General features: G+C 39.3%; 1 protein-coding gene across 1 annotated transcript; it reads right to left on the bottom strand.

Annotated features, from left to right (window-relative positions):
* Positions 1-206: 206 nt before the first annotated feature.
* Positions 207-44,677, bottom strand: FAM83B (family with sequence similarity 83 member B; the record flags this gene model as incomplete). Its single annotated transcript, XM_084262288.1, has 4 exons — positions 207-2,559; positions 4,757-4,881; positions 12,796-12,960; positions 44,234-44,677. The coding sequence occupies 4 exons, from the start codon at positions 44,675-44,677 to the stop codon at positions 207-209; spliced, it is 3,087 nt and encodes a 1,028-aa protein (XP_084118414.1).
* Positions 44,678-72,089: the final 27,412 nt, after the last annotated feature.

Here is a 72,089-nt window from a genome sequence, read left to right on the forward strand (position 1 = left end):
TTGAGACATGGACACAGAATCTCTGTAAAGACTTAAGTATATAAATTCTAGAATAATTATGTAAAAATATATACATTGATTCCAATGTGCTAGACCTAAGAAGAAACCCAAGTAACCTCCACAAAAGTTGGCCATCAGTCTTGTCCAGTTACAATTGTGTCCAGCATTGCTACTCTTGCTGTATTTCAACATAATCAACAAATGTTTTATTTGTTTTTGTGTAGGAAGTTCCCAAACTTTTGCATAAATCCTCTCAGCTTATTTTCATTAGGCTGCAATGGATGGTAAGCAGTTGAGTTGTAGCTGACCATGTGATTACTCCTGCCGTAATTATTCCCTAAGGTCTTGCTTTTGATATCTGAGAGACGTGAAGTGCTGTTGGGTGCGTTTCCTGCAGGTTGGCTAGTGTTCTCCATCTTGCAGAATGGCTCAAAGCGGCTATAAACACGCCTTTCACTCAAACGAGGTCTTAGCTCCTCTTGGCGTTTTGGGCTTGCCAGCTGTGGTGACATTGAATTTGCTCTCTGAAGAGCTGAAACAGGGGCACTTTCTGTAGTAGTATTTGGGGTGATCTCCTTTACATCTTGATACTGAATCTGTTCTGTATTAAATCTCGGGGCAGATGCATCTCCTGCAGTTTCTATGAACTTACTTTCAAGGGGGCACAAGAGAGGACACTTTTTATTGCTTTCATCAGATGGAGGTTTTTGAGGTTTTGGAGACTTCGGAGACTTTGGAGACTTTGCTGGGCTCCCAGTGACATCTTCTTTGCTTCTGCTCAAGCTACCTTGAGAATTTGATGATGTGTTTCTCTTTCTCCTTGGGGAAGAATCTGTCTTATTCTCAGAAATTTTTGGTTTTTGATTCTCTTCCTCAGAAACCAGTGTATCAGAACTACTACACATCCTGTAAAAGGCAGGGCCTTTGTTTTTTGACAAGTTTTCCTTCTTGTCTGGTGTGAGATTAAGAAGTGACCGCAATTTCTGGGATCCTTTCTTCAGAAAACTTGGGGAGCTCTTAGTTTCTTTCTTTGAGGTGCAATCCTTACAAGTCTCCTCTTTGCTAGCTTCGGTGAGAGCAGCCATCGAGATTGCCTTGCTAGCAGTTGGGCTTTTTAGCTCTCCTTTGAGGCTCTTCTCTTCCTGTGGCAAGTGGTTGGTCACACTGTGCAAACTTTTAGCACTCTTCAGTGTGTCTTCTGGTAGTTTTGGACTAACTGGCTGCTTAAGCCTATGCCTAGTCAATGTGCTGTAAACATAACTGGATGAATGTTTGTTGGCACCAGGGTCTAATATGGACTTTGAATTAAACATCGGAAAACTTCTCCTTTTTAGCATATTTTCATTTTGAAGGTTCTTCAGATTTTCTGTGTGTTTATCTGCGCACAGTGCTGTGTACAAGTAGAGAGATGAGTCACCCACTGCATTTGAATTTACACGAAGTTTTGTGTCATCTGCAACATGAATTCTGTGATTTTTTGGTTCATCTGATTTAAGTGGGACATTTGTGCTAAGCTCTTCTAAAATTTCTGTTCCATTTTCCACACTTGGAGCATGATTAGACGTTCCTTTAGGTGTTGCACTTCCCTCTGACCCAATTATAGTTGAATTTGAAGAACTTGCACAGCTGCTTACTTCCTGCTGTTCGGGTAAAGTTGGCTGAAACACCAAAGATGACCGCAGGCGAGAATGAGAATACAGCGCATGAGCTTTAATGTTTTCAGCTGGGTCATAGCCATCATATCTGTCACCCAAGGCCGACCCATTAGACTCCACTGGATAATCTGACTGATCATTCAAATATGACTTAATTCGCCAGTTACGTAGGAATGATTTGGTTGTGTGTTCAAGGGTGGGCATCCTTTGCTGCAGATGGCGGATATGATTATCTGTCCCGTTAAAAGACCTCCGTACAATTGAATTTCTCTCTGCAAGATTTACCTTTGGTCGTGAAAACTGATCTGCAAAACTTTGCTGGGGTGTATTGTAATTATTTGCACATCCCCCTCGTAATGAAGAAACAATGCTAAGGCTGTCAGATGGCATCTTCCAAGTATTTGATGGATTGTTGGCTCTATTAATAGCTCTGTTGAGCAATAGGTAAGGTGTCCGTTCTGGCTTCTCCCCGGCGTAACTGTGTCTCTTCCAGTGCTCATTTTTTTCACTAGGTTGATACTGCTGGATCGGATTTTGCATATTAAAACCTGGATGAAATGGTTGTTTATTATAGGCTTGATTTCTTAAGCCATATTTATCAACGTCAACTGCGTATCTTCCACGAGTTTTCCAACAAACAGGATCTATCTTCGGAACTGCGTCTTGCCTACCAAAAAGGTTTCTTTGGCTAGAAACTGAAGCCAAGGAAGACACCGAGTGTTGGTATGTACCATTATCCCAGAGTGTCCTGCGACTGTTTACACGCACTAGTTCTGGAGCAAATGAACTAGGAACAGAAGAACGGGCATACAGTGTCCTGAACTCTTCATCAAAGGATTCAACCAGCTGTCCTGTGATAACTTGAACCATACTGAGGTTGGTTTTTTCAAATGACCACATAAAGCTGAAAGAAGAACAAATGACCATTAGAAACGATTCTTTTGAATGAACATATTCTATTCGTCCTTCCTGACAACAAAGCTTTCACACAAGCCTGGGTTTTGTACAAATACTTTCTAAATGAACACATTTTGAGTATGATTCATGTAATTTGGATTTGGAAGGTCTAAACTAATATGGGTTGAACTCAGCTGAAGACTTTCCACTGCTTTCAGTGGAAGCAGGAATGAGTCTGTAACTACTTAATTCCCTCATAAAAAGTGGATATTGCAAAAAAAAGGATTCAGAAATGTAGAACAGTGAAGTATAAATACCTAATAGTGAAAAATGATTTGGCTGGCCCTGTGTGGAGCCAGGAGTTGGACTTGATGATCTTGATGGGTCCCTTCCAACTCAAGAAATTCTGTGATTCCATGAAAATTACCTCCACAAAGACTAAAACAGGACTGACAAGACCCACCATCACTCACAAGTCAGAGAATGTTAACATGTGGTTATGTTCTGAAAAAAATACGTCTGAAACTATGCAGAACTGCTGCAACAGTTCTGAATGTACTTCATTCTAAACATATTTTCAAAAAGACACACCTCAGAATTGTTAAAAAATTTGCTTTTCTAGTATGCATACCAGATTGGATATGAATGTTTTCCTTTAATTGCAATGATGATACCCTGATGAACAAAATTTTCCTCTTTTCTATTATACTTGGAAAGGCTGAACACATGCTCAGAGCTGAGTAGCTATAGCTACAAAATGAGATAAAATACATTAACATGTACACTAAGGATGTTTCAACAAGCCTAATAACATGGTGTCAAAAGCATGCAATTTGTAGAATACAAGAAAGAAAAATATCTTTTGCAATCCTATTTTCATGGGGAAAAAAGCAAAAAATATATTAAATCAATAAACTTGTTTTATTTGCATTTCTCTTCTGGATGTTAGAAAATAGATTTGCTGTATTCACCTAAATAGCTTGCTCACTTAATTTTGCTTTGTTAGTTTTACGTTTTTCAGGAAATAATAGTGTGATGAGATTAAAACATATCTTGACATATACTTTTTAAAATTAATTTCACAACTAAGAATAATATCTTTTATAGCATCTGAAAAAATCCTGAACTTCCTCAATTGAGTTCAGAGAGCAAGAATTTAGAAAGACGTGTCTTTCCTGTTCTAAATCACTAGATTCTATTAAAAAGCAAGTTTAATTTCTACAGGAATTGAAGATTCCAGCCCCTGTGGTGCTAGGTCTTACAGCTGTGTTACTTTTCAAAATGAAATGAGAAAAAACTATCACGTTCTCACAGGCTCTAACACCGTGTGTAGTTGTCAAAGCAGGCAGACTCTCCCTGGACTCTCTTACACTGACTCATCTATGAACTTGTCACTTACTTCACCACAATTTATATACATCAGTCTGAATTTGGGACTGATAGAGTCTCAGAGGAAATAAAAAGCCAGATTTTTGAAAGCTTACAGTGGTGGAAATCTATGAAAGTCAGTGGCTCTGGATCTGGCACCCAGGCACTACACCAGCAGAAACTAATTCAGTAGGCCAAAGGAGAGAAGTGCAGCCTTAAAAGGAGGAAAATATTTAATAATGTGCAAGAGAAAACTGTCCCTGCTTTAACTTAAAAGTTTTTCAGGTCTGCAAAGCTTTAAGTTCTTCCAGACAATGCTTTGCACACACTGAAAATGAAATGGAAAGCAGAATAAAGAAACTTAGCTTAACATAAAGAGACAATATGTCAACCTAACGGGCAATTCTGAGTGCCATAGAATAGGTCTACAGTGTTAGCTTTAGAAGATTATTCTGAGGAGGAACTATCCTAAAGAGCTTATGAAATAACTTTGGCAGCCTTTTCTGGAGTCAACGTTAAACAAGAATAGTTCAGACAATATAAAAGAAATCAGGATTTTACTCTTTGCCAAGTCTTCAGCTGTAGCAAAAGCTATACCTTCATTTCTTGCTTGTGAAAAACTACCAGAGGCTGGCTGGCTACCAGTTTGGCTAAGTGTTAAGGTAGTTAGCAGTAAGTATCTATGGCAACTTGTCAAATTACAGAAAGGATAATCAAATTTGCCAGTGGATTTCCCTGGAAGAATTTTCAGAAACAGGAAAAAAACAAACAAGTTTGCAGTAGGAGAGGTACTGAGATGACAGGTTTCCCATGTTCACCTCAGTGACTGATCTTACCTGTAAGAACCATATATGACTTTCTTACAGTCAACAAGAATAAATTTTTGTTCCATCTTTCCATGGAATTTTGCTCCTGTTTTAGAATAGTAATCTTGTCCTCTTACTGTTCGCACTCTCATGTTCTGAAAAAGACAATTGAAATACTTTAAATTGTCATACTGTATTCCTTCTTAGGATCCAGCAGTTCAAACGTCAGAGGTACAGTAGGAGAGTGCTATTATTGCATATTAATAAACTCAGCAGTGAAATAAACTCTGATCAAACTTGTCCCCTAGAGACCCAGAATAGCAAATTCTTGCTTTGTCTTGAAGACTGATGAAATTCCCTAGGCCACAGAAAATTAAATCCTGCCTTTCCATGGCCTCCAGTCCCAGAAATGAGGTTCTGGCACAAGAAAACTTTGTCAAGAGAAAAAAGAATTACTTCCATCATCACATGTACAATATTTAGAACATTTCCAAATATTGCAGCTAATCAAAGACAACATCTAAAGAGCCAGGATCATTTTTCTTTTAATTGAATAAGGCTGCTATATCTACAAACACAGATACCCCACTCTGAGATGTCCATTGAATGATACCACCTGGCGCCAACTTCACTGCAGTTTTGTCACCAGTTAGGTTTCTCAATCAGCTTTGCACCATGGGATTAATCACATTTCTAACTACAGAGATGCTATCACATCATGCATACATAGCATGAACTCTACATAGAAGTTAAGTTTGGATTCTGTTGCAAAGCTTTACGTTTTACTCATGAGAACTCAGTGAACTGCACTTGGGAAACTCCAATTGGACCTCATTTTTCTCACAGACTGCTGATGAAATTGTTTCAGCTGAGCCAGTATCATTTTTAAATTTTTTTTTCCTCTCTCTCTCTCTCTCTACTGTCACTTGTGTTGCTTAAACTCCCAGAAATAATTCAGAAGAATTGTTACAACACCTTCTAGACTGTGCTAATAATATTTTCAAAAAGTTCTTACAGGCATATAGGAAGAAATATCAAAAATTATTTATCATAAATTGTTACAGAAAGGTGCTTATTTATAAAAAAAATTACAATTATATTCAATGCAAACCAACCTACTGCCTCTGCCTCATGAGGCTGTGATACAAAATGCTTCACAAGACATAAAAATAGCTTGGAATTTAGCTGTTAATGATCACAATATTTACCGTAGTTCCTAGCCTTGCAATATTTGTTCTAGCAACTCTAATTTGTGGTAATTTGCAAGTATTCCAGTGGGAGTGAAATCTGTAGTTCAGCATTGGCAGTAGGAAAACAGAATCCATACAATTATTACATAGCCTGTATATACAGATATAGTGGAATATAAGACTTGTGAATACAGAGGAATGTCTTATTTCACAGGACCGCTACAAGCGCAGGCTGAAAATGGGAGAAACACACAATGATCATCTAGTCCAACTGCTTGTGCACTTCAGGGCTGATCAAAAGTTAAAGCATGTTATTAAGGTGTTGTGATTTACCTCCAGCTGTACACATGTGTTTGACCACCCTCTTGGTAAAGAAATGCTTCCTAATGTCCAGTCTAAGACCGCCCCTGGTGCAGTTTTGAATCATTCCCACTTGCCCTACCACTGGACACCATGGAGAAGAGCTCTGTGCCTCCCTCTCCCGCTTTCCCTCCTCAGGAAGCTATAGACGTGTTTAAACACACAAAAGTATTATAAAATTCTAGACTATAAAGCATGACTGAGTTTCTTATACAATCACATAAAACTTTATAGTCTGTGGAAACACTTATACATTTACCTAAAATATAGCAAGTTCTAAAAAATAGAGGTTGAGGGATTTTTAATGATACAGTGTCTACTACGATCCAACGAACTTTATCTTTCCAAACAGACAATTAAAAAAATTAAATGAAAGCACATTTCCAAATAAAACATGCTTTCTAAATCACTATATATTTCATTGTTGGCATCTTAAAATTGTTATATAAAAAAACCCAAATAGAAGCAAGAGTTATACCTAAAAGCTGCTGAGATAGCAAATTATGGTTTCACTCAAGCTATCTGAGTTCTTTAAGTTTTCTTTATTAGATGAGTTTTTAGAATTTTTGTCAAGCTGTGTTTGAATAAAAAATGCAGTTCAGTTAAAATGTAAAAAGACAGCATTTGAAAATTGCTTTTGTTTGTGACCTAAATGCGTTGCAAGTGTGTTAGAAACATAAACCAGAGTTTATTTCTTAATTTGCCAGAAACAAAAGATGTATTATCTAGAAGTGAACTATTTTAAAAAGTAAAAAATTTAAAAGTCAAAATACAGGTGGATGCTTAGGTCTATTTTCAGAAGCAGCCAAAAAAAGAATCAATGACAGTAACAACCCAATCTGCATTACTGAATTGGAAGTCAACATAATTTTGCATCTCTACCTGCTAATCACCTTTGGCAATGTATTGCTGTGTCTTTCAAGCTTTCTGCACATTAGATATTTTCTCATAAATAAAAGCCAGTTTTCCTGCTTTTCCAGTGTGTTTTTTGTTTAACTTCGAACAAACCAACCCCACTGAAGAAAATTACTATTTTTCCAGCTCTTAATGAAGTTTAAGTAAAATGGATTTAATAAAAAGCTTTTATTTGAAAGTCAAGTAGTATGGAAAAAATAATTTCTGAAAAAGGAAAAAAAACCTCAACCTGGAATTTGCCCATTCTAAAGATTATCACAACAATAAACTCCCGTTCACCATAAAATAAAATTTTGTGGATTAGTCATGAAATCTGCATTTATTTCAATTACTGCTTTACCCAATTCTATATACTATGTAATTATATTTGTGTGTCAATTTATATTTAATCATATTAAACTATATGTCATCATTTAAAAGAGGTTATTTGAGAGACAGACTATACATTTTCAAATAACCATAACAAGCAATGCTGGCTTAAACACATACCAGTTGAACATCACAAATCTTATTGAAATAAAGCCTGATGAGTATTGGACAGGATATCACTTGAGAACGGAATGCTGGAGGCACAAGCAAGGCCAAGGGCTTGTAAATTACCATCCTATATTAAAAAAAGCTTTGCCTTAGGTACTCATAAGTTGAAATATAACTTCAAGCAGGCATATCTAAAAAAGGATTAAAATTTACATTAAATTGCTGGCTTTTTAAAAGAAAAAAAAATCATAGCCACTGCTTCCTCTGTTCTCCTTTCTCTTTTCCTTCTCTTCAGTATTATTCTTCCTGCAGTGTTCCTATGCTGCTTCCTTAATCTTGCCAGCTCTTTCCCTGCCTCATTTGGTCACCTACTCAAAGTCAGGAACATGGCAGCATTACACAGGCATGTGCCAGAGATCATGCTCACCTTTCTCAGGTAACACTTCCTTTTTCTCCACAGTTCATCTGGCATTCTTTCACCCACTTCAAACCCTCTAATTGGGTCTCAAGAATGCATGGTTTGAATAATGGCCCAGATTAGGGACAATAGTTGAGGATATATAATAAGAACACATTCCACTTAGGACTAGAAACAGTAAATACATACTGAACTGCAAACCCCATTTGGTATGACATGCTGGGTTTCACCTTCCTACTTGGTTTCATTCTCAGTTTACAGGACTCCCCTGCTAACAAGTAGTGTCACTGATCGCTGCAGAAGTGTTACACATCATTGTTGATAAAGCAAAAATTCCTTTATGAATCCCGAGAGGAAAATCATGGCAAACCAGAAACCACACATCATGAAGGATCCCAGCTAACCTGACGGGACACACAAAAGTATGTAAGATTCACCACAGTGAGTCAGACAGAAAGTCTGTCTGGTCCTGTAACCAGTTTTTGTCAGTGACTCTTAGTGGATGCATAGGGAAGAATACTTTAATCAAGGACTTGATTTTTTAGGAGGTTTTCAAAGCCAGACAAAGGATCTTCTCCGTCCTCCAAGAAGAGGCTGTAGGAGGCATTTATAACATCCAGTGGCTGCAATTTAAGGATGACTACCAAGGCTATCCAGTTAAATGACAGCCAAATGATGAACAGGAAACAAACTCTAACTTCTCTTTTTATTTATGACTGCACCACCGTTTTCCCAGAGAGAGACAGAGAAGCATGATTTAAAAATTTGAAGTACAATTCAACATTACACATGTATTTTCATCAGTAAAAGCCCTCCAATGTGACAGGTAAGTAAAGTGAATATAACGGTCTCAACATTTCACTTCAGCACTTTTTATTTGTTGAGCCTGTTTTTATCAGTGTTCAATTACTCACTCTCTACTTGCTGTCAAGAATGTACACAAAGAAGAAACTGGATGTCCATCTAAAACTTAGCCTAACAGACTTGAAGAAAAAGAAAAAGACACGTTTTTCATATTGTTCATCATTACTAGTGTTATTTATTATCCAGGGCCCCTTCTCTTACTAAGAGATATTAGTTGCCATACAAATGCTATAAGTTTGCTTCTATTCTGACTGAATCCAGTGACGACTGAAGACAAAATCTCAATGATTTCACTGGTGTCTGGGTTCCCATAGCACAGAATTTTGCTCAGGGGTATAACACCATGCTGTACATGCCTATTTAATAGCCAAATTAGACTTATACTTGGAAGTACCAGAAAACTTGTGATGATTTTGATAACAGTGGTGAGAAATGACAGACTGCAATCAGGTCTCAAGAGCAGCTCCTTCTATGCATTTAGACATGTGTATCTGGGAGTAGGCTTCACAAAAGGAAAGTTAAATCAATTTATTAGTGGTTCTACTTTCTGATTCCCTCAATTCATTAAAAATACTGAGAGGAGTATCAGGCAATAATCAGTTCCTGTCAAATTGCTTTCAACATCCTCCTGTAACAAGATGATTCTTCATTACTGCCAGAAGTTAAAAATAGGTTTTTGCAAGAGCATGGAGCCTCTGTCACATGTCTAGTATCAAATAAAATATGAAGATCTGGCATCAGCTGAGGCACTTGGTTGATTTCTTGGGCAGTAAACAACATTGCCTACATTGGTGCTTTGACTTTAATCCAAAATTAAGTTACTGCATTGAGCATTCTAGTGGCTCTGGGGATTGTTGTCTCAGTGCTGCATTCTGCGGTGCAAATATATTTCACAGTTTGCTGCAGCACCTGTCAGTAGCAGGGGAAAAAAAAGCATCCCTCAAAAATTTAGCTGTTAGTTTTTGAAAAATCACCTGAAAAAAAAAAGCTTGAATTTGTAACAACCCTTCATTTTTCTGTGTAGAGAAATTGCTAACCAAACAAGTCAGAGCAGTGACAAAGTTAATCAAAAAACCCTTAAGTAAAGAGAAAAAAAGGTAAGAAACACATTAATTGCTGAGGAATAATGTAGGACAGTCAGGAAACATAAATGAAACTACAGAAAGAGAAATAGGAAAGTATAGGAAAGGAATTATTTAGAGTTGAATTTCACTGTCGATTTTAGGTGAACATTAACTAAAAGCCAACCCAAAAGACGAAATGCTGTAGGAAACATTCAAAAACCTCCTGTTAAACTCCTGATTTCATATTGTCCCATACAGAATTCACAAAATAATCACAGACTATATATTTATTCTTTCAATAAAGAGGGAAACATGCCCTGATATGCAGTAAGACTAGGGATGAGGAAAACTGTCTGCACAGACATTTAACGTAGGCTTATGAATAAAATCTTTTTTTTTTCCATGCAGAATAATATTGAATTCCACGTCAGATTTAAATTTTTTTTGCTTATCCATGTTCTCAATTTTATTGATTCAAAAGAAGAGTAAGAAAGCCAGAGAAGGCATTGAGTCAGAAAAGCTTTACAAGACTCCTCAACATGAGTGCATGGCATGAGGAGCACCTCCCATACACCTACAAGACTGAACCAAATCGTGGCAGTGAAGACAACCAATGCTACTGGTGTTACAGAATCACAGAGTGTTAGGGGTTGGAAGGGACCTCTGGAGACCATCTAGTCCAACACCCTGCTAAAGCAGGATCACCCAGAGCAGGTTGCACAGGTTTGCACCCAGGCAGGTCCTGGATATCTCCAGAGAAGGTGATTCTACAACCTCTCTGGGCAGGATGCAGGTCTTCATGAGAAGAAATAGATCCAGACATCACTGTCCTCTTCCCACTTTCACTGAACAGAAGAGCACCGAAAACCGAGAGCAGAAAAAGGTTTTTTGTGAACCTTAAGGTGATGGGAAAAGGGGACAAGGAGAAAACTTCTCCAAATTACTGACTGTTCTTTCCTAGTCACCTGCAGCTTCTCTTCATTCCCAAGAAAGGCACAGGAAAATTACTGCATGAGTACTAAGCTTCTATTCTTGAGTAACAGTCACTGGGCATAGCACTTGGAATTGAAGACCATTAACTTGAAAAGTTTTCTTACAAGCTAAACTGAAAACCCAGCGTACGACAGGATTACTGCTTAGGTCTTTGGCATATATTTCTCCTTTTCTAATAAACCTCAAAGTATTCTAAGTAAACCTTGCATTGTTAAGAAACAGAAACATAAAAAACATACCACCACTGAAGAGGCCAAGTCCAAACCTCTCCAACACACACTAATCCATACAAAATACGCTCTAATGTATGTACATTAATTCTTTCAACCACAGTATTAATGCCTGTAGCTCTATAAAAACGTATTAAAAAGACAATCCTGAATTCAACCAAAAGAAGTAAAGCTTTTGAAACAATTGTAGATACACATCACACAAAATTAATTTCAAAATGCATTCTGTGACAATTTTGAGACATCACTTGAAATGCATGCTCGTAATTTGTTTTATTTTGAGAAGATAAAACTCATTTCATAAAAAGACATACAGCATTTTTGGCAACCTCTAAGGCATAGTTAAACCAAATAATCAGCAAATGGTGGTATCTCGAGTTCCAAAGTATGGAAATATTGCCAAATACTGACTTCATGAAGGCAATCATGACCAGTGTTTACAGAACCACAGCATGGTTTTGGGATTTTCTTTGAGTTCCCATAGGTCTGTGTATTAGGCCACCAGAGGGCAATCCCACACACTTATACACAAGAAACAAGCATGGAGAGTAGTATGGGAATACCTTTAAGGACAAAGTCAACACTCCAGAGCAAGAACTGGTATCAAATGTAGGTTTGTTCCAAAATTACACCAAAAAGCCCTCTTTAGTATGACAAATGCACCACATCTCTATCAGTCTGAGTCCTTAAAATGGATGCCACTATGAAGAGCTTTGCTAGTATTTTTGCCTGGTATGAACATGGCCTAACTAGTTACAGAAATGAGGAACTGCAAACAGAAATATACAGTAGTTCAGCCAAGGCAATGCTCAGAGCTTTGCAAAGAAACTCTGGCAACCTCCCTGGAACTTCTTCAGCGCTAGATTATCTACAGTACAGTAAATCTAGAAGTATTTATGGAGCATCTACTTCAGGTCAGTGCAGATCGCAGTTTGCATTCTAATCCTTCTTAAATATTAGGGTAGTACAGGACATCTTGTGAAAAATATAAACATTAGTCTTCTTGTTATCTGTCTTTGGGGGTAAAATGACACATTTCATATATAAAAGTAATATTCCTTAAGACATGATGCAGACAGACATGATAATAGGGATTTTCAGGAAAACACCAACAAAATAGTATCTTGGGCCTTTAAAAATATTTCAATATATAATAACTTAGAAAAAGCATAAAATTTATTATGCAATTTATTAACTCAGAAACATAAGCTTTATGATTCTATTTGCAGGCTACTTTAAAGAAGCAAATAGAAGCCCAGTTTTTCAAACATGCAGTATTCCTAAATACATAATAATGGAAAATTATTTTGTAAATATTATATGAAAAATTCTGTCACTCCATAAGTACTCTTATTTTGACACATGAAATACGATAAAAATCTTTCTAAAAAGAAAAAACATTTGTATAGAAAGTTCTGCTGAGATCTTTACCCATTTATACCTCATTGTTAATTTTAAAGAGCAGTATTTGATCTCTTTTTGAATAATAGCCCCTTTTCAGTGGTTTGCAGAGGAATGAGTAGTGAATGCTCATGCACAGGAATAGAGGAAGCCTTACCCTGAGCCTCTGAACTTGACAGCCTTGTTTCTCCGTCATTTTCAGAAAGTGACTGAAGTTTGACTCATCAAGCAGGAGATACACTGCAATCCCTCGAGCAGATGCCTCCACAATTTCTCTAAAAATATCCACATCTGTAAACATATCCATAACGATGGCTATGACCTGAATAAAATGAAAGAGACACGAATTATTGCATAGTATAAACACATATAGGAAGGTCTTCACTGAAGCTTGCACTGGAAGCTAACACATCAAAAAATGTTCTTCGCTAAAGCTAATGGCTCAAGAGTCTGAAGGAGTCAATAAGCAGACGTTGAAGAGCTGGAGGAGCTGAGGACTTCAGGATCTATACAGATTCAGCACTCACTGGGATCAAACTTCCTCAGCTGGTGAGAGCTTTGCTCAGGATTAGTGTGCTGAACACCAGCTACTGATGCCCTTCAACCTATGGGGACAAAGTATTTCTGATTGGGAAAAGCAATGTCCTGATAATGGTATTCTGGAGGTGATATACTATTGACATATCATGAGCAATTTGGGAAGAACTAGTACTGAAGTGTTAGAGGAAATAAGAGAGGAAGAACAGGTGTCTGTAATTCTTAAAGATAATATTCTTACCCATTAGAGTCTTCATGAAAAGTTCTAGTGAGATATCTTGGGTGCAAATTCAAATCAAATAAAGCCTTTCACAGGTATCAGAGCAGGCTTGATAGTGAGCATGCTTTACCATTTTCATTAACCTTTACACTAGCTCTGCCTCACCTTTAATGGTGTAATTCTTAAGAGTTATGATAGCGTATGTTATTCCAGAACCAAAACATTTACCTTACAAAATTTTGGTAAACACTGATGCACACACCCAGGTAAAAGTTACATCCCCAGTCAGTCACCTGAATTACCTTTGTGAATATTGCTTAGAACTAAAAACTTATACCAAACATGTATCTAAAACACCAGAAATATTAATGAGACATGACCTATAAAAAATAAAATGTCATTAGGCACGATAAAAAGTTCCTGAAGTAGTAAAAAGGAAAGGACTTGACCTTACCATAATGTGTCACCTAGCAATAAAAAGACTTTCAAAATCCAGCAGTCAGAGAGGAACTGAATAACATTAAATAATCAAATTCTTTCAAAAATCTTAGCTAATATGCATATGTTTTGAAAGTAAAACCAAAGTGTGACTTTTAACAGTAAGAATTATATTTCTTCATCTAAATTTGAAAGAAATGACTGAAACCCACAAAAGTTTATCTTGACTCTAAGGACCTCATTGCTTTCAGAGCGCACCTTCTGCTTGGCATTATTTCTGAGATACATGACATTAACTGAACATGGCAACCATATTTATTAATCTGTCTTGTTTCACTTATGTCTGAGCAGAAATCTGCCAAGGGAGATCAAGTATGAGGTAAAAAGACCAAAGGACAAAGTGTGTTCTCAAGTACTTTGGTTTTGCTACCTGTGTCTCCCTCCCTCCGAACTCCCTAATTTCTTCTTAACCATTCCTTTTCTTCAGCTCTTTAAGTAAGAGGTGCTCATTACATTCAAGGATCTGTTTAGATGTAAAAGGGAAATCCTGAATGGATTCATTAGCGAACACAGACATGAATACATGAAATATTCACAATCAACAGTACATCCTTCAAAAGTCACTCTAACATTTTCTCATGGCAGAAATATAAGACGCTAATTTCTTTGCAGCATCTGTTGTTGTAAAGACCAATATATGGGTAAGATACCAAAAAGAAAAAAAACAACAAAAAGTAATAAAAACTAAACCCCAATGCTAACTTGAATGACCATATCAATCTTTATGAAGAAGGGAGAAGTAAATACATAAGCAAGCAGGTGAGTAAGTTGGTGGCATGAGAGAACTGCACGTGCACTAGCACACAGATATATCGTAAATTGGGAATGAACAGGGAAATCCTCTCTCTTCACAAGTAGAATTGTTCTTAAACCATTTAGCTTGTTTATTTTGGAGTTAATTTTAAAAACTGTAAAAGTAGTCTCTCAAGAGAAAGTAGATTTCATTGACAGAGTTGGAATAGTGATTACATTTTGAAACCTAAATTTGTGCTAGCTGAAAAATTCTCACCAGATTTAGGAACACGTATACAGAGCCAGTCGTGATCTGACAAGCAACTGGAAAACAGATGACTCTCATTATAAGCCCTTATTAGTCTGCCCATTCTTCCTCTTAGCAACATTCAATTAATCTATTCAACTCAAATACAATTATGATCAACTGCTGGAGGAAGAAGGGTGCCAAACTTGAACAATGCATATGATACACATTGACAAGTAAAAAGTCATTTACAGTGATAAGATCATTTCTATAAACTGATTTCTAGAAATTAGATTACTTGTATGATCATAAACTATAGATCTTGATGCAGAACGAGTGGATTCCATAAATGTCATAGAATATTCTGGCTTTTAAATGTATTGAACATCCTTTATTTTGTTCTTTTTTCCTTTTTTTTGTGGGTAGGAGGTACATTTCTCCATACATTTGCCTTTGCAGCAGAAGGGAGTACAGAGCTTGGGGAAAGAAAAAGCCAAAATGGTATTAAAGCTCCCAAATTTTGATTGATTAAGGAGCTCAAGACTAGGCAGTTACTTGAAAAGAGGTATTCTACAAGCTTTAACTAAAACTGTAATAACAGCTGCAGGATTCATTGCTTGCTGCATCACTTCGGTAGAAACTACTACTCAGTTTTTACATTTGTTCCTCCAAATGCAGAGCTAATTTCCACCCTGATACTCGTAAGAAGCAGCCACGTAAGAATGAAATCCAGCAAGGAAGAAGAAACCGAAAAAATTCAGCTTGCAGCAAAGAGGTGGAAAATTGCCAATTCCACTGGTCCCACTTCTTTGGGGCATAACAACGCTATCCTCTGTCAAGAAAGGCAGAACACTCTGGATTCATATGGTAGCCTTCCTTATAAACTGCCATTTTCATTTAAAACTGTATTTGTTTTCCAAAGCATAGAGGTCATTTCAACAGCAAGCACCAGTGTTTTTTATGGGGAATGGAAAAGCCATCCGACCATGCAGGGGATACCAGATGGGTGCAGCGGTTTCCAGCTGAAAGCACCAGAATTCCAGGAGAACTTCCCAAACCTTGAGAAACTGATTATCACCCTGATCAAAAAGGACCCACAGCTGGGAATAACGAAGCATTTTGTACTTTCAGGGATGAGAAAATAGTTGACAGAGCAGAAACACTGGTAATTATACACAGAGAGAGTGAACTACAACCACTCGATTTGATATTAGAACAACACATTTCAGGGATCAACTAAAAGTGCAGAAAACAATTTTTTATACTAGCTTTCTTCCCCCAAATCAAATTGAAAAAATCTTATCTGACTTTTTTTAAGTGCTTTTTAAGGTTCAAATTTGGTTTCAATGGCATCCTTACAGAAGAAGAAAATCTGCCGAAGTCGATAAGCACAAAATTACTCCTAATAAAGCCGATAGCTTTATCAACACAAATAAAAACACCAGCAGAGACATATCCTGTTATTCTTTCTAGTATCCTGACACCAAAAATATGGCTTTTAATAGAAAAGTAAAACTTCACACGTTATTTTAACATTTTAGCAACATTTACGTAATTTTGTTGAATAGCACTATTTTTATGCAGATATTTTAAAATACGTCTTTTTCGTAAGCTTGATGCATTTTATTTAATTTGCACGGCATCAAGTAAAGTAGCATTTAAAAATTCAGTATCTCTAGAGTACCAGATCATTTCAATACAAAGTTCTTTTTGTTTCTTAAAAGTTTTTAATAATCTCCAAATTCAGGAAATGACTCACTTCTACTCAAAATATGAGTGACAAGATTCATGACAGATGGACACATTATTTTGAAGGTTAAAATAAACAGCTAGAGCTGAAATTTCACACTAAATTATTCAGATTTTTGCAAAACAGGGGGTTAAATACATAGTAACAGGGCACCACGCTGTATGAGACTGTAAATGGAAACTGATGCTCAGTTCTGTTGATTGATAATGCTGTAGGGCCAGATGCTGCTCTTAGGAGTCACTAGTTTAGGCCCATTCACACGCATTCAATTTGGTTGCATAGTTCTTACCTTTAGACACTAATTCCATTCAAAGGCTTATAATGAAAGAATGTGCACAGGCCATTCCCAGCAGTGCAAATACAGCTATCACTAAATATCTCCTGAGCATGTCCAGCGGTGGGCCAACAAAATGGCCAGGGCTCGAACACTTGACCTGTGAAGACTGCACCAGAGCTGGATGCAATACTCCAGGTGGGGTATCACAAGAGAGTAGAAGGGAAGAATCACCTCCCTCAGCCTGCTGGTCATGCTTTTTTTGTTTCACCCAAAGATATGGTTGGCTTTCTGGGCTGCAAGCACACATAGCCAGATCATGTTGAGCTTCTTGTCCCCTATCATCTCCAAGTCCTTCTTCCCAGGGCTGATCTCAAGCCATTCTCCACCCAGAATGTAGATGTGCTTGGGATTGTCTCAACCCACGAGCAGGATGTTGCACTTGGCCTTGTAGAACTTCATGAGGTTCACACAGGCGCACCTCTCCAGCCTCTCAAGGTCTTTCTTGATGGCATCTCTTCCCTCTACTATGTCAACTGCACCACACAGCTTGGTGTCATCAACAAACTTTCTGAGGGTGCATTTGATACCACTGCTCATGTCACCAACAAAGATGTTAAACGGTGCCAGTCTCAATACCAGCTCCTAAGGAACAGCACTCATCAGTGATCTCCACTTGAACATGGAGCCATTGACTGCTGCGTGTGACCATTCAAACAATTCCTTATTCACCGAGTGGTCCATCCATCAAATCCATTTTGTTACTTTTGTATTAAGTTTCAAAATGAAACACAGCCCTGACTTCCTTTGCACAACACTTCCTTCCATTGCCAAGCATACTTTGTAACCACTGTGAGTTACACCTGAATATCTCAGGTTACTTTCAGGCTGGCTGAAGTGTTGAGTTCTCACACAGCAATGGAGCACATAAAAAATCTTGAGATTAAGTATCAAATAGCAGTATAATTGGGAGAACTCTCCTCTATAAACAGAGTCTAGATACAATAATAGAAATAGTAATTAAACATCTGAGTATGATCCATGCTCCTACAATTACTGCGGCAATATAATGGAACAAATAGGCAGATGATTTACACTCACAGAACTTCCATGAAGTTAATTTGACTACTTGTACTCTATTATCACCAAAATTGGCTTCCTGAGATCATCTTTGATGCATTTAACTTGGCTCTGCATTCAGAAAGCAATAGACCATAACCATAGAGTGTCCTTTGAAATGTTCTTCCATTATTGCATTCTTTAAAAGAATTAACCACAGGGTAAAGTTTGGCACTTCACCAGAACAGGCAGCTAGGCCTCAGAACTAAACACGTCTTCTGTTCTGATGACCAAGCCTCAGTTTATTATGGAACATACCACCTATACAATGTAAATGTTTTAAGGTGAAAAGTAAGTTTAAACTGAATTAAAATTAACTTCATTGTCTAAGTTAGCAGTCTTCAATAACCTTAACAGTTTCTCTCTGAAACAGGATGTGAGACATACTCAACATAATGGACATCCTAAAAAAATGTTACTGGTGAAAAAAAAAGGTAACCTATGGTAAGACAATGCAAACTATTTTCAGAAAATTCGGAATGTGGGCAACCACATAAAGCTGTATACACATAAATAGTTGTGCTGTGTAGCTTATGTGTCAAAGCCTTGTCTGCTCTGTCCAAGACGTGTAAGAAAGATGTGTAATAAGGGAACTTTCTAGCTCTTAGTAGTGGAAAAAAGGGTTCCTATTCTGGTAGCAGAGAATGATATGGCAGTGGAAAACCATAGCTCTGAAGAAGGATGACACCAAACCGAGTGATATGGTTGACACAATAGAAGGAAAGGAAGCCATCCAGAGGGATCTTGACAGGCTGGAAAGGTGGGCCTGGGTGAACCTAATGAGGTCCAACATTGAAAAGTGTAAGGTCTTGCACTTGGGCTGGAGGAATCCCAGACATATATACAGACTGGGAGAAGAGCTCCTTGAGAGTAGCTCTCCCTGCTGAGAAGGACTTGGGGATTCTGGTGGATGAGAAACTTAACATGAGCCAGCAGTGTGCTCTTGCAGCTCAGAAGGCCAATGGTATCCTGGGCTCCATCAGAAGAGGGGTGGCCAGCAGGGACAGGGAGGGGACTGTCCCCCTCTACTCTGCCCTCGTGAGGCCCCATCTGGAGTACTGTGTCCAGATCTGAGGCCCACAATACAAGAAACACAGAACTGTTGGAGAGGGTGCAGAGAAGGGCCACGAAGATGATTAGAGGGCTGGAGCACTTTCCCTGCGAAGAGAGGCTGAGGGAGCTGAACAGCCTGGAGAAGAGAAGGCTGGGGGAACCTCATTGCAGCCTTCCAGTACCTGAAGGGAGCATATAAACAGGAGAGGAATCAACTTTTTAAAAGAGTAGACAATGGCAGGACAAGGGGGAATGCACTGAAGCTAAAGGAAGGAAGGTTTAGATTAGATATTAGGGGGAAGTTCTTTACAGAGAGAGTGGTGAGGTGCTGGAACGGGCTGCCCAGAGAGGTGGTGAATGCCTCATCCCTGAAGGTTTTCAAGGCCAGGTTGGATGGGGCCCTGGGCAATCTTGTCTAGATCCAGGCCTGGAGGTTGGTGGATCTGCTTGTGGCAGGTGGGGGTGGAACTCTATGATCCTTGGGGTCCCTTCCAACCCAGGAGATTCAATGAGTCCATGACCGGTAACATTAAAATACACCCAGAAAAGCCAGGTTTTTATAATACAGCATCTTCTAATAACTACCTGACATTTCAGCCTTTTGCTCAATTTGGCAACTTTTGTGCAGTTCACAATGTCACTATAAAGCAGATCAGAAGACCGGGATTAGCTCTTCTAAAAGGAAACTAAAGCAAATACAAAAGAGAAGTTCTCTGAAGTGCAGATACGATTGTTTCCTTTGGAAAGTGAATTTTCAGTAGCCTTCTGCATTACCTTTCAGAAAGCTACTGCAGGCTGAGCTAGCAAGTCACATATGTACAGACTTAAATGACACCTTCAGTGCCACCTTTTCAAATTCACGCAACTGGGGATTTTACAGGTGAGTAGCTTGCAAAACATATGGGAGTGAACAACATTAGTTTTCTGTATGTGATCTGTATCTGTGGGTTTGGCAGTTGTTATTCTGGCTGAAGGATTAGTAAGAACTCAGCCTGAGCTGACCGAATTACAGGAGACACCACCTCACTGCAGCTGGCAGCAGAGGTGATAGTTCCTCTGAATCTTTGCTTTCACGCACAGAGGATTGAATTTCAGCAAGTCACAGGGATGAGAGGAAGGAAGGGGATATTCTGGGGATTCTTCATGGGGACTTTCCAAGAAGCTTTTAGAAATCTAACCCTTGGAAGAAAAGATCTACAAAGAAATAGCTGCTGCCCAGCAACTGGCACACAGTAGACAAGAAAAGATTTACCTAGATCTGCAAAGAACTGTCATGCATCATTAAAGCAACAAGCATTCACACTGTTCAATTTTAACACTTTCCTTTCTGTTTGCAGTGCTCTCACCAATAACCAAACCGCTTTTGCATTTAACTAGCAATCTGTGTTCTGTCACTGTGAACAGAAGTGGGCAGAGGTCCTACAGAGAAGCACATAAGGCAGCACAGAAGATCCTTGGCGTGATGGAGGGAACGTGTTTGAGAGCTTACTCTGTCCTTTCTTCTCTTGCCATTGATGTTGTTCTCTATTCTCAGTGCCATGTGTGCTGCAGCTGGTTGGGTAGCAGGATTTAAGTATTTGTATTTAGCTCTTCAGAATGTTCTTATTCAGTTGTTATTTTGGGAAGCTGCCAAGCTTTTCCCGAGGAAAGCAAACAGAAAGGAAATGCCAGGATTTTCAGCTATACCAGAATGGAAATGCATGACAAAAATAAAAGGTACTTCTTTAGCCTCCGGCTTTCTCTATGATGAATTTCAAAGACTTGCTGCTTCAAAAATAATTTTTTATTTAGAAGAGTATTAGCAGCTTTAATATGTGGGTTCTCACTGGATCCCTTAATATTTAGGGAATGTTCAGGCTACTTGAATTAATATTGTAATGTGATATTTTTATTTTTAAATTTGTTTGTAAATAGAAGTTCTCATTTATTCATGTGTGCAAGATTTACTGACTGCCCAGAAACAAACAATTCACAAACACGTGATAAGCCATATTTTTTTTTCTTTAAGTGCCAACAGTAATTAGAACTAAACTCTTAATAAATTCTACTTTTTGATCTGCCATGCAGGATCGGAAATCTCATATGACAACCTCAGAGACTAGTCTCCTGCCAAATAACTACAGTACTAGTAAGAGCAGTAGATGATCCTGGCTAGCTTCTACCTGGCCAAGGCAAGTATGAGTTGACTACCACAAGACTTGAAACTATGAATGGCTGCAGTGTCTTGCCACACACAACTAGGAACACGGGAAAAAAGCCATCTTAAACTTGGACTGGATGACAACACTTCTGAGGGCTCTTTCTGAGATGTGCTACCAGAAATTTTAAAATACGTTGCTCCTGTCCTAGTTTCGGATAGGATAGAGTTAATTTTCTTTCTAGCAGCCCAGTGGAATGCTGTGTTTAGGAGTTAGGATGAGAGCAGTGCTGATAACACACGGGTGTTCTAGTTGTTGCCAAGCAGTCAAGGACTTTTCAGCTTCTCATACTTCCCTGCCTAAGAGAAGGCTGGGGACACACAGGGAGGGGACACAGACAGGGCAGGTGACCCAAACTGGCTGAAGGGGTAATTCCATACCAATGATGTCATGCTCAGAATAAAGGGGGACTGGTAGGGGAGGAACACAGGCTCCAGGACACGTGGTTTGGGGATGGTCCAGCTTCAGGCTTCAGGACAGCTCTGAGTTGTACAGCCTGAACTGTGCAGTTTGGTGAGAAACTGCATTGTGTGTCACCAGTGATCTGTGTGTTTTGCTATAAAGTCCTGTCATTGCTATTTCTCTCTCCCTGATGTTCCAGTTAACTGTCCTTATCCCAACCTGTGAGGTTTGGGGTTTTTTTATGTTCTATTTCCTCTCCTCCCGTTTCCCCCACTAATTCCCCATCCCTCCTCCTCTGCACCCTCCCCCCCATTTCCCCTCCCCACCTCTTAGAGAGTGGCTGCATGGTGCTAGGCTCTTGGCTGGCTCACGACAGTTCCTAATCAAAAAACCAAAGTAAATGAGATTTCAGATAATCTGGATAGCAATTCTTGAATTATTTTATGGAGTTTGTGACCTTTAAGAGTACATTTTGGTGGGGTGTTTCAGACCAGGAATGGAATGAAGTTCTCAGCCAGCCTGCCTTCCCATTGCTGCTCTCTGTTTCCTCAAGAATCCTGTATGAACATATTGTCAACACTGAACCCCACTTCCTGAGACTTTACATATTTTAAAACACTAGACAATGTATAGAAAACCACAGTATTAATGAACACGTACAGGCCACACGCTTTAAACAAGAAACATTTCTTTAAAGTAGAAAACTTTGTTGGAATTTGTTAATTAGACACTTGGAAACAGTGAAAGATTCACTTAGTCAAAGGCAGATTTATAGGAAGGAGAGATGATTCAGACCTACATTTCTAGACCGGGAAGAGTAATTTTGCTTTTAAGTTTGCTTATGCAAGAGCTGTGCATCTGTCATCTTTGAGACTTTAATACTAAACATGGTTTTGAAATTAAACAGGAAGAGATTAATATCTAATATTAATATTTTATAAATAACCACTTTTAAAATATCCTAAACAGCGTTCAATAATGGAGGGAGATGAAAAGAAGTGTTTCAAAAGCAGGAAACACTGATTTTCTAAGTGCAGGGAGAGTGGGGCGGATCCAAGTCAGCACACAAACCTGACAGAAACCTGATGCATTTCTGAGTTGCTTATGATGCAGAAAGACAGTTTCAAATGCCTCTATGCAGTATGTTAACCACAGTCCACAAGGATGTCCTGGTGGTGGGACATTTTTAATATCATGTCCTGGTGATGGGACATACTACACATTTTTAACATGCAGAAAAATAAAAACACACAGATGTGGAGGGTTTGCAAGCCATGCACCGGTAAGTTTGTAATCCTTATACCAGGAGGACCTTGCAGCAAATAAAAGAGCTTCATTAGAAGATTATTATTTTCTAACATAAAAGGCATTGCATCCAAGAGAAAACAAATCCATTTTGGATGTCAGAGCCCAATTAAAAAGAAAAGACTTAATTGCCAAATTTCAAATTAGTGGAAGCCTACAGACCAATGAGCATGACCTGATTATACTTAATACTGAGAAACAAGTCCTAATTATATCATTAGTTGTTAGAGGTTAGTCCTCCATAGACACTCAAAACATTTTCTTCCAAAAGGTAAATTTCATAATCCCAAGGAACAATGCTAGTGAAAGCGTCACAGATACATAGAATAAAAAGTGGGGGAAAAAAAATCAGAATCCTTGCAGAAGACAGGTTGCCCAGAGTAGCTATGGATGCCCCATCACAGGAAGTGTTCAGGGTCAGGTTGGATGTGGTTTTGGGCAACCTGGTCTTGTGAAGGCTATACCTGCCTATAGCAGAGGGGTTGGAACTAGATGATCTTTGAGGTTCCTCCCAAACCAAACTGTTCTGTGATTCGAAGATCCTAAAACATTGTTAGATGTCCACAAAAGCCCAGTTGAGACTTGAATCAGTTTTGGTTAAAAGCCTCCTCTAGTCCACAGTGTAATAGTTGGTAGAAGGTAATGCCAAAGTGGAAAAATCATTCCCTAACAGAGGGTCCTGTTGGTAGTTAGAAAGAAGGGAGATGATCTCCTTGTCTTTTAAGGTTAAGAAAGAACATTATAGTCCATTGCAATAGAACAGTATTTTTTACAGTAACTGCCATTAGCAGAGACATAGTAGTATACACCTGCAACAGCAAAGGAATTCCCTTGCTCTGCTGTTGGTCCTTTTTAATTAAACTTTCAGTGTGAGGGAAATAGCCCTCATGCTCAATATTCAGCATCAGTTTAATGACCAGGTTAGTTGCTCAGCCTGACTTCTGAAAGTAAAACCACACAAGAGTCAACGAATACAGAAACAGGAGCCAATCATATATTTAGGGAAGCATAAGTGGAAAAAAAAAAAGATCTCTTCAAATATTGCTTATTTCATCCTTTTTCAAGATTCCAGCTTTTGTATTCAGCTTCATACATGTGATTAAGAGTCAGTAATAGACTTGTGAGATCTACACGCATCAGGATTGATGTTTAAAGAAGTTGTCCTGTGAAAGTACTTTGATTGTGTGTGAGTATTCTTAGCAACCTGTAGGACTAAATGATGTTAAAGATTTTCATATTGCTGTCAGAAAAGTATAACTAAAACCTATATATTTTACAGATTATTATGTCCTACTTTTGTTACCCTCCTCCTCCACACCCCCTCCTGTCACTGCCTTCTGTTTCCTTCTCCCTTCCCTCCTTCCTTCCCTCTGTTGTCTCTCCTTTCCTTCTCGCTCTTCACTCCCTTAATTCTCTTTCTCCTTTCTTGTCCCTCTCTCCCTCCTGCTTTCAAGCAACCCAGTTAAATTTGGTATTGGAAAAAATATGATTTTAGATACTGAATGTAAGCTTCAAATGTGTCTGTCTTTACATTTCATGCAAACTTTAAAATAGGTCACCTTTTATTGCACATTTTATGGCCATATCTTTATGAAGCCCACAATAAAACTTCTGCTTCCTGCCACAATTACTATTTACTTCACTGCCACTACTTTCAAGCTCTACAGATGAACCCAAATCTGTCTAAGGAGCTCAGTTCAAGCTGTGATATGGATAAGATAAAGCAGAAAAAAACAGAATTCAAGCCATTTAAAATTGCTGGTCACAAGTCACTGATGGGCCAGTATGAAGGAAAGCCAACGAACCTCCTGTATAAATAGAAGAGGATGAATAATGGGAAGTTTCCCGAGGGTTAAACTCTGAGCAGTTCTCTGTTCACTTTACACGTATCCCACAGGATCATCCTCAAATTTTTCAGTTCAGCTACATGACAAAGTAAAATGCATTTATAAGTAAAAATACCATGCCTGGACAAATCCTTGTAGTAACTTTCCCGCTGCTAACAAAAGAACAGCGATGACATCAGTTCACCATTCTGCAATCTATATTACAGACATAATATATGCTTGCATATGACTATATGGCACATAATTAGATCTGAACATCAGGTAAACAAACCAACCATATGGTTTTAACCCTTTTTTTTTTTTTTTTTTAGATGATGCCACTTGAGCAGGAACGTTCACTGGGGAGAAGCGGATTGCACCACCTGCTTATAGAGCAGCTACAGTTAATGGTGCAACACGTTGCTAATGACTGCGTACTGGCAGGCTGCATTTCAATTTCACCTATTCTAAAGACAGGTTGGGAAACTAATTAATTAATTATTGTCTGCAAATCAAGTTGAGATCCTCAGGTGAAATACATTACTCTGGCATGCTAGGTTATTTAATACAGATTAAACAAAAAAAAAAGAAAAAATAATAATTGGTTACTAGTCTGAGAGCATCAGCAGAGCATTCTAAAGATAAGGAAAGATTATTCTAGTTAATAAGCAATTATGTGCAGCTTTTCAGGAATAAAACAAATTCAAATTTTTATGCACATCACCATATGGAGCAAGATGTCTGAATAGTAGGGAAGCAATTAAAAGAAAACCCTCATCAAATCTCCCGTGAAGCAAACTGAAATGAAGCAGATAAGTAATTCCACAATTCTCATAGATCCCAGTGGACTGGACAGTGAATTGGAACTAAATAAGGCAGTAAACAAAAATTTAATTCCTGGACCAGTGCAGCACTTTAAAAAAGAAAAGAGAGAGTATTTTCAAGTAAAATTGTTACTATTTGAAAGAGACATAATTTCAGTAGCATTGTTATACTACAAAATATTGTATTTTATTTAAATTTATTTTGAAACAATCTAAAAGCTTTCTGAGAGAAACCTGAGGGTTCTTGTTCAAAGCTAAAACTTCCACAGATAGTGAGGCATTTGAGGAAGTACCAAGTCAAAGGATAGGAAAGGTAATTAACAGAAACAAGTTAAAAAAATAAAAGAAACATTTCTTTCTTATTTCTTTCTGCCGAGTTTTTGCTAAACTGATCTTATAGTCTTTATGTGAGATGAATTTTGAATAACCATGTCTGTTAGACAACAAACCATAAAGCTTTAGAATGATCTTGGTGGTGCTTACTTTTTTTTCTTTGTACATGCAGTTAGCATCAGCTTCCACTGATCTGCATGCAGCTTCTCAATGAGAGCACGGGAGAAATAGTAATTTACCATTTGCAATTTGAAACTACAGTTGTGTAAAATCACTGGAAAGATTATTTGGTCTTTGCGATAAAGTCAGATCTGAAAATGATAATGCTCCATCTTTAATGTCTACTAAGTCTTTCCATTTGAATGCAAAAGTTTAATTTTAATGTTCAAAAGTCTTAATATTTATTCAGTGTATCCACAACATTTTCTTAAATCAGAGTCCTAGGCCACTTCCAGGGTGAGCAGACATATGGCTGGGCTGCAGGACAGAGTTCTGTGATCTGGACCCCATTGCTTTGGCCACAGGCAGTGTCACCCTACTTTCATGATCTGCTCCTCTCATTTTTCTCATCCTCACAGGGTCATTAATCAATTAATAAAATGAAGTTACTCGAAGAAATGAGTTGTCAGTGAGCCATCCGTGTTAGCTTGTAGCCCAGAAAGCTAATATAGCTTTAAAAACCCTCTCAAATATCCCGAGTTGCATCAAAACCAGAGTGAGCAGCAGGTCAAGGGAGGTGATTCTGCCCCTCTACTCTGCTCTCTTGAGACCCCACCTGGAGTACTGAGTCCAGCTCTGGGGTCTCCAGTATGAGAAAGACATGGAGCTGCTACAGCCAGTGCAGAGTTGTTCATCCTGGAGAACAGAAAGCTCCAGGGATATCTTATAGCAGCCTTCCTGGATTTAAGAACAGAACAAGAAGAAAACCAGTCTCTGTGGCACCTACTGCACCTGTTCAGTAGAGTTTTGCTGCCTCTGTACCAGTGAGGCCCTTGAAGCCACAAAACATTCCTGTGCTAAATAGATGTATGCCTTGAGGGTATATATGCTACCAAACGTGAGGGGTAGAGGAAAGCTCACTTTTTTTTGTTTATCCATTGAGAACAGAACCTGTCTACCCCTGAGGAACAAAGGCAGGAACACCACTGACCAAACTAGCCACGGAATTACATTAAGCCACATTCTGTCGGAAAATTTGCTCTTGAAAAATGTGCCAAGCATGCTAATAGCTTAATATACTAGATGACTTGGGTTGCTTGAGATAAGGATGGAGATGAGGATCTGCAATAACTCTGTGGAGGAGAGGTGAAAATTTTATTCCAAGAACACTTTGGAAAATAACTGCTTTTTGATGCAAACTAGTGCTTTTCAAATAAATATTTGTTCTTATGAAGTACCTCTCTGATCTTAGGAAACATCTTCCCTTAGGTAACCTGCCCACTCCAAATTCATGCCACAAGGCTCTCTGTGCCAGACTGCTATGCATCCTCTGTGCGCGAACACAACTACAACCCATGCCTGCTGTAACACAGCAGCGTGCAGACGTGCGTGCAGACCACTGCACATCCAAACACAAACACTCACATTGTATTGAAAAAATGTGCCAAAACCAGCACTCGTTTGAGATGTAAAAACAGGACAGCTTTCATCCTGTTTTCTTGCTCACTTAAAAATGTGTGTGTCTTTCACTCTTCTTCAGAGTCTTTCCTTGTAATTCTGAATCTGCTGTCAGATGTCAGGGAGTCTGCACTCACTAGAGGTATGCGGTGTTGCTGTCAGGAAGGAATTTTTCCTGGAGTTTATCATTTTTGGTCAGCTGTAACCAGCAGTTGGTAATTAAAGGATATTCCAGTCTCTTATCGATCATAAAAACCCCAAACAATATACATCATCTTAATTGGCACAGGAACAATGCTTGCAGTGAACCAAGAGTCAGGTACACCAACAGGGAGAACTTTCATGACATTTACATAGGTGACTAAATGAGAAACAATACTTGGAGTGAACAACGAAAACCATACTTTCCTATTTCTTACAGCTGCACAGAGGAGCACTGTGAGGAAAAAGGAACAGCAGAACATGGGCAGATAATGGGGAAGCAAATAACTCTCCCATTCATTTTTGGATATGATGGAAACATTTCTGCTTGAGTGCAGTGCTTTAAAGCAAACAGTCTCAGGGACAGCAACAAACATGGAAATAGAAAGTTTTAAACTCTTATAAGCACCTGAGAAGGTGGATTCCAGCTTGAGCTCCTGACAGCATGTTTACTACCCCTAATACATGAGTACCCAAACCAAGTATATGTCTTCACGAAACACTTTGAGCTACTATTCACAATTATCAGTGAGAAGTCTCTATCCTAAGAATTTGTATACAAGTTTTCGAAGTCCGAGATCAACGCTTTTTATCACAAACCTTTTCTATTCAGCAAAAATAAAAGGTTACAAAGTTGGGGGTTTTTTAAAGGATGCAAAAGGTCTCTGAATTGGTACAAATGCTTGGAAGTAGAAAAGCATGTGAATCACTCCAAAAAAGCATTTTAACTAGTTCTAGATATTAGCATAGAAATATATATTTAATAGAGTACTAGATCATCCATGGCATAACTAAAAATAAAAACCCAAAAATATCCTTACAGAAGTCTGCTGTTTGTCATATAAGACTCAGATAAATTACCAGAAAGTATAGGCAGCTTTTGGAATTTCTCTTGAATTACTTGCAATAACACATATAGTACATATAATACATATGTACATATAGTACATATGGAAAGCTTTTCATATGTAAAGCACAAACCATTTCACAAACGTGGGAATAACATTATTACATCTATTTTTATCTGAGAAACTGAAAATGTATAGGGTGTGTGCATGTGCGTGTCACACCGCTGTCCTGTGCAGGGACATCTGACTCAGCCCATCACTAATTACTCTTGTGACTGGAAGCAGCCTCGTCACGCATACGCAGTTCTCGGGGAAGGTGAATACGCCCTGCTCTGTGTGAATCTCCGCGCTGCATTTACCACCACGCCATGCGAATGGATCCTCAGAGGCTAATGGCCCTTATTTCCAGTGAGGCCACACGTTCCAAAGTCCCTCTGAAAGCAATCCCTGCAGCCACGCAGGCAGCAGCCTGAACCTCACCTCGCCCTCCAGTCCTGCATTTGAAATTCTCCACACCTTCTCTTTTTGGCCGACTGTCATGTTGAGTGATGAGATACACAAGCAGAAAGCATTGGCCTGGGCTTGAAAAATGGGTTTCTTCAAGTCAGTTCTATGATTTAGGGTTAAGTGATTGTACCCAACCCCATCTGATCTCCTGAGTGATTATGAATTAGTTACCAAGAAGAGCTGGCTGTAAGGCTAGCACCCAAGTATTTTAAGGTCAGATTCATTCTTAGTATCAGCTCTCTGAAGATGCAACAGTGTCAAGCTTGTGTTGTGCTGGGAGTCAGATTTCATTATCATAATGGTCCCTCCTGGCATCAAAAATCTGTGAATCTCTTAGTTCTGTCAACCTCTGCTGACTTTGCAGTCTGGCAATGGCTGCAAGGATGAATATGGAGGGCCCCCAAATCTGATAACACAGAGTTTTTAAAGGATGCAAATATTCATTATTGTTTACCCAGCTATTTTTCAAAATAAGTTCCAATAAAACCCATTAGAAAACTGCATCTCAAAGGGAAAGCAATGCCAGGGCCCACGGAGAAGGGGCCGGAGGGCAAATCTTACGAGGAGCAGCTGAGGGAGCTGGGTTGTTTAGTCTGGAGAAGAGGAGGCTGATGGGAGACCTTATGACTGCCTACAACTACCTGAAAGGAGGTTGTAGAGAGGTGGATGATGGACTCTTCAGTCAAGTGAAAGGAGATAGGACAAGGGGAAATGGCATGAAGCTGTGCCGGGGCCGGTTCAGATTAGATGTTAGGAAAAAATTTCACTGAAAGAGTTGTCAGGGCCTGGAACAGGCTGCCCTGGGAGGAGGTTGAGTCACCTTCCCTGGATGTGTTTAAAAAAAGGGTAGATCAGATACTTAGGGATATGGTTTAGCATAGGACAGGAACGGTTGGACTCGATGACATTTAAGGTCTTTTCCAACCTTGTGATTCTGAGATTCTGTGAGAAGACATATGAACACAGAACAAGTAACATACAATCAAAATGAAGACTGATACAAAAGATCTCATTCATTCAAATATCCAAATCACATCTAGCCTTTGGGAGGAGAGATTGTGGCTACACAAACAAGGTCAAAACTAAAGCCATGCTGCTGGGATTTTGAGGGAAATGAACCTGCAGCCCAGGGATTCTGGTTGGATGCAGCACTGAGGGCTCATTCCCTGCAAAACACCAGGCAAAAAGCATCCAAAAGCATGCCTGAAAACAACCAAGCAAGCAAAAATTGCAAGACAGAACATCACAGAACACCTGGCAGCTTGAAAACAAACAAAACAATTTGAGATTTTCTTGGTTTTGTGGCTTTGAACAGGAAGGAAAAAGAGGGTATAAAATTCTTCCCAGACAACCTACCAACCTTCAAGGGTCAGACATGACTTTGAAATCAATTTAAAATGTCCAAAGTGAAACAGTGTTCTCAATTTTCATAATGTACTAATTTAAAGATGTTCATAATTACCATGAAAGAATTTTTGCATATGTCATATCCATAGGTGTTCTGCATTTCAGTGTGTGTGGTGCAGTACTTACTGTGTCAGCAACCTTTTCAATGAAATTCCAGACTACATGTGTGCACGTGCACACGTATTTATTTAGATCTATATTATGTAACCTGCTTACACAGATGACTTGAAAATGATTTAATGTCACTTTGTCCCTTTTTTGTAGCAAACAATTTTCCCCTATTGGGATTACATAGTTTCTAGTCGTAAGATTGACAGAGCAAGATGTTTTATATTTTACTGTTTCAGGCTAAAAATCCCATGCAGAGACACACATAAGCAATTTAAAAACAAACCCAGAACAGATCAATGCTTGTTACCTACATTGCAGTTACTGTGGACTTTGTAGCTGCTGAAAAATAGATATGCTGGGATGTAAAAACCTACTTCAGTGTGTTTTTACCATAACTCAGCACTACAGGATTTAGAGTCAATGGCAGACAGAAATTGTGTCTGTACACAGAAAAAAAGGGAGTACTAGACTACTTTTAATTTATATGTTACAATACTTCCTGTATTTTCAAAATCCTTCTCCCTAGAGGAAGAACTTATACCCTGGTCAAAGCAATTTCTCGCATAATTTCTGCGCAGGAGCATGTTTAGTGTAGTTATCGGTAACACCTCCGCTGTTAGGACAGCAATGTCTCCAGTAGGCATTGAAAAGGGGAATTTTTTACTTCTGTTCCATATCTAGGATTTTTTCCCTAAATTTTGTGACACACATTCAGCCAAGGCTGATTAAAGAGTCTGCCAAAATTTGGATCTACTAAGCAAGGAAAAACTATGCTTAAACCCATGTCCGTTCCTTTTTGCATGCATTAAAGGACGGATCCCCACACAAACTGCATGAAAACAGGCAGATTTGATGAAGTTCCATCTGGGTTTTTAAAGCTAGAAACTCCAGGTGAACATCCGGGCAAACTGAAATGAATGCAGCAGCAGTGACTGCTACTTCTGAATATCTTTACATGGCAGAGATATTTCTGTATTCAGAATTAAGATGCCACAACTTTTTGTATCTAATCCCGCATAGTATTTTTACTGCAGATAATGCTATTCAATGTGCTTTGGTGGAAACTAAAAAAAAAACAAAAAGAAAAAGAAAAAGTCATTAATCATCTAGCTTTTTCTTTTCTTTTTGAACTAGTTACACTCCGAGGAAAAAGTTCTGTCAAAGATCATCTTTTAATTCTGATTTCAGATATGCTACTCAGCTCAGTGACTTCAATGCCTGCCCTTTAGTACTATTTATTACAAATTTCAGAATTTTTATCTTTCCTGTTTTCTAAATATCTGTATTTTTGTTATGTGTCATCTACCACCATAAAGAGACAGATGAGTTATGCACTAGAGAGTAATAGATTTAACTGAAATTCTTTCTTCTTTTACTTTATATCTCAAGAGGGACTACTTTGTATAATTTAATGTAGTAAGTCACCTCCTTAGATAGTGTAAGTGATGTCCCTCTATGGTTTTTAGCAGGTTACAAAATTCTGATCCCTAGGATTTTTTTAAACACCAATAGCATGTGTATACAAAATTTTGTATCAGCATGGTGTCATAAGTGTCCATGAAACTATTTCTCATAGTGCTTGCTTTTTTTTGGAATTTAAGAATATTCAGGGTATAAAAAACAAAATCCATAAATTATTTTTGACAATTACACTATAATAGCTAAATTCCAGATTTTAATTTCTTAGAGATTTTTCTTTTGTTTTGCTTGCTTGCCAGCATATGTGATCAAGCACACGTGTGCTTTTAATATATATTTTGCAATGATTTCAAAAGCCTTAAAGTAGCAATTGAGAAACTTCTCTGTGGAATTTTCCTTGCACTGTCTATGAGCTCAGTAAGCATGTGTATGTGACAGAAGATAATAAAGTCTCTATTCCCAGTACAAACTCTTAAGGTTTGCTAGCAGAGGACTCAAATAATTTTGGTTAAGGCCATTTATGCAAAGTTAAGGGGCAAAAAAAGTTCTTTAATACACATCATATATTGGCAAAAATTGTTCTTGCTCTTAATGCATCCACATGAGAAATTAGTTTTGCTCTTGAATTATTTTTTAAGGGACTATCCTATCTAATACAACTTTTGAATGTGCATTTAGGTTTGACTTCTGCAGGACTTGGGCATGTCCATGCATGCTGGGACCAGTATAGGAGAACTGAGTGGTGGAATAGCATCCGGGGAAGGGAAAACCTTCTACCACCTTCAGTGTCTTGCCTGAGCTTCAGAAATTTAATTACTCACTGTAAAATTAAAACATTACAGCAGTCTGCTTGGTTACATGCTATTCTTTTAGTTGCTCACAATGGATGCAATCAGCTGAACAGACATGTTCATTTTGTACTACAAATGTACTGTGGCACAAATTAAGAGAAAGAGATTAATTAAATATTTAAAATCAGATTCTTAATGATACATGGTCAGATTCCTAGGCATCAAGCATGCAAAAACCTATGCAAGTTAATGGAACCTCTCTAGGACACAAATTACAGTATTTAAACCCTTGCAGGATTAGGGGTTTGGTTGTTTTGGGGTTTTTTAAAGAAAGAAACTATCTTCCTAGAGCAGGTATATTTTTCTCTCTCTACCCTCTACTAAATACCTAAAAAAAATTGATTTAGTTCTATTAGATGTATTGTTTGACAAAATGAGATGAAAATCAATTGTGTATACAAGTAATTTTTGCAAGTAAATAGTCTATTGTAATTTCTGATACACAAATGCTCGATCTCTAAACTTCATCCTTGCTGCTAAAAGCTTCAACTTACTGAAAATTAAACCAGAGGGCAAGTAAAACAGTACTATTCAGAAAATATATCTCCCCTAATATTTAATCTGTTAGATCCACAGTAGATAATAAGTACCACAAACCTGCCAATAGAATCGAGCGATTCGAGTAGCAATTCAAAGACATTGCTGTATTTCTAACATCATGATGGAGTTTTATCACTTCTTACTGGGATAGAGACAGGGCAGGGAAAAGGCTCAAGCTCCCTACTGCAAACACTTGCTGCTTTGGGTGTGCTGCCCAGCATCCTCCAAGGTACCCATTTTTCTGTAATGATGTAAGAGGGAGCTCACATTTGTAGATGTCATGCCTGGAACCACATTCAAGAGATGCCAAAAGTACTTAAAGCAGGCAGTAAATACTTGGTCTGGCTGAGGTGCATGATGAATGGAGAAAAGGCAGAGGAGAGAGGGCTGTGCAAGGGGAAGTGCTGGAGTGGGGGTGAAAAGGAAGAAGGGAAGAGCAACTACAGCTGAAAATGTATAGGTTTCCTGTAAGTACAGTCACTTCAGGAGGTTAGAGTAGAAAACCTTGCATGCTACAGACACTATGCACAACTTTCATGCCTTATTTCCATCCATTTGATACCAGTTCTCACTGAGTTACTTCAGATTGACACACGACAGCATGGAGCGGAACCCAGCTGAATCGAACACTGGTCCACGTGTGCTTGTCTTAAACTGTACACTTCCACCTGATGTTGCAAAACTTAATCCCAAACTGCCAGCATTTTCAGCTTGAGTGCTGACTCGAGAGTCTTATGGTTCCTTCAGGACCTCTCAACAGCATTTAGTTGCCATACTGGTTTCTAATAGGAAGCTGAAAGGACTAGCAGAGATCCCTGCTCCTCTGACATGCCCCTTTTCTGACTCCCCAGAACAGCACGTCTTTTCCTTCCTTTTTATTCTTCCAAAAAGTACTCCGAGCCCTGGCTCTGATGTTTACATGGAAGAATTTCCTGAGCTCTCAAGAGCTCATTGCAAAGACACTAATTCCTCTGATCTTCAAGTCAAAGGACCAAGCCTTTACTCAGTACAGAAATCCTGTATTAGGAGATCGCAATCCTGTATCACAGCAATTCAGAATTGGACTGCATTTCCATTATTAAATTTAATTTATGCATAAGATAGCAAATCATCTGACTAATTAGATTTTTGGCACAAGTGGCTTACTGTCAATCAATAAACCTTGAATTCATGACCAAAACAGATGATGATGATGTTACTGCGATCATACAGTGCATCATAAAATCTAGCATTAAATACAGTATTTCTGGCAATCACACAGCACTAAGATATGAAATAGGGTGACAGACAATAAATAAATAAATAGAAGAATTGGTAGTAATTCCCAGTTTCATCTTTACACTTAAGTTTTCTCATTTCAGAATTAAGCAAAATAATATATTGAGCAAAATAATACAGTTCCTGCTACATCACAAAGCAGCTTTCTGTAGACTACTAGTAGTACACACTACTGTAAGAGTTTGATCCATTGATGGTTGATATTTTTAGGCCCATTGTCAGCAAAGGTAGGTTACAGACCTCTCTCAGTCACCATGCAGTCGCATATACTGCCCATTATTTAAAAGCAACCCACACCCTTCACAGTGACTTTGCAGACAATTATTGCATGCCTGTGCTAAAATACCATTAGGAAGTGCCAAGAAACTATCAGAGCACTAGACAGCTTCAGATATTATTGTGCTCTGTCATTCTGGATGGAGATTTGGTTGCTTTGACAGGCATTATTCCCCTTGGCATTTGAGGGAAATCAGATTTGCCGGCTGACACTGTCGCTTCTGTTCACTGCCTCTGATGTGTCTGATGAGGAGGTACAGCTCACTAATAATGAATTCTGCACAACTTAAAAAGGGCTGTCGCTTGGTGGGCATTTCCTGAGAGAGGTCCCATGAGAATCGTCGTGTTCTGTGCTGGTTATTTAATCCCATCCTCATTTTTATTTCTGCCTTATTGAGCATCAAAAGCCTAGCAGGAAAGCACTAACTACATTACCTTCTGTGGGCTGATGCCACTGAGAGTCGCCTGAATTAGAAGGTGATGTCTAGTGCCCTACCTAGTGCTTAAGCCATAAAGGAAGTTTATTGAGCTAAAGTGCAGCCTGCTTGGCAAAGAGTGCCTGCAGCTCCAGGAAACAGCATGAAAATAAGGCTGAGATGTTATATCTGCCGTTTGAACTGACGGCACACCCATTTGGCTACCTGAACGCACAATCCTGTGCTACTGTTCAGGCCCAATTGCTAGTGGATGAAGCAGATATCAAAGTTTTCTTTTCATCTCTAAGAGATACAGTGCAGAACTTCTCATATTAACCTATCGCCCAGCTTCATCTCTTGCAGCAGGATTGCTGGCAGAAGTGAAAAGGCCTGAGGAGATCTGGTACTGCAGTTCGTAGTAAACCCTGGATAAAAGACAGACCACAGAAGTTTTCTGAAGGCAGCTTCGTGCCCACACGCCTTGCTGAGGAGAGCAGGGGTCGCCGTTGACCCTGGTTTTGAGGCATCTGTTCTGGTTCTTTCATGTCTCACATCTTCTGGGCAGCCAGTGTAAGCACCCCAGACCAAGAAACAGAACTGGTTAAGATAATCCACTCTTAGCTGAGCTATGAGAACGCCCTGTGTGTGTCTTGAAGGTACACCCTCTTTATCTCAAGATAAGAAAGGACTTTATGCTTTTACAAATATTTTTGAAAAGTAAGCACTACAAAACTACAGTTATGTACTAATGCAAACTTTGGTGGGGAAGTACCGATTTTCCTCAGAAATTAGTTTTCAAAACTGTAACATTAAATATACGACTGTGTGTTTGTTTTTTTTTATCAACTAAAACCACAGAGACAAGAAAATAAAAGCTTTATATCTGGCCCCTACTTGCTCTGAGTACTGTTTGCTAACATACAATACTCTCAGGTGTTTGGTTTATAATTCTATCTCTCTTTGAATTGCAATATATATATATTCATTTAATGTTTTTGTGGCTCAGTATTCTCATCTCTAAAACTGCATACACTTTGGTCAAGTTCTTTGATGACTAAAGATAAAGGAGAGAATATAAATTCTGAATCTACTGTTTCTGTTAGTGGTATGTCTGTACTGGCTGGCACCAATCAGGAAGACTAGGACGCCAATAAACTACACGATATGCAGGCATGCAGCAGAACATAACGATGTTTACAGCTTCAGAAAACAAACACCCAAGATATGGGAAGAGATGTCAAACAAAGGCAAGGAAAGCAGAGATGACTTGTTTGGTTGCTTCCACTTCTGTATTTATAATGCAAATAACACCACTGTAAATTCCACCAGTTTACTGTTCAGTGGACTGTATACTGAAAAAATTACTAACTTTGTTGATCAAGCAAGCCATAGCCAGATTTGGCAATTAGTTATTTTGATGAAGTGAGTCATTTCATGGATGTCTGCAGATCCTACTGTAAATTAGCAAGCTCAACTCCCAGTTACACCCCACTGCTGTTGCAAAGGTTATTGCTTCTTTCCTCCTAGAAGTAAATTGTGGTAGGATTTTAAAAAGTAAGAGCGCTCTGAGGTCTCAGGCATACTGGTAGCAATTTTGAGAATGTAGACTAACTTTTCTTGTACATAATAGCAGGTCTTTATTGAAAAATTGTTACAGACATACTTTGTCAACAGGCTAAAAGTAAAGGCGTGATGCACTGGTATCAATAGCAAGGTCTGCACTTCTTTTAGAGAGGTAAATACCAAATTGTACTTTGACTCCTTCACCACCTGTGCTGGAATACTTGCAGTACTCCTCAGGGAAAATAACACAGCGCTAAGCAAATTGTTCTGAAATAATTACAAGTGAAGCAGATACTTGTACTCAGATCTGATATACGAGGAAACTTAATGCACATAACTCAGTGGCATTCAAACCTGCTTCTTCCAAACAGAACAATACGAAATTCTGAACTGGCAGCTCTCCTTGGGTTCTTGTGCTTTTTGTTTCTGCTACAAGTTATACTTTATTACACAAATACTGCTGCAGGATTGCAGGTATCTGTATATTGTATTATATGCAATTATATACAATATACAGATAAAGAATTGTATATTGTATATAACTGTATATAATACAATAGATACAATAAGTATCTGCATATTGTATATAATTGTATATAATACAATATATAGATACCTGTTGTATTATAGGTAGTATAGTATTTACTTTCAAAATTCTCATACATACAATTCTCATAACAAACAAATTTAAAGTTTAAAATCAGCCAAAATGTGTCCCACATCCCTCAGAGCATCACTGGCTACATTGGAAAGCTATCAGAGATCAAAAGCTGTGTTAAAACTGCAAGAGATCAAAAAACGCCTATGGCAATATGAATGAGAAGTGATTAAGCCTGGAGTTCTTCAGGCAAGATTGTTCCCTGACTGAAAAAAAAAACCCAGGAAAATTCAGATCTCTTGAGGATAGGAATTCTGAAGAACAAAAATGACACATTATCATTTTTGTTGACAAGCAAAAAAAGAAGGATGAAAATCAAATACACCAGACTGGACACCAAGAAAAGTATTCTGCCTGGGAAAAAAATATTTTAAATCAATGGGTTTCTATTTATAGCATTTTTCCCCCATAATTGCTTCAGCACATTGCAGTACAAAGTTATTGTTGAATATGAAAAAGAACATTTTAATCTACTGAATGCGCAAAAAGCATAAATGACTTTTTAATAGTCCTTTTGTTTTGATGAACAAAGATGTCAATGAGAAAAAAAGATTGTAATGGAAAATATTGCTATAAAGCATATGTGTAAGCTTACTTCTTTTATATATATATGCACATATGTGAATGAGGCACATCAATAAATACAGCTGCCTCTAAGATCTGATCTTTAATTTTCCCTACTCCATTTTCAAATCCATCATGGATATTTTGATAATACACCAGCGTATTTGCAACATAAAAATGGCAATACCTATAAATTAGTTAAATTGCATCTTTTTCTCAGCGATGTCCAATGATAGGACAAGAGACAATTGGTGCAAGCTAGAGCATAGGAGGTTCCATGTGAACATAAGGAAAAAACTTTTTCACTGTGGGGGTCACAGAGCACTGGAACAGACTGCCTAGAGAGGTTGTGGAGTCTCCTTCTCTGGAGACATTCAAAACCCACCTGGATGCGTTCCTGTGAGAGCTAATCTAGGTGATACTGCTCTGATGGCGTGGTTAGACTAGATGGTCTTTCTAGGTCCCTTCCAACCACTAATACTCTGCGATTCTGTGATTCTGTAATGTAAAATACAAGTATCAAAGAAGTCAAAATAGTCTTGCAAACCTTTGACTGGATAGAAATCTGTGAGTTAAACACCACTGCAACTGATTAAAACTTATTTTATCAGATTTCCACTCTCCAGGCTAGCCCTAGCCACTTGCTTTTCAGTTTTGGACCCTTCCTACCTAATGGGAGGACTACCAGAAAAAACTGTGAGCAACTCTGTGTACGAAACATGTTTCACAGAAGTCCCAGGCTTTCCAGATTAAAAAACTGCTTGTGGACATGTAGCATCAATGGCAGTCCTCTCTGCATTAGAAACATACTGCTGTGGCTGCTCTGGGACTACCCTTACATGGAGGGAGCGAGAGGACAGGGGAAGAAGGGGACAGGCAAGTAAAATAGTGTGAAGACTCCAAAGGCAAATCCAAGCATATAAAATACCTGAAGTAATTATTTATTGTGAGCGGATGACAAAAGCAAATGATGCAGGGTCACATAGTAATAGGACCAAGAGCAAGACACATGTCCTCTCCCAATGCATGGCATGTGGTCTGGCTGATCAGAGAAGCTGGGACATGACCTCAGCCTCTCTAATAAATCTATCAAAAGCTAAAAATTATGCTTCACCTGGAAACCATAGGCATGATTGCCATGCTGGTTTTCAACTAACACAAGTCATTTAGAAGGTCTAGTCACAGAAGGTGAATGAAAGTGAATGACGAATGCACCCTTCACTGTAGCAGCTGAACAAAAAAGCACTGCTGAAATCCTCAAGGGGTAGAATATTTTGGCAGGGAAAATTGTTGCCTATACATCTTCAGCTGGGAACTGAGTTTTTCTGTGTGTTACTCTCGGCTTAAAAAAGATATCCGCTCTTATCAGACAGCCTACAGATAATACAGAAAACTTTTGAGTGGGATGACTATTGCATTTATCTATTCTTTCTCCCTGAATTCAGCAGACCGCTCTAGCTTTCACGACCAAAAAAAAGCAGCCCCTCTCTCACATCTGCTTGGACTGCTGCAATTAGTAAGCTAAGACAAGCATTGCCAAAAGCATGGTTCATTATCGTTGTTCCAGTTGGTGTTCAAATTATATTTAAAATAGTTGGCAAAGAGTACTGTTGAATGAAAAAAGATTGCTCAACACACCCTTATCCTACAAGTTTCCTTCTATATAGAAACATCACTCTTCAAATAGGCACGTAAGAATTTTATTTTCATTCATACTAGACTAACCTCTTGGTCTTGGCTGAAATAAAAGCAAAAAAAACCCACCCCACAAAACAACCCCAAAGTATAAGAAAATATTTTCCTTTTTCTATGATTGTAAAATGAGTCAACTGTTTTTGTTTACTGGACTAAGTCTGCTGTTTTAGAAGACAACACATTTTGTACATATCTCTCACAAGAATTCAAAGGAAGTCCTTTTTAAGTTACTAAGGGCCTACCTACACTGGGTCCAGTAAGACCTAGTACAAGCTACACTCATTTACAGTGTAACTTAATTCTTTCCCAGGGGTCCAGGTTTTGTAACCCTTTCTCACATTAAAAAGCCCAATCATGACTAATTCAGAAAAAAACACTGTCGTTTTTGGATTTTTCCAAAATGGTTATACACTAACTGTCTAAATTTCTATTTAAGCTTCTAAACAATTAACTTCTTTTTTAAAAAGTCTTACAACTACCACTGATTTTTAAGATCCCAGGCTTAAGACTGCAAGTCTATTTGAATAAAATAAAATCAGTGAAAAGTACTGAATATTTATCGAATAGCGTGCAACTTCATACATTCCATCAGAAATCCCTAAAGTATGTCAGGGTAGTCTTGCAGTGTTTTCTGGCTTGTGCTACAAACCAGCAGTCTTTGGGTTGTCTTTAAAAAACAGGTTTGAATTCTCTCCAGGAAGAGCTGATCCTTAATTTGGACATCAATCTAAAGACTCAGAGCTATGCATTCTCTCTGAAACTCTTTACGAATGTCTCGGTGGTGGAGAGAAGCAGCCAGTTAATGAAGTAAGAGAAAAACACAGTACCAGAAGGACCCTTTGGTGCTCTGTCCTGTCCTTTCCCTGTTGCCTCAGCCTGTCAATCACACCTGAGAAGACAGTATGAGCTGCTTCTTGCACATGTGTGCTAGCCTCATAACTGACATTTTTGAGACAACTCTTGCAAAAAGTCATACAGGAAGAGGATACTTCATTATTGAAATCTCTGTGTTGCTTTATAGTAAGAGAAGAAGGTTTCATGTTAACCTAGCACAGATGAATAATTATACTGATACCATAACCCAGATGAACAATCTCATGACAAACTGCTAAACATCATCTGATGTGCTTCAGACAGCCCAGCTAGGATGAGAGGCTGTACGCGAATCAACAGATAAAACCTGCCAATGATTAAAGGTAGAAGCCTCCAAAACACACGAGAAATAAGGCCACTCGCTTGTTTGCCAAAGTCCATCCATCATTAAGGTCAGACAGACCTCGCAGTGCTTTTCCTGCACACAGTTACATCAACATCTGAAAGACTCGTGTCTCTCCAGTTGACACAATGACGCCAAACAGCTTCCTTGTATGAACACAGGTCATGTTGACAGAGGAAAGTGGCTGGCAAGCTGGATCATGTGGAGATGAGGTCTAGTTACACCAACAGTAAACCCATTTTGTTGACGTTAGGTTTGACCTAAGGCACTCTGCTAACATCACACCTATCCCACAGAAGTGTTGTAGTATAGACTGAGATGTCATGCCATCCTATATACCATACAGTTCCCCTCCTCTAATAGATGTTCAGGAACATGTATCACAAGCAGTGACTAATCTCCTCCAAGATGATTTGCTCATTTACATAGGATTTGATAACACTGATCTTTTTCTGCAAGAAAATCTCCCTTCTTATATTGCCCTTATTTACCACGAAGGTGATGTGCATAATTTTTAAGCAGCTTAATGTTTAAGAAACACGTAGGTCACAAGATTTTCTTACGACACTTTTTCATAGCACTGGTTTTAGTGTAGTGTAGCATAACCTTACAAATAATGTTCCTCTTCAGTCAGGAAAAATCACTGTCAGCAAGCAAGTTGCTTAATGTTGTTTACAACACGTCTTCTTAAGGTCAAAATTAACATATGTAATGATCATTTTAAGGAGTGACAATGTGATGCATCAAGCATAAAAGAGGTCAAGAGTAAATCCACTAATAATATCAACTGATCCTTTTCTATCTCCAAATATTCAAAAGAATCTAGGTTTCAACTGGCTCAGTCTCCTTCATGAATTTTTGGGCCAGTATATACATGTAAATATATATGGAATGGGCTCCTTCACAGGGGGAATCAGTGCAGAAACCTCCTCTGCCTTGCCCTTGTAGGAGCTGATTTCCTACTGCACCAAATGTTCAGGTAGCCCTGGGAAATCAGTGCCTGAACTAAGGCACGCGGGTTTGATGCTTAAAAGTTGGGTGGCATGAATACATCCACCTCCAACTGCCTGTTTATTTTCCCACAGAAGTTTGCTGAAATTCCCATAGATTTTGCTTAGAGCTGTATTGGTTTAATGTGATTTGCTGAAGAACATCTTTATTCTTTACAGGCTTCTCTTTTTCATGTGTAACCTTTTGCTATTTCCTTTGAATATTCTCAAGAGACTACACATCTCCACTACTAAATAACAAAGAACCCTGTTTAATATAACTATATTTTTATAAGTGGCTTAGGAGAAGCAGGTTAGCCTGTTTACAAAGTGCTTGCCTGCTGTAAGCATGTTTTAAATACCCTACTTTACCTTTACTTTACCTTACTTAGAAAGCCTTTTAACTTTTCTATGCATCTGCAGACAGAAGAAGCTGAACGACACTGTGCCTTTTAAATTTAATTGCTGCTTCCTGAAGCAACCAACCCATATCACTGTATCAAAAGTGTTCTGGTTGTTGCTGTTGAGGTTGTGCTGATCAGCTAAACAAACTCCTTTCAGCTGTCAGATTTGACAGCAACACATACATAACGTCCTCTTTATAAAGTGGAAGCACCACATACTCCATAAAACGGAGTTTTTACAAGGCAGCAGCACCAGCATAAGAAAGCCATCGTAAAGGGACTGGATTGCACGTAGAACCAAAATAAAAAGGCACAAAAGAAGCATGGCAAGTGATCAGAAACAGCCTTTCTTTATGGCATTAAGACCTTGTAGCAGAACTAAACTTGAACTAGCAATAGAGTTTACTGTGGTTTTGCGTTGTCCCTCACAAGGGACACATTCGGAGCTCAGGGCCTGCAACTGAAAAAGATCACAGAGTATCTTGGGCAAGTCATGGTCAAGCCTCACTACATACAAAAGCAGGAAGCAACAGATTTTGCTCTGAAAGGGACAAAGAGGGAAATAAGTCATTCTTTCTCCTTTTCCTTGCATGTACAGTCATTCTATACAGTAAAAAAGGCCCAGTGATATGTCTATTATGGCAAGAAGTTATATGCTTTATCTAGAAACAGGAGAGACACTGTAAAAAGGTGTTGTCCTTCCCCGCCCTTTCCAGCCCATTTCTATTGCACATGTTTACAGGCACATTTCAGGCACTGAAATGTTTATGGGTGCACCCTACTGATTTAAAGCCCATAGAGTCACACAGAACCCAATTTATTTCACAGGGAATAAAGGGGAGCATGACATACTTGCTTCAAATACTTCCGAAGCTTTGTCACATCTGTTTACAGAGGTAACGTGGCCCAGGGTCAAGCAGATCTACCTGCCAATACATCTGTGGGGGGTTGGGGTTTATTTTGTTTGTTTTAAACTGACACTGGAAAGCAAAAAATGGTTTGTACATACAGCACCCTGTCACTGAGGTGTAAGCCAGCATGCCTTAGGAAACTCAACATGCCAGTGCCCCTAAGTGGAGACAAGTACATTTCAGGAAGTGTCCACATTTCTTTTAAATTACCTATTAGTCAGAAATGAAGGTACATCTACTTCCTTGTTGCCTAAACGTTGGGGGGGGTGTTGTTTTTGGGGTTTTTTTTTGTCCTTCTAAGCTTTCTTTAATACTTTCTGACTAATTTCTGCAAGGATAGCTGGCATGTAAAAATGACAAAGCCTAAGATTCACATGGTACACGAATCAGATGTATACCAAGATGTTATTTTTTTACAGCTACCATGTCAAACTGATGCCAGTTCCCACCCACTCAAGAGAAAAACCTTAGGACATATCCTGAAGTTAAACAGAGTTGTATCACTTGAGCTATATTCAACTGAGGTCATAGAAAAGGTGTGCTGATTATCTACAAATTTCTCACGGACTGGTCAGCATTACAGTAAAGTGTTAATCATGGTTCATTAATTGCTCCAATTAATCCCTGATCTCTCGTAAATAAGTTTAATAACATGGGTGCACGTGATACCAAGGGACCGATCTCAGTCTGGGAAAACCTTCCCACCTGAATTGTTGACAGATAGACCTTTTTTTCTGCCAGATCTAGTAAAACACCAGCTAGATTATCATTACCACGTTATTTTCAATAATATTTTTCATGTTTACCTTTCTCGCATCTCGTATCATCTTCCGAACAGTTTCCTTTATGGTGTAAGGCTGTGCTCGTGGTGGATGAAAAAGCAGATCTATATTTGTGCCACCAGAAATTCCAGGCATCAGGTAGGGCCAACCTAAGTCAAGATTTGGAGCTTCCACATCTGATTCAATGGGCCAGTAAGTTCCCGAGGAAGACGTGTCATCAATGGCATGGTTAGAGGAGTAAATGGTGGTTTGGGGCAGTTTTTGAACATTATTCAAAATATAATCAATCTCCTCATCTGCTAGGAACTCTGAGCATCTCTCTTTGGAAAGAAATTCTTTGTAGGCTTCTAAACCTCCTTCGATCAGAGCATCAATAGCTACTCGGTACCATTCCTTGTAATGAGGTTCAATATAGTTGTCTGGTCTGCATTCATCATGTAAAGATGATAGCAAAGATGAAGTTTCCATTTTCACATATATTTTGTATAAAGTCTCTTAAATTTCCATTCATGAGCTGATGAAATGTATCTGTAAAGAGAAGGGAAAGAAAACAGAGCATTTCTAGAGATCTATGACATGCACACAGATATTCATAATACTTTTCCAGTAAAGTTGCTCTAAGTTTTTCTAGTACCTTCCAAGAATTTATAAATGTTTTGAAAAGGCTCAGGGATTAATATTGCCAAATGAATATTAATGAGCTAGATAAAGAGCTGCTTCTACCTAAGGCAAAATTAAACACATAATGAAGTGATTTGATAAAGTTCATATATGAAAAGCTATAGCAGAGCTCCTAATACACTGAAAACCTGTACCAGTAACACCAATACATACCCAATCCATGTTCCAGTATGCTCTTGAAAGATGGGCTTCAAAACTCTCTTTATAAGAACTGAGAGTAGTGTTCAGAGAAACACTTGAAAAAACAACTCTATTTCTTACTTTTGGATGTATTAATCTTTCTCTGCAACACAGTCCTTTTCTTTGGCTTCTTTGAAACAACATTCATTTAGGTCCTTCTCCTTATCTATCTGTTCTCCCATGCTGATCTAATCCATTTGTTGCTCCCAAGGAGGACCAGCCTAGCTCATTTCAGTGAGCTATGAGGAACTCCAGAAAGATTTCACCTCCCACATCTGGGATCAAACTCTGAATCAGCAATCTGATGTCTAGTTTCCACCCTGCGCATTCCTTCTGCCAAAAGGAGCGGCTGCTTTAATCTTACTTTTTTTTTTTTCCAAAACATTAATAAGTTGTTTACTGCTGACGATTTATAAATTCATTCTTACCATCTTTTTATTTCATTTAACAAGGGCTGAGAGGGTTGGCTCCTGCTGCAACAATTTGGGATTTAAGGTAGAGACAGGACAAATGGCCAAGGTTTCTTCTTTCATGTTTGTGTAACCCTACTGGACTCCAGCAACTCCATCGCTCCCCTAAAACCTAAACTGCAATGGACCTCTGTGCTGGGCAGGGAAGCCACAAAAAAGAAAGGGGTGAATTTTCATGAGCACAGCCATGTAAAATCAAAAGGTGATAGATGGTACATGGTAGTTCTTCCATGGCTAGGACATAAAGCTTAAGAAACAGCAAAAGCAGGAAGGGCATCCAAACAAGCCTCAATAATTACAAAAAAGTTATACAAAGTACAGCTTGAAAGTTAACATTATGTTTCCCTACAAGCCTAGTTAACAGTATAGCATTATAATAGCAAGGAATAGTCCTACCGAGTCCTGATTGCATTCACTGGCATATAAACATAACACAATTCTCTCTTCACATCAAGACCTTTCGGGTATTTTTGGAAACAGTGCACTACCTGCTCCAAATATTTTAAATCTTCTTAGAAGAGAACATAAATTAGCTACAATAACCTAAAGGAATGAAAATCTGTATCTCCATACACTACTGATACTCCAAAGTCCAATTAAATGTTCAATTAAACCAAGATTTCTGAGGAACTTGGGAAGTCTGAGGTTTAAAAAAAAAAAAAATGACTGAGAAAGAAAAATCCAGATCTGAGGCTGGCATCAGCATGTCATATGAAATAATCCCATTTGAATCCTGTCTCTCAGCCAAGTAGCAGGGTAGATCTTCCCAGATAGGATTGCTTTCGAGCCTGGGGGAAAGGAGTGTTTCTGGCTGCTTCCAGAGTAGCTCTTTGTGGTGAACTGGAAAGCAGCAAGCAAAAAGGAATCCCAGTGCTCTGCCCCCTGATCAAGAAGTACATGTATCCCTGTGACAGACATTCAGGGTTTCGTCCTATACTGCTCTCAGGAGTAGAAATAAAGTGGTTCACTTTGCAGGTGGTACAGACAGGACAGACCGATTCAAAGGTCAAACTCCCACAACATCATAACATTAAAGCTTTCGCAACAGTATCCCCTGGAAGGCAATAATCCCGAACAGAGTTTCAAGATATTTTAGATGAAGAACAAAAAACTACCGAGAGTACTAAGCACAGAGTTACTCAGCTGAGTTGTTCTGAAGAGTTTGAACACTGAGACAGGTGACTTCACAGGGAATCTAATACACCCCTCTCCTAGGGCCCGCCAGGACTAGTAGCTCTCTGAGCAGTGTGGTAAAACAGTCTTATTATGACATCTAAGTTCAATTTTACAATGGCAAATGAAACATACTTCTAAAATTTGGGAATGGAAATACTTCTAAAATAAGATTTTTGCCACTGATACACAGGCAGTTGAGAAAGACTAAGTGCTTATTTCAAAAGCTTGCCAAAATCCCTTTTTTCTTCTTCTTGCTCTTTGTTTTGAAAATAACACAAGGGAACAGGACTATATGTAATATGTAAAGTTGTGCAATATAAAATATTGAATGCTATGAACAAACAAAAGGCAAAAATACGGATTGTATGCATGTGCTGGCTCACGTGCACTTTTTGTTTGGTTTGGTTCTTTTGGTTTTTGTAATAGTATAGTATATTATTTGGCTTTTAATTGAAAACAATGAATTAATTAATTATGGCATAGGTCAAATGCAGTAATTTATGCTCGGATTTATGCTGAAGGCTGGGTATAAATATACCATAGTCTTAGAAAGATGAGACTTCTAGTGCAGTGTCTTCCAAACAAGAATATCACATTAAAGTAGTGCACATTTATTTAAGAATGTAAATGTAAAATCTGTTCAGTGAGGAAATAAGTCGCAGAGCGCATGAGACAAACGAAAAAAAATCTAATTCTGGATTTTGGAATGAAGGACATCAGCATGTAATTCATCAGAAGAAACAAAGGAAAATTCCAAAATTAAAATGATGGCTTCAGGTATGTTTGACAAAAGCTCTGGATGTCTTGAAACAGGTATTTTACTCCTTGGAAGGTACGTGCTATTTTGTGGGAAACATACCCATGAATGCAATATAATTTTAGATAGTGAGGTTTAGACAAAATTCTAAAATAAACTTTTTGGTGTCTTATTCAACCACATATAATTATTTCCGCATAATCAACTTGATTCTTCAAAGATACTCCTCAGGTCAGTGATTATATTAGCAAGGTTGTAAAGAATGAAGCCAATCTCTGGAGGCCTCCAGAGCTTTATTAGACTTCAAGTACACGATTACAAATTTCACCAGCACCAGGAATGCTGTTGTTCATCCTCTGAGAAATAACCTGGGCTGTTAATCCCGCCCCAGCATATCAGCCATCTTCTCTGCCTGGACACAGGGATCAATTGCTTAAAACTTTTTTATAAAGTGCCATTAAAGGGCTTCAATTGAATTTGAACTCCAACCTGTCTGCAAAATCTGAATCTTTTGCTGAAGAACAAATTTGGAATCCTGCACTAACATAATCATCTCATCCTTCTATTAACAACATGCTCAGATGGTTCTGGCTCCGTCAGCAGGAACCCAGCTAGAAGAAATGTTTTTTCTTTGACAGAAAGGTAAGCCTGCCTTCTCACGGAAAGACACGGAGTGTCCCAGCTTCCACAAAAGCAGCAGATGGCAAATGCCCACTAAGGAAAATGATGCAATGGTTTGCATTGCTTCCAGGAGCGCAGCCCTCCAGGGTAGGGCTAAAGACAAGCAACTTCCCCGCCTTGCTAATATTCTCAGGATTTGAAAAAACCTCCTATTCAGCAAGAATGGGGAGCAGCTCAAACCTCGGGCTGGTACAGCCGGTCCTTGGCCAGGTCCTGGCCATGGTGCTCTCCTCAGGACGTCCTTATCTCTTTCCCACAGGAAATGCAAGGGCTTTGACAGTTAATGGCACCAAGTTTCAACCTTGCCTCCTCAGCTAAGGGAAATTTAGACCACAGGAGCACCTTGTCACAGGCCTCCTCTCCCAGGTATGGTTTTTGGGGCATCCTCTGACCCGTGTGGCTCCGCTGAGGAGCCTCCCCACCGCTTAAGGGCCTGGTGTGACCGGCCTTCAACAGCACAAACAGGCGTTTTACGACGGCTGCCTTCCACCAGCCTTTGTATTAAGGAATTGTATCAGGAACAAATAATAATAATTACCTATATTAGGCAGTGACAGGCAATTATCTCGTTATTAGTGAAACGACGCAAAGGGCATCAAACTCAACTGCGAAACGCCACCGCCCGCGTTCCGCTGCCTGCCTTTCTGCTGGTTTCCTCTCCTTTTTTAGGCTGGAAAGTTAACTTTTCGGGCAAAACGCCACGTGCCCGGGCGCGCCTCCGCCGTGCGGGCACCGCGCGCGCGCCGCCCCGGCCGCGCGAGGGGCGCGTTGCGCCACGCGGCCCCGCTCGGGAACGCGGCGTGGGAGCCTGTCCCCGCCAGCCGCAGACCCCGCCCGGCACTCCTGCCTCCCTGCCACCCACCACCGCCACCCCCGCTCCCCGCGACGCTCGGCGCCGGCTCCCCTCAGGTGCCCCCGGCCGGAGCCGTGCCGCCGCCTCCATTTCGCGATCCCCGCGCCCCCGTTTCAAACGCCCCGCGGCGCCGAGCGGGCTGCTGGCGGGGCGGGGGATGGCCGCCCCACCCGCTCGTCCGTCTGCGCCGCGGGGCCGACCGGGGGCAGAGCCTGCCCCGTCCCGTCCCGTCCCGGGAGAGGCGCAAAGGAGACCCACTTACTGCGCCGGTGCCCCGCGGTGGGGTGTCGCCTCCGGAGTGGCCGGGCGGCTCGACCCGGCTGCTGCGATCGCGGCGGCAGCGAGTCAAGGCGGCGCAGGGCTCATCGCAGGTAGTTCCCGTCGCTCTCAGGCGCGGTGGGTGTGGAAACCAGTTACAACATGTCAGGACGGTGTCGCACCAAACCCGCCGCGGGAGCGGGGCAAGGACTTGTCTGAACTGGGGAAGCCCGGCCCTCCCGCGGAGCGAAGGGCAGCGCCTTCCCAGGGGCGCGGCGGGGCGCCCCCGCCCCATCCCGGCCCGCCCTGCCCTGCCCTGCCCGCCGGCCGGGCCGGCAGCCGCGGGCGCCCGCGGTCCCGCGGGGCAGGGGCAGGCCCGAGCCGCGCACATCGGCGGCCCCGCGGGGGACCCCGGGAAGCGGGGTGTGCGTGTGCGTGGGAGATGGAGCTCGAAGCAAACGTTGGCTTGGAGAAAAAACAAACCTATCAGCCTCGAGTCACGGTTTCCATGTTAACTCCGGGCAGCAAGTCACGATGGGGGAGCGATGCCCGTTTGATGAGACCTTTAAATTAGGTTGTGTGAGGGTGAGTCCCTTTTCCAGAGCTCAGTTGCTTTTAAATGCCCTTCTTTTGCTTGCAGGGTCTCAGATTGGAGAAACAGACCCGCAGGCAGACCCCCGTGTCCTGGCTGCGGTGCTGACCAGGCCTGTCCTCACCTGCATACAGGTTGGGCACACCAAACGTGGCAGTCCCACGTTCAGAAACATTTGGGAGCCCCTCTCTGAACGTGGACATCCAAACCTCTTCCACAGCAGGATCATCTTCTTAGTAGGATCATGTAACTGCCAGCAGATCAGCACGTCACGTGTGCAAGGCTTGAGCTCACCGAGGCTTAAGCGCACCAAGTTTTCTTCGTCGGTTTAAATTAATGGCAACAGGTAGAAAACTTTTAAAGGCTTCATCCTTATCACATCCCATCACGCATAACTGCAGGCAGCTTCTTCATGAGCCATTTAAGACAATGCAGCATCTCCCTGACAATTATGCTTTATCAGCAATAATTCATCTAGTCTGGCTTTAAGCGCAACCTTTGTTTCTAACCTTTACTGCCCATTAGTACATATTTCTGAAGATAAAAATGGTTCTAGGGGGACTTTCCAGTGATGGTTCTCTGAGGAAAACAAACAGGCATATGGCCTATTGCCATATGCAATATCTATACCGCAATATTCATATATAAATGTATAAGACTGGTGACCACCAGGCAGTGACTTTTCCTGTACAGTGAATCCAGTTAGTGGAATTTACAAGAGAAAATATTTGGTGTCGGTATACTCATGGACTATCTGTTGCAGACGTAGGGTCACCTGAATTAAATGATTAGATTCTTCTCTCAGAAAAAAAAAAAAAAAAAAAATCCCTGGTTTTGATAAAGAGTAAAGGAGGAAAACTGCTGTAAAAAGAAACAAACTTTATACATGCACTTAGTACTTTATCATTAGTAAGCAGCACCTTTTTATCCCATGAAAATTTGTGGTCAGGAAGAACATGTTTCCGTGGAAACTTGTCCATAAAGAGGTGGGGCCATGTAAATTTTCAGAAAAGCGGATCTGTTCTCTGAAATTGTTTTTGAAAAGGCAGGAAAGTAGACAGACGATCACAAGAGTACTTTTGTCCTTGACTGAGTTGGTTGGACTTTTTATTACATAAAATCTGCGAGTATTACTGGGTCTTTCTGTTAGAGAAGTCAGTGGTTGAGTACCAGCTTACCATAAACAAAAAGCTGCGATGAGACCAGTAATAGCTTTCTAAACAAGGCAGTCTGAAGAAAAAAGAGACCTGGGTTTTTTTGCTTCATTAATATCTGTACAATAAAAGGGTTTTTCTGTACCTTTACAGTGCCCAGCTCAGTGGGAAACTGATCTAATACTGAGATCTTAAGCAACACCCACGCACACATGCAATACAAATGAACAATATGGTATAAAACAGCAACAGTAATATCTGTAATAATAAGGCGTTATTACTGCTGTTGTTACTAAGGAGAACGATGCGCTCTCTAAATAGCCAGTACGGCGTGCCAACTTTAAAATTAGTGGGTAAACAGAGTGATGAGAAGAGGTGAAGAAAACTTAAACAGATCTTTTTAAATGCTGAGGAAGCCCTTGCATAGAAGATAGAAAAAGAGGATGCCAAACGCTATTGAAGATTCTTCCACAGAGCTGGGGGCTGCCTGAGTTTATCAACTGAAGCCTCCAGTAGCTGTACCTGAAGAGACATTTCATAAAACCCATGTTCAATAACATGTTTTGGAAGCCAGCTATTCATCGTCAACTGTCAAAATAAAGAATGCTTTTACTCTGCAGGTAGTAAGCTTCTGGGTCCTGCAGCCAATGGAGGCAGTGGAGGCAGACAGTATGGGTAAGCTCAATAGGCGGTAAGACAAATTCTTAAATGGTAGTTGTAAAACAGGATTCTAAAAGGATGAGGCAGGGATCCTTACTTCTAGAGTTGTGGAGCCACAGCAGTTCAAGGGGAATGGACTGCAGAAACTGGCCAGCCTCTCATTTGACTAAACAGCCTTTGCTTTTGCCATTGGAAACATAGCATTGGGCAAGACCAGTTGAAGTATCCTGCTGATTGGAATAATTTTACTGGAATCCCATTGACTCATGAAGCCTCAAAAGCTACCAAAAAAGTTTTTATTGTAGATGTAGCTTTTCCAGGGGAAAAAAAGTATCAACTGCATACATTTGAGACCACCGTCTTTAGAATGTAATCAGAAAGAACACTGATTGTCTTAAGTGACCTGGGTCATCAGATGATGCCAATGGAGGATTGTCTCTGTCATTTCCACCAGTTTACTTTACCAGTTTCTCGTATTGACAGATCGTCTTGTCATGTATGGGACCAGTTGAATACAAGCAGAAGATGGAAAATTGTTATCACATACACAATGACACTGGTCCATAAGTTTATGATATGAATAATTGTTAAGGATAAATAACTATGTGAACAATACTTATATTCCTACTGCATGCTTGCGAAGATTTATTTTAGATTTATTAAAGAGGGCATTGATTCGGAAGCATTGGATATTTACACAATGCATGGCATCTGTGAGTTGAATTTTGTTAGATTTTAAACATGAAGAAAGTACAATCCTGAAGATTCATACTATTTACAAATCAAAGGCCATCTCATCTAAAGCACAAGCACACAGAATTCACATGCTAGTCTTCAAATTAGCAGAAATGTGCTATTACAGAAATTGATATAAATGGAGCTGCACTGCATTTATGCAGAGCTTGGTGACTACTGATGCAACCCCCACACACACCTTTCATAAGGTAGCTTAGAGAAAAATGGCACAGAAAAGTACAAATTAATATGGAAAAGCAGGTGTCCTATTCTCAGTACATGCTTTTTCAATTTAAATAAACACGAGCCTTAAATCAGACATATGCTGATCTGGTCATGGGGACATAATGGAAATACTTTGCAATGTCCAAACACTGATTAGTTTACCAATTGCCTCCTCCTCCCCCAACAAATGGCCAGGAATTGAAATGCAAAGATTTTCAAGAAGTCAAGGTCTTTTACTGAGAGAGAGTTCCTAACCCATATGTGATGGCCTGGGTATGTATGCTATATACTATGTGGTAGATTTTTGGTTTTGGTCAGGTCTTGTGTCAGAGCCTTGTGCAAACCCACTGAAATGACTTCAGGAAGTTAAATTGTGATGAGAATCTGAGGGTTTCCTTTCAAGTATTTATGGTAAAAGATGAATAAAACTATGCAAAACTTCTGATTTTTGAGACACAAGTAAATAAATTCCACCTGCCTATTTTTGTTTTTTCCTGTCCCAAATACTTATAGCCCTATATATAGGGTAAAAGAGCAGAGTGAGAGGGATGATCGCAGGTGAACAATAGCTGCCATCTGAGGAACAACCATGGAGACTGGAACTCTTCAGACTGGGAACAAAGTCTGTGACTGAGGCTTCCAAATGTGGTCTATCACATACTGGATAGCTCCACTGTAAAATGGGACTGAACACAGAGAAGGAAACTCCCCTGAAGTCTGCTCTGATCTGAAGACACCACCTATGGCTCAGGAAGCTCTGAGACAAGAAGTTCCAAACTGACGGTGGATCATAGAATCATGGAATCTTAGGGTTTGGAAGGGACCTCGAGAGATCATCGGGTCCAACCCTTATACTTTGTTCCTCGTATCTTCCTCTTCGCTGCACATCTACATGCTAGTCATTGACGGGCAGACACAGACTGCTGCTCTGACTTCATACAACTGTTCTTGTAGTCCTTCACAGCATGGCAAGGCCAATGTATAAAAAAGGGGGAGGAGTACAGTTTCCTTCCTTCAGATTAACTTCCCTCTCTGTGCATCAGAGAGGTAGCTCCCCTGGATCTTAAAGGCTCCTAGACCTCTGTGTGGGCCCTTAGACGTGATTCCACCCCTGCCCCTGGGGAAGGATGTCTGCACAGCTAGCAGTAGTTAGCCCAGTCTCTGTATTTTCTTCATGGTTTGTCAAATTTCTAGTTACACATTTACCTAAACCTTTATGGTTTTCTAAAGTCTTTAGATATTTTGTATCTTTGTGATTCAGGCTCAGACTTAGAATTATTTGTGGCCAAATGGTATCCATGTGGTTATTGTAACTTTCAAAATACGTACTTTGGGCAGATTCTTGTCATTGTTTTTTCTTTTTTCACTTGCTCTTACTTAAAAATCCACCTTTGCCTTACTTTGCAAGAAGTAGTCATGGTACTCTTACTACTACAAGCAGGCAGCAGTATAAAATTGAAAAATAAAGAAAATAAAGCAAAAAATCCACCCCCCAAAACCGTCAATTTTTTTTCCAGTTGCTTGGAAATCTGAAAACCTGTCTAATATTTTACTCTCTACTTGCTCACTTTCCCAGAAAACTACGTTTTCTGGGGTATTTCCTTACTGGGCTTAGCCTGTCCTCATCACATCTTCCCAAAGGCTGGTGTTTGAATGACAGAGATTAGGGATGAATATGCTTGTCTCTTGAACCCAGACATATTTTGGGGTAATATTGTTGTGGTTTTGCCCCAGCTGGCAGCTGAGCACCAACACAGCCTCTCTCTTGGCAGGAGAGAGGGAAAACCAGAGCCAAACCTTGTGGACTGGGATAAGGACTGTTTACTGGGACAGCAGAGAGAGAGAAATAACGCTAACAGGACTTTGTAGCAAAACACACAGAACTGGTGATAGGCAATGCAGTTTCTCACCAAACTGCACAACTCAGGACATACAGCTCAGAGCTGTCCCAAAGCTGGACCATCCCCAAACTGCATGTCCTGGAGCCATGTGCTCCTCCCCTACCAGCCCCTGCTTATGCTGAGCATGACATCATTGGTATGGAATTACCCCTTCAGTCAGTTTGGGTCACCTGTCCTGGCTGTGTCCCCTCCTTGGATGCCCCCTGGGCTTCTCGTTGGCAGGGCAGCACAAGAAGCTGAAAAATCCTTGACTGCGTGGCAAGAACTAAAACACCCATGTGTTATCAGCACTGCTCTCATCCTAACTCCCAAACACAGCGCTACACCAGCCACCGGAAAGAAAATTACCTCTATGCTGGCCAAACCCAGGAGAAATGCAGAGATCAATAATGAAAATGTCACACCATATTAGTAAAAGGTAGTCACAGAGAATTTCTTACATGTTTTTAGTATTATAGAAACTGTTATATATGACATCACATTGTGTATAGGTAAGAATCAAATTCTTAAAATCTAACCTTGTATATAAGATACACAAGTTGGACCAAGATTTTGAGCACATCCAAGTCCAGTTTGCTGTTAACACATTAGTAGCAGAAAATATCCCCTCCCATTTAAGCCATTTCTTCTCAGTACAGGTTCTGTGAGTGTTCAGCTCCCCATAAGTAGGGAGGATAATTCCATCATGCAATGGCAAGCTGTCTGCTGTTGTTTGATCTTAATGTTTTAATGAACTGCAGATCCAAATCCTGCATTAGGCCATGGGCAGGAACCCAAAATAGGTAATTGGGTTCATGTAGACTCTCGCTACATAGCCACAAGGATCTTCTAGTCAAAAGGAGAATTCACAGCTCCTAGGCTGCTTTTGACTGAGAAAAAAAGGTGAGTCCTGTAAATAAATTCATAGATAGAGAAAAATGAAAGAGGGCTAGAGGGAACACGTTGTTTTATTTGCACATGGTTTATTTTCAAAGCTATAACCACTTTGACAGGCCTGTGTTGGCACTTAGAAGGACCCGCTTTTGGCCTAGTATTCACCTCTCTGCTTGGGGGTGAGGTTGGCAAAAGGATGAAAGGTCTTTGCCTCCTTCCAATCCCAGAAGTGCCTGAAGCTAGTTTTCTTCCCAGTGCTGGTTATAGTGGATGCTTGGAGCCTTCAGTGTTACCCTCATGTTTGTCTGCGTGTTTGTGGTCCTAATAAGCTTTGTAAACCCAAGCCCATATTTCTTGTAACTTTTTTCACATTCTAAAATTTTTGAAGGATTAAAGGTGTTGCATGCTTTGGGAGGTCTCTGTCCATCAATAGTAATACTGGCAGAAATAGCAGGGAAAAATAAACCAGGAAACAGAGCATCCTACATCGAATAATAAAATCACATAAAAGTGTTAACAGAAAAGTTATCAGAAAGTTATGTTAATGTTCTAAAGTACCAACACAACATCATAAATTTCAATGTAGCTGCTAGAAATGGCAGGCTTGCTCTTTTCTGGGTAGATTCACAAATGCCAATAAGATTATAGCAATGGAAGTTATTATCAATGGTATAAGCAGTAAACAAGTTCCAAGAATATTCCATCCTCAAAGATAAGGTTTTCTTAACTGTCCACATACCTGTCCAGAAAACAGGTCCTATGACCTATGATTAAGGACTATCTATAGGTTGAATGGTACAAAGCAAATGCTGGAGTTCACACATTAACATTCACATTAACCAAACATTATTTACTCTGCAGTTATCAATCTGTCCAGAATTAGTGTAGCAGTAATGTTACCTTGACCAGGATAAACTAAGATATCGATGATACATGTTTTTAAGTAATGTATTTCATCAAACCAGCTAATACTGTTGTGAAAAGTAGACGAGCTTATAGAAACTGAAGCTTCTTCAAGTCTGAAACAGATGCAGCAAAGTTTGAGTACAAGTACAAATTGTGAACAATTGCTCTGAATTGAGCTAGAGATGTTTCAAGTCCACAAGAGAAAGGACGTACAAATACAGTAGTAGCTACACTGGCTCCATCTAATTAAACACTGTGTGGTTAGAACAAAATATTTGGGCAAGTTTGTAGTCTCCCATCTTCAGTAGCCAGCTCTTTCAGAGGCATATGCGAATTGGATATGGCGGATAGGGTGCACTGAAAATACAAACATATCTGAAATCCCAAATAGAGAAAATATGGAGTCACTTGTTTCATTAAAAGCTCTTGCTGTGAGGTTGTGGGAGGAAGGAGATGCATTGTGATGCCGCTTAGGCAGTGCTCTCCATAACAATGAGACAACAAAATGCAACCCTCACAAGTTGCAGCAAGGGAACTTCTAATTGGGTACCGGAAATATTCCACACTGTGAGGGTGGTTAAGCACCGGGATGTGCTTCCTGGATAGACCGTGGGATCCGCCTCTGTGGTGATTTTCAAAACGTGACTGGATAAGGCTTTGGCCATCTGTTAATTTTACAGTTAGACTGGTTTGAAGCAAGAGGTTGGACTAGATTATCTGCAGAAACATTTTCCAACCTATTTTTTTCTGTGATACCGTGCTTCTATACCTGTTCTTCCTGAAACAGCTGTAATTCTGAAAGTTTACTCCACCCCTAGAATGGCAAAATCCTCACCAGAGTTTCGCTAGAAGGCAATGCTCTTGTTTGCTTTTCTGTTGTGTGTTAGATTATAGTCCCCAGTCTGGAATTACCTGGTAATAATCAAACTTTGGGTTTACAAGCTTAATAGTTTAATATTATCAGCATATAAAAACACTGTAGAAGTTACCTCTAGGAAACTGAGGGGTTTGTCAGTTCATAAGAAAAGCAACTGAGAAATTATGAGAAGTAATATCTTGAGATTATGAAATAATGTCATTACCCCATTATGTCTACTAATATTATCAGGAGTTAATAGTTAATTTATCTGATACTTATACTTGCTTTGGAGTTAAAACATTAACAGTAATGGAGACCATCCACTGCCAACACTGGAGTCTTCTGTTAGCTGTTAATATCCTTAAGGTCTGCCCTGAAATCCTGAAACACGGTCTGCCCTGAAATCCTGAAACATGGAAGCGTGTATTCTTTTTAAACAGAACTTTAGGTCTGAAACTGTAATTCCATAATGCTGTGGGTATTCCTTAGATACGGACTCTTCATGATTATCACTTATGAAACTACAAGTAAAGCAGAACAAAAATGAGATTTTACTGGTTGTTATTGGACTGCCTCATGTCAGAGGGAAATTGCATGTCAAATGTTTTCAACTAAACAAGCTGAAAAGTTTCTGTACTTGATCAATAACATTGGTATGACTGCCAGAAATAGTTTTGTATATCAAACCTTGAAATAATTCAACACTCTATGGTATTTGGTGTTAGCCTGCAATAGTCACGTTCCTAAACATACTCATAAATTCAAACATTTGTGGATTGTCTCCATTCCTTTCAGCTTTCTGAAAGGGAAACTTGTTAACCTGTGTGATAGAGGTCCAGAGGTGGACTCAAGCTATCAGCTCACATTTCCAAATAATGAGACATCATGTGCTTGCAATTAATTTTAATCAAACAGATACATTAATATTTAAATGGCAGTCGTAATCTGACTTATACTTAGTAAATCAATAAGTCAGGACACTCAGGACAGATATGCATACACTAAGGAGTAAACTCAGGACAGATATGCATACACTAAGGAGTAAATCAGTAAAAATCGCTGGGTTATGAACATGGAAATTGGCAGTTGCCCTTGCCAAGAATTAAACTTGTATCAAAATAGAGTAATTTATACAGAAAAAAATGCTTTGAAGTTAGAAAATATCTATTCCTGTTTGATTTAGTCTAGGTGATCCTGCTCTGGAAGGGCGTCGGACTAGATGAATCTTTCGAGGTCCCTTCCAACTCTTAGCATTCTGTGATTCTGTGGTTCTGTAAAGTTCAGCTGGCAAGCTGAAATAAGGCAGACTATCATAAAAATGTAAGGCAGCATAAAAACTTCCTCAAAACAAAGTAAATGTTATCCTTTCATTTCTTATCAAACATATGCAACTCCTGAATAAAGTAGCCAAAATTATGTATTTCAACTCTATACAAGGGACTTTGATGACTTAAAGCAGGACCTCAGGCACTGGTGTTGAAAATGGCTCATCAAATAAGCCCTGCTCAACTGTTATTTAAACTGATTCCACATATTCTTACTTTTCCATTTTAAAACTCCAGGGTGTCTGTCATTCTGTGCCTATGCATGCACAGATCCTGGCCCTTCTGGGTACCTTCACACCTAACTCACATGCCTGATCAACATCCAGAAGCTTTGAATTCCTCCCCTTGCACCCCACGTGGTGCTCAGATCAAAACATTTTTAGCTTCTTAGGTCGTCTGTTGGATCTAGACTTCTCAGCTCTATTTCAGTTTTCATTTACTGTGATTTGCAGTGAAAGAGAATGCTCCCATTTTGATTTCATTCAATCACCTTTAGTTCAGACTCTTAGCAAACAGTGCAAATCTCAGCAGAGACATCAGCAGGGCACATGAGAGAAGACTGGTGCATAGACTCCGGTGAGTAAAGGCAGCTTCCGGTGACCTCAGAAACATGCAGTGCTGGTTGCATTCTACATCACGAACCAGCATGCAAATAAGTTCACACCCACAGGAAGAACAACAAATTCAAAGTCATGTTCAGTTGTTATGCATATCCTAGTAGAAGGAAGTAATAAAAAGAATAGTGGAGTTGGATGGCAAGTAAACAAAGACACTTAGATTTTGATCAAGAACCTCCAAATTGGCAGTAGCATTAGGCATTTAATTGCTATATTATTCATAGCAGAAAGAGCTATTTTGGTGAAGGAGGGTCATGATGAACCATGGTCTGAATCTGGGAAACTACTGCCTACCTCAAAAGTAACAGAGTGAAAGACAAAAGGATGAGTGAGAAATATCAATACAAGTAATTGCAGATGTGATAAGAACAAAAGTGTTCCTTGAGGGCTATTTTATAGGCAAATGACTTAATAGCCTCCTGTGTAATCTCCCTTATCCCCTACCTGAAATGCACACATACATACTGTTGTAACATACCTTCTTAGCAATGTAGTTTTCACTGTCAGAATTTTGCTCTTCTCCTTGTTGTACCACAATTTCCTGATAAAGCCTGCTATTCCTGAAAAAAATTAATTTCATTCTCCTTTCCCCTTGTAGGTTTGCCTGTTAATGTTGCAAGATATTCCTTCATAGCCTAATAAAGTACAAAATGCACACAACACTAATGCTCTGTATCTTGTCTGTAGCTCCTGATTTGATTTGATTTGAAGACCGGTTGTGGATTCCCTTTCTCTGGAGATGCTCAAAACCTGCCTGGACATGATCCTGTGCAACCTGCTCCATGTGACCCTAGAGGGGGATTGGTCTAGATGATCTCCGGAGGTCCCTTCCAATCCCTAATGTTCTGTGAATCTGTGACTATGATTTAATTTCAGATTGGGCACTGGAGGTTCAACAAACTTCAGTGGTCTTTATGGTAGGAAGTGCTCGACTGACTGTGTTTGAATTATTCTCACTCCATTACCAGACAGAAAAGAGCATGATGGAGCACGTGATGTTGTCAGCTGTGACACAGGAGTCATGGTATCCCTAGAAAAAACATTGTGAGGTTTCTGAAGATCTGATTTATTTCATAAGAAAAAATAATTCATTTATCCATGGAACTAAACAAACACATTTTTTCAGAATATTCTGGAGCTCATACTTGGAATATACTTCTTCAAATTAACATTAGTTATTAAGAGATGAAACAAAGACTATAATGCAAGAAAGATTGTAATGAATTAAGGTAAGTATTTTTGTGTGTTTGTGCTGGGCAGCTTTATATTTAAGATATTTTACCCTGATTGTAATGGAATTTCTATGACATTAAATAACACAGTGCTAGTAAATATATTTAAATCTGAATGCATATATATTACAGTCTCCCTTAAATACTCTTAGATACGGTTAAAACCATATTCCAGTCAATACATATCTTATTTCTTATCCTTCACAATTTTATCCATCATTCCACCAAGTTTTGGCTAAGCCTTGCCAATAGTATATGAAACAGCAGATGTAGTTCACTCCTTTCCTCCAGAAGGCAATTTTATACAGGTTGATTTTGTAGGATTTTTCCCAGGAAGCGCTGTGGGATTTAACAAACAAATAAAACAAACAAGCAAACAAACAAAAACCTGGTTTCTTTTTACTGGAGAATTTATGACTAAAAAGACATGCTTTGCATCTGAAATGCAAAATTCTAAAGCTCCAACAATTATTATTTTCTGCCCAAAACAATTTTAAACTTCTTGGAATGACCTACAAAAAATCCTTCACTTGGAGATTCACTTTACCCTGAGGTGGAAAGTTGGACTCTTGTGCACATACATTCAAAACAGCATTTTATTGAAAAGCAAATCTCATTTACAACTTTTTGATTCCAGTGGGATCTTTTTTTGAATGAAAGGTGTTATTTTAACGAAAAGCCAGAAGTCTATTTTTCCATTCTTTAATTGATTCCACATACTTCATGCATTATGTAAGTTAATGAACTGCTAAACTTCCTGATAAGATTTCAGTAACTATAATGAAAAAATGAATTATTGTATCATAATATATAAATACTTACAAAGAAGTCAGAAATACACAGTAAAGATAAAAAGGACAATATAAATATTTTTAATGACATGGTGTATGAAAACCAGAAATTTCAAACTTTAAAACTGCTTAACTAGTTTAAGCAATAAACTCTTTATGTAATTAAAATAGAGTTGCCCACAGAGACAAACCATACCAAAAAAAGTTTTGAGAATTGGATAGTCAGGTGCTTAAAATAAGAGGAATGTAAAAGTAAAGGGTTTCTGTGCAAATTTCATTCTGGCCTTTTTATGTACATGCATAATCAGACAAATTTTAATTATGTGATTGTATAGGTATGGCTTTTTCCCTCTTTGGGAAATCCACCTTATTCAATAAAGTAGTTACTCCTATTTCTTCTTCCTTCAAAGTTGAATATCAGATCTTACTCAACATCCAACAGGCAAATCCTGCATCAAACATAAAATTATCTAATATCTTAATGGATGATTGTGCTGTGCTCTCAACATGGCATGTAAGTGCTTCGTAAAATTAGCTATCTATGGTTGCCTACAAATTAAGTGCCACTATTATCCTCATTTTATAACTGGGAAATTGAGACACATAGAGATTAAGGTCAGAATTGTCAAAAGCATCCCCTATTTTTGGATGCTCAACTTGAGATGTCACATCCTTCAGTTTCAAAGCATGCAATATTTTATCACACTTTTTATCTTCAAAGCACAGCTTTAATCAATTTCAAGTGCATTGACTTTAAGAACAGAATTGTAGCTGTGTCTCAGCCTGGAGACACTGAGATTAGATGTTTAGCAAATGGGTTTATAGCTCCACATCCAAGAGATGAGGTACACTGAATGTCACAAATATGCCTTTCCAGAAGAGGAAAATGATGCTTCAGTTCTGTTCCAGGCTTTGGGAGGGAGTGTGCTCCGATAGTTTTGGGCATGCACTTATTTGCATGGAGTGGATCATAGAGATGCTAAGCTAGTGTCACTTGAGTTGCAATGTCTGCATGATGTTATATATATGAGGAAATACAAGCACAGATCCTGTGCTGTCAGATAAGTGGTATCTTTATATCAGCATGGTGACACACCTCTAGTAACAAGCTCTAATTTTCAGATGGATGAATTATCTCATGCACAGTAACTTAATGGAAATAGTTACCTTGTTTTGGAGCCAGCTCACTTGTCTCACTCCGCTAACAGGGTAGGCTGCTGATGGAAACATCTGTGCTTGTTTTCCCTAATCATGACTGATGCCACTCCGTTGCTCCTGTTTTGTTCCAGCAGTGTATTTGTAGTCCTGCATCCCAGTTTTCCAAGTCACAGAACTCATGCCCATGTATACCACTGAAGATGATCAGAGTCCTACCAAGTTTATCTTCTCTCAATGTGCCTTATTCTTTTTCTAGTCTCAGTTTTCCACTAATGCTCAATGGCTTCTTGCTCCATTCACATGGAACAACCAAGTCCAGCTCCTTTGTCCCCTCCACCTTCTCCCTCTTTCACCTCTTCTTCATCATTCCTTATGCCTCTAACACCAATTCCTTCCCAGCGAAAGCAGAACCTGTGCATAGTATAGATATCAGAGCTCTCTAGGCAGCCTTCAAGCTAACCCTGAGATGATGTTTGCAAGTCCCCTATTTTCCATAAATCAAAACCAAGTTACCTTATTTTCTTATAAGTAATTTTTTAGTGAATATGCATTCTATATAAGGGTCCACCTGATGGCTCCTTTCTCAAGGCCCCATGCTCCAAGTTTTCCTACCATAATTTGTGCACTGTCAGGACAAGAAGCATGTGCTTCTGAATGTCTATCCAGCCACTCACGAAGAACATTAATCTGGGTTCCTTTTCTCTCCTCAGAAATTAATTTTAATTAAATCCACAGCAATTTAATAAAGTGTTACCAGCAGGTTTGCGTGCAGTTGGCCAATGGATTAATTGTACCATAGGGATGGAGAGAGGTTGAGGACACGAGGTGGACTAACAGACGGAAAAATCAAAGGCCCACCAGTCTTTAAGTAGAAGAGGCTCTACTTTGTGTTAAAACTGGATCACTAAAGGAAACAAACAAAAGGTTCTAATGAAATTAGTTTTTCAGTTATTATGACTAAGTTAGCAACCTTTGAGGAAATAATGCCCAAAGTCTAGGATTTATGGAAGATGGTTCCTGGCACCTGTGTTTACAGTAAGTAGCAAAGTGTAGTCACACTAAGGAGTGGGAAATTTGCTAATGAAAGGGGAAAAAAGCCAAGAAGATGTCTCAATCCTTTTTTTTTTCTTTTTAACTTGCAGCAGTGTATCAGGAAATTCCTGCTAAGGAAATAGGTAGGTAAATGGAGAGTCCTTTCTGAATAAATTAGTATGGAGTGTAATAACAATGCCTATGTTCTAATGCTTTTGTGGCTTTTAATGGAAACCAAAGCAACTGATATGAAAGAAGATGATCTGTTGATAACTACTGTCCCAACTTGAATCTAGTCTGAACTTAAATTGAGACAGACATCCTTAATTAGGTTAGCACCTGAACAGTCTCAATTATTTTGAGATGTGAACACCTTACTGCTATGAAAGACAATGATGCCTTTGCAGCTTTTATGATTTGCCTAGAAGCAATCTTCTGTTTAGCAGATTTATTCACAGAAAAGATGTTACTACAAGGAAAAGTGATAGAAACCTATTCTTGTAACTCTAGAGACCACTAAGGAAAAACATTTTCTCTGTTGAGTGAAGGAATGAATGCAGACTTGAGTTAAAGTATTTTCACTCAGTTATAAGCTTCTTTATTTCCTCTCAAGGTAAAGAGTTTATGTATAAAGCCCTGTGTCTTACAACTATGGTACTTAAAAAAGTTGGTTTTATCATCTCCAGGTGTTGCCAGTTTTGCTTTCCTTAATTTCCCTTTCAGTTCTTTTTCTTAGAGTCCTGTACTTTCCTGCACTAGTAGCCATACTAAATGTCAGCCATTCTTATGTCTTACCCTTCTGTTATTTTATGTACACCTTCAAAGCTCTTTTAGATGGATGGACATGCATTTTGTATGTTTATTTAATTCTCTTTTTTATTTCACTTGCATACATTTTCCATCTTTTTTTTTTTCCCCCAGATATTTAGCATGTATATCTTTGGCATAAACTTTTCCTACAAATACCATTGACTACATGTTGTGGTTGGCAGGTCTCTAGGACTGGGGCTATACTGAAGTGTACCACCTCAGGAAAAGGTGGGAAGGACTTTGTTGCCTGCTTTCAATGATTGTTCATCTCTGAACATCATCCTATTTTGGAGTACACCTTGGTTTTCTTTGTGCGAAAAGCTGTCAGAATTGCATGATGTTTGGGGAAAGATTAAACCAAGCTCTTCTTTACCTCTTTCCACATCTCAATTTAAGATCCATGCTCCTAAATTGGATTAATAATAGAGTAGCTTCAATGTGCCCTAAAGTTAACTGCTGTGTTTGTTTGACCTAATCTAGGTCATGCAAGGTTGGTTCCTGTCCCCAGCTCCCTGTGCAGGCAGATGTGGACGAGGGAAGGGACAACAATCCATAAGGAAGCTAGGAGTGGTACTTTTTCCACAGATATCCTGTGGTATCTTTCCTTTTGTATGTTTCTAAACAATGTGTCACTAAGCCTGCGTGGTGATATGCAATCGGCCTTTGGTGTAATCCTCTGTAGAGTCTTATAAGATCGCTTTTATCACTGCTGTTATTCAGCGTGAGGATAAACCCACTCACAGGACTGATAAGAACCAGTGATATTATTAACACAGTAATGCTCATATCCGAGTTGCTGCACAGTGGGGGTGGAAGGGTGAGGGAGTGGTGGTGGGTTTTTTTTTCTCTGCCACTGCTAATGTTTTGGCCAAGCTTAGTCCCAGTTCTTAGTTCAGTGTTCAATGCTCCCTGTTGAATCTTTTACAACTATCCTAGCTACCTTTATGTTTTTCCAGGGTCAGAAACACTAATTGTGTCCAGGATGTTGACAGATATGACATGTTGGAACTTGGCATTAATTTCTGTAATACCAGCTGGTTGGAATTTACTATGAGTAGCTGCTTAATCATTTTGTCCCAGAACGGTAAATGTGAACACGGCAGAACTTGGAAAAATATTTAGAGTCACTAGAGCCACCTCTGTGCTGCTGATCATTCTCAGCCCTGGAGATCTAGGCTGATTATGGCATTCCAAGCCTTTTGACAAGGCATTAGTAAAATGATGAGGATTTAATTTTCACGTGAATGATTCCCTTTCTGTGTCAGCTACTTTAAATTCCCTCACTTGGGTCTGGTCTCTGAGATACAGAGTGTCACAACTTTATGTAATTAAAATGATTCTTTACAGACCCACAGATGTACAATTCCCTTGCACTCTTAATGTTGTGGCAGAAAGTTCGTTTTACCTCCAACTGACAAGCACAGGCTTGTAAAAGCGTTTTGTGTTGCTGACAGCTTGTGTTGTTCAGGGCTGGCATTCCAGCCTTCTGCCTGGCTGCTTCAAATAACATAATTCATTAGTAGCAACAGATGATCTCCATCGATGAGTAAACAAATTTGAGCCAATATCTAAGTGTCAGCAGATAACAGGTGGCACCGTATTCAGTCACTAAGGCTTTGCTCATTATCTGTGCAGCCTTTTTCTTATTGTCGGATGAACTCTTCAGGAATTCAGGAATTTTGGAAAGTATTTGAAATTCTCAGTGCACAGACAAAGGAGAGTAACCTTTTATCCTACTTCAGGCAGATACTTTACTCCAACTGGTAAAAGCTAAAATAAAACTGCTATTAAAGGGAACTTCAAATACCACAAAATGTTTTACATTTATTCAAAGACCTGTTTGTGACGATTTTGCATTTTTGAAATGCTGATTACATGTTATATTTTAAAATCTAAAATTTTGAGATCAATTGCTTGCTATGGCCTTCTTGTTTTCATAGTTCTTCCAAGCTCACAAGGATATAAAGACAACGTAACCTGCCCAAGTGAGATGAACATTCCTGTTAACTTAAATGAAGTTGACATGAACAAGGGCTGTTAAGAGATTTGTGAAACTTTTTTCTAATTGACTGTGATGGCATAGTAATGAACAGACACTAACATCTGATTAATAGAGCAAGTGCTGTATGGAATTTAATGCAGATATTCACTGTGTCTTATCCTGTCTTCTTGAGGCTGGCATCAAGTCGGAATTAAAAACATTAATCTGACCAAATCAGTGCATCGTGTCTTGTGGCTGCCTGCCCATATATCCTCTGTGGTGTGATTGTGCAGCCCTGTGTGACCCAGGACAAGTCCGTCTTGTTCAGGGATGTGGTAATGTATGTCTGGTATTAAGAATGGTGAAATCACAGCCTTGCTTGTTCCCCAGGTTGTGCTCTCTTGTGTAAATACTGAGTAGGCTTAAATTCTCCTTTTACCCAATATTGCAAACTAAGAAACAGAGCTTGATTTAAACTGGAAGAAGCATCTCCAAAGTTGTGGCATGTCTAAACTCAAGGATTTTAATCAAAGCCTAAAGTTTTTGAAGGGAAAATTGTACAAAGACTGTTAGATGTTTTTAGGAGTTTAGAACCATTTTTATAAGTGAACATAAAAGTGCTAAAACGTGCAGTTTGCTGACACTTTGATACAGTCTGAGAAGCCATACTGGTTGAGTTATAATAGATGAGTGAGATTTTGTAGATCTTAAAAGGCCAACAGATGACCTATCCAATGACAGTGTGAGACAAAGAGACATTGTGTTTCACTTTTAGATTGGCAGTAGTTTACGTGGATTTCATTGCTTGTATAGGCTGAAATAGTGTTTGGGTGTTGTGAATCCATTAAAAACCAAGTTTATTCTGCAAGTGAATTTTATATGAAGTAAGGACAGGGAAAGAATACTGGCAGAGATAATATTTCCCAGTTCATGCTGTTATTTCATAGAATTATGTAAAGTTAGCACAGGCACATACTGACAAAACTTTACTCTGAAATCAGAAAACAACTAACCACCATTTTCCTTGGGCTCTGAAATGACCATTCATACTTTGCAACTTTTGTGCCTTCAGTAATGTGAAATAAACTAGAATAAAAATCTCTGTTAAATAATTTTTAGGGAAAGAACCTAAGTCACCACACCCTCATCATTTTTAATATCAAAGGTCAAGGAGGAGGGTCTGTGATTGTTGAAGTCACAGATACATGGCTGCATGTAATAAGGTTCCTATAAAACACGATGGCAAAAGACTGGCTATGTAAATGAAATACAATTATTCAGAATTGTGTCATTTAATCCACTGATCAAACTAAGGTAATAACTGACTTGGAATACTAGCTGAGGTGTCTTGAGAGCTACTAGTCTGGGCGTCAGTGTCAGATCCATCCCATTGTAGTTAAGGAATCAAATAATATAAATTACTGGTTTTGTGTGTTTCATGGTAAGTAGGGATTTGCAATTTCAGTCTAGCACCTATGAAATGGCCTAATTCCTCCTCTGCCACTTATTTTTCTGTGAAGCTTAACTGCTGTTTATGAGGCTGCAGCCTCAGGAGTTGCATTGCATCGCTGTTGCATTGAGAACATCTCTGGTTACTTCACCAAGCTCATGGGCATGTTAGCTCCTGAATCATTTTCACTTCCTCTAAAGGCAGACCTGAACTGCAGTCTCTTAAGGCTGGCTGCAGTCTCAAAAGACATATCTAAGCTAGTTTTAAATGGATTAGATGGGTATTGGCACTCAGGTGGCAGCAGTGTAGTGCAGCAGCATGAAGCAATGTGTTTTGGTTGACTTCTAAACTATTTATCTGGCTTTCCCAGTGGATTTTTGCAGCCTCACTCAGGTATGTCAGCACCATCTGCAGTCACAGCAAAACCAGCAGTGTAAATATAACCCAAACCCCAAATTATCTCCCACAGCCACTAATGTCAGGGACACAGCAGGGTAAAAAATTAAATACAAACAACAGGAGCTTTAATTCACATAATAGTGAAAAAACCAAAAAGTTTAAAAATATTCATACACAGAAAATTAGTGGTTTTATCTATTTAGCATGTGGATAACACTGATATAAGACCCTCTCAGGAGCTGGGATGAAATGGAGATTGATGGTAGTGGAGAGAAGGGTCAGTCACTAATGGCAATAAAAAAAATTATAAAAGAAAAATAAAGGAAGTTGTTTTGTCCATGGGCTTCTAGCGCTGAAAAATTAAGAAACTCAGATGAGCTTTACACATTATCCTTTGGTGAGCAGATAATTTCGGGTAAAAATATTCAACAACCAACTAAACAATAACAATTCATTTCATAGCAACGGCTTCCAGGACATATTGCACTTTTCATGAGACATTGTGTAAGATATTGTGCTCAGTAAAAGAAATTCAACTTAAAAGAAATGGACTTCTTAGATTATTTTAGATCATCTTTATAGTCAAATATAGACAGTAATAAAGATTTAAAATGTCTTCACTGACCCTTTAAAAACCTCACTTTCTCCAGAAACAGGGAATTATGCTTTGTTTTAAAATAGAAAAAAAAAAGGGTTTGAGGAAAGTTTAATACAATAATAGATTTTAGCTGAAAATTACCGTATTGAAATTGTCATCTGCTGACTTAGTCATACTGTAATCTATTTTACTACTTTTTCAAACAGTAAATTGTCAGATACCTATAGCCATAAAAATTATTTTGGGCTTGAAAAAGAGGGAGGCATGAGATTCTTGTATGTTGTTAAAATAGAACCCAGGTTAAATAGAAATTGTGTATACCAAATGAATGTGTGTTATCTGTCGAGTTCAATTTCATTTTAAGTCCTCTGTATATATGATTTCTCTCCTTCTGATTGTGTTGTACTGTTCTGCTTAATATAACTGTAAGTACCATCAGAACATAAAAGCTATAAAATGATGCTTTCTTCAGCAAAATTCACCTGGCAATAGCCTCGAGAAGTGCAGAACTGTGTGGTAGTTCAAAAACAATAAACTGTCATACCAATAAATTTTACTGAACTTTTGTTTCATAAACAGAGGTGCACAGAAAGTAAAAATTACTGAATTCCAACAGTAGGTGATCTGCACCGAGATGGGTTTCACGATGGAATAATGACACAGAAGCAAGAATATTTTAGTAGCCTGTAAAAGGGAACATTGTTTGACTATGGACAACACTGTTTTGTTTATTAGACTTTCCTGCAGATTTTAATCTGCAAAATAATCCAGATACCAACCCAGCAATATTATGCTACTTGAGCAAGGTGATGCAACATTAGTCAAATCTTCTGACAGAGCCCAGAGAAGCGCTGGGTAACAGACAGACAAAACACTACTTAAAGAAACCTATAAACTTCCCTCCTCCAGCATTTACATGAAACCTGTTGGACACGCAGGATAACAGTGCAGGCTGCAGTGCCAATGGCTTTCAGATGTATTTGTCATTTTTAGCGGTGTAACCACCACCACTAAAAGATACCACAAAGCTTCACAAATTTATTTTTCCAATGAGGAGCAGCTGCCTGAATCTTAAATTGCCCAGACTCTCTTGATGCTATGATAGAAGTGCTCACTTCCTACCTTCTAGTACCAAGCTCTTCACTGTGGTGAGTCATTGGACCAAATTTTTGTATTTCTAGAATAGACATCTCATGTTTCTGCATCTGTTACTTGCATGGAGATAACCTTATCTGCCAAGTATTTCTTCTTGATCTCCAAGTAGATGTTCTGGACATATTCAAAACAAGCATTGAGGCTGCCCATGGGAGCTGGTATCTGACACAGAGTAATATAAAAACTGCTGTGCTCCTGCACTCATCCCCTCTATTGCATACTGCTGCAGTTCTTACTCGGGCCTTGTAAGCTGAACTACTCACCAAAAAGGCTGGGATGTAGCGATAGGGGAAAGAAGAATTGCGTGGTGTTGTCTCCTTTACCGCTGGTGTTGGGGTAACAGTTGTGTGTAATGAAGTGACAAACTTGACAGTGCCTGTAATCAAAGTGATAGGCACCTCACTATAATTACTAGAAAAGCCCTAAAGCCGAGGAAGACATAGCAACATACATGAGATGACTGACAACATTTCAAGCCATTTTTGTGGCAGAAAGACCAGAAAGGAACCAAAGGTCAGTAAGGCTGGAAAGTACAAACACTCTACCCTCACCAGCTCTGTGCAGAGCAGGACCACAGCTCTCAGGAGCTCTCACCTGCAAAGCAAAGCATTCCAATATAACCCTTTGCCCAGCACTGCTTTTTCTCCTTTCCCCCCTCCCCACTGCACAGGCAAGCAGTGCTGCCAGCCATCCTAACTGGGCTGTGGCAAAGCCACCAGCAAACATTCAGCACTCCAGGAAATGTTTGGCAAACATATAGAGCTTCAGTCCACATGCAGGAATTGCCATAGAGAAGCAGGAGAGACTGTCCCTGTGTTCTGCTCTATGCAGTAAGCTTTCTCCTTTTCCTCACCAGCTGCAGAGCTGACCCACTGGTGGCCCGAGGGTTCGACTCATACAGCAAGGAAATTTTATTTGGCAGTGAGCCAGCAAGCTGCTGACGTTGAGGATACAGCTGTATATGTATGGCTAGGAGAGAAGTTCAAACCCAGGTCAAGTGTGGCAGGATTTATTAGATTAATTAAGCATGGTATGTATTGATCAGAACCATGAAAAATAAATGGCACTGAGAAAGTCACCACCTCTATTTATAGCTTATTTTCTTTATTCTGAGAGTCAGGAAAATAGATATTCCAAATGAGACAGGAATCTTTTGGGAGTGATATTTCTTCTTCCTACAGCCACATCCTGTATTAGACTGCATGGATACAGTAGAGCAGGATAAATCTTTTTAGTGCAAGATCACACTGCTGCAAACACCACATGCATAAGCAGCAAACATGGAGGTCTCTTGGCAATAAGCATCTGATGAAGTCTTACAAGCATTAAAATGTGTAGGTGCTTGGCTATGGCTATCCCTCTTTTAACAATTATATCTACTGGTATATACCTAATGGGAACCTACAAGAGAGCTGGAAAGGGACTTGTGGTGATGAGACATGGGTTAATAGCTTTGAATTGAAGGAGGATAGATTTAGATGAGATATTAGGAAGAAATTATTTGCTGTGAAGGTGGTGGGGCACTGGCACAGGTTGTCCAGAGAAGCTGTGGCTGCCCCCTCCTTAGCAGTGTTCAAGGCCAGGTTGCATGGAGCTTTGGGCAATCTGGTCTAGTGGAAGATGTCCCTGCCCACAGCAGGGGAGTTGGAACCAGATGATCTCTGAGGTCCCTTCCAACCCAAACTATTCTGTGATTCTATGTTTGTGTCACTGCTTAGAAGACCACATACATTCACATGAATGAGTGTCTGGGTTGACATTCACCATACTCATTTATATAAGCTTTCAAATCCCTTCCCAGATTGTACTGCACATCCACACACCCAGAATGATGGGTTCTTGCTTGAGGCATCTTCTTCTAGTAGTTGACTTTCCCCACATTCCAACTCTGAAACCATTTGTTATGTTGGATCTCAAATATGATCTCAAAGCCCACTGTTATAATTTCTTTCCCATTGGTGTCTCACCACCAGTTGGCCCCCAGAGCAAGATGGGTTTGACCACCAAACCAAATGAAGCAAAAATAAAACCTGCACCCAAACAATAACATTTGCATCCTTGAGTAAATATGAAAGCAGGGCCTCTCAAACACTGCTTCTTGACTTTATTACTGCACTTCTTTCACCACCCAAAGATCTCACACGGTGACACTTCCATGTGCTGTGTCACACCGGGTACCATTAGTGCACTTCTATGTGTTTTAATGGCAGCTAGGTTCTTAGCCATAGGCATAGCAATAGACTGGAAATGAAGTGGGAAGCATATGCATAGAGGTCTCAAGCTGTATCTCTTTACATATCAAGCTTCAGGATGGTGTTTAGCCCTACTAATAATCAATATGATGTCTCATGGTAATAAGTTCAATGTGCCT

Source organism: Gallinula chloropus, assembly GCF_964237585.1.
Source record: "Gallinula chloropus genome assembly, chromosome: 3".
Taxonomy (NCBI): Eukaryota; Metazoa; Chordata; class Aves; order Gruiformes; family Rallidae; genus Gallinula; species Gallinula chloropus.